Source organism: Coccinella septempunctata, chromosome 8 (assembly GCF_907165205.1).
Source record: "Coccinella septempunctata chromosome 8, icCocSept1.1, whole genome shotgun sequence".
Lineage (NCBI taxonomy): Eukaryota > Metazoa > Arthropoda > Insecta > Coleoptera > Coccinellidae > Coccinella > Coccinella septempunctata.
Window position 1 is genome coordinate 12,995,261 of NC_058196.1, and position 72,089 is coordinate 13,067,349.

Genomic DNA, 72,089 nt, shown 5'->3' on the forward strand with positions numbered 1-72,089 from the left:
TATATATATATATATATATATATATATATATATATATAAATGATAACGATTTACACCCAAGATATCGTTGAATTATGCCAGTACAAAAAAAAAAACAAAAACATCAAAAACTACCTAACGTGATATCACTCTAGAACTGAATTTGAATATTCGCTTTTACTATTATAAAAGCACTGTTCTAAAAGAAGTTTTTTGATTCCTTTCTTGAAGCTCGAAAACTTCAACGTTTTAAGTCTATCAGGCAGATGATTGTAGAATTTTATGCCACTATACATAGGAGAATACTCAAATTTGCTCGTTCTATGAGCTGGAATGCAAATGGTTTCTTTTTGCCTAGTATTATATTCATGAAATTGGCAACACTTTTTTTGAGAATGAATATTCTTCCTCGTGTAAATCAGGCAGTTTAAAATATGAATACATGGAAAACTTAATATTTTATGATTCGACGGAAGTCCATTGTGAGGTGTTCAGTCAATGTAAGGGGGTGAAATTAGTCTTATCCTCACTTATTCATTCGCTTCATTTATTGTTCGGTCAAATAACTACATGTTTCGGCAATATGCCATCTTCGGGTTATAAAATTGATCCGCTGTAAGTAAGGTTGTGTGAGCATATTTGTTAGATAAAAGTTGTTATTATTTACTTACAACGTTGAAGCTAGTCATAACAAGAAAATTAGAAAAGAAACGATTCATACGAGAACATCAATTTTGAAACTACTACCCCGAACCCAATCTTCCATAGAAGAATTTTGAACCTCACTGACACCAATTTTAGTACCAACGAGTTAGAGTTACTAAATATGGGATTAAAGTTCTCTTTACCACCAACGAACAAAACGAAAATTCTAACTAACAGTGTCTTTGGAAGCAGTCTTCAAGTTCATCAAATTTCAAAACATAGAAAGTATTCGCAGTGGAATCTTCAGAATATTAGATAACTTCAAAAAACGTAAGATAAAACTACCACCACACCTCTATAAGCTAAATCTAGGCCTGAAATCACTTAGAACAAAAATCAAACATCATAATCTTTTTTTCACAAAAGCTGATAAAGGGAACTGTCTAGATGTTATGTCCAAGACTTCATACATAGAAAAGGTCACTTCATTCCTTCAAAGCAACGGCTTCACACTTCTTGATGCTGACCCACTCAAGAAATACACTTCCAAATTCAGGAAAATTTTAGATCAGTTTGGACCAACTTTGTTTGAGGATTACAAAAAACTAATACCTATGAATTTCAATATCCCACGTTTGTATGGACTTCCGAAGGTTCATAAAAACGACATACCAATCCGCCCAGTGGTATCTTTCTATACGAGCTTAGCCTACAAACTATCCAAAAGACTCAACGAATATATCACAGATAGAGTTGACTACCAATCACCTCACAGCATCAAGAATACCGGTGACTTGATCGAAAAACTGAAGAAAATACAACCTCCTAATAATTTAATACTAGCTTCTTTAGATGTATCTAATCTGTTCACCACAGTACCTGTACAACAAACTCTTCAAATCTTCAAAAACCTCCTAATTAACTCAGGCTTATCAGACAGTATAGTTGAGAGCATCTTCCACTTGACTAAACTCTGCCTTGAACAAAACTTCTTCATGTTCAACGGATCAATATATTCCCAACCAAAGGGACTAAACATGGGCAACGGCTTATCATCTTGTATGGCGGAGGTGTTTATGAAATATTTCGAAAAATCGTTCGTATTCCATGTCAATAACCCATTCAAAGACAAAATCCTCTTCTGGTTTCGCTATGTAGACGACATATTCATTGGATGGTTGGGTAGTCAGCAAGAATTGTCGGATTTCTACAACTGGCTGAATATTAGACACTCTAACATCAAATTCACCCTAGAAACAGAAGAAAACAACAGTATAAATTTTCTAGATCTTACTATAACTATAAGAGAAAATAAATTCAATTTTGACATTTATCGGAAACCAAGCCAAACAAACCATAGTATACATTCCAATTCTTGCCACCACCACACACACAAACTAACAGCATTTCGATCATATATACATAGAATGTTTAAAATACCATTAGATAAAAAAGAATTCGACAAAGAAGTCTCTACTATCAAGTACATTGCCCAAGAAAATGGATTCGACCCAAACATAATAGACAGACTCATCAATAAGAAAAAATTCAGACTTCTGTCAAACGACAGTCACCGAACAAACAAGGTGGAAAATTATATTAGCCTTCCCTTTTTTGGTGACATCTCCTACCAAATATCCAATGTTCTAAAACAACAGAAGAACCTAAAAATTTCATTCAAAACACAAAACACCCTGCAACAATTACTAGTATACAATAAAGACCCTTTACCCATTCTAGAGAAATCAGGGGTTTACAAACTCAAATGCGGTGAACCTAGCTGCAACATTGTCTACATAGGTAGGAGCGGAAGAAACATAGCGACCAGAATAAAAGAACACCTCATGAGTCAAAGGATCATGTCCAATAATAAATCAACATTCGGTAAACACCTCAAAGACACCAACCATGAATTCGACCCCAACACAGACGTAGAACTTCTTCACCCGGTAGAATATGGTTTTAAACAAGAAACTTGGGAAGAACTAGAAATATACAAACATTCCCAAAGCAGATACGAAGAACCCGTAAACATCATGTCTACGAACACTGTACCACCTCTTTTCAAAATTCTCAAAAATTTTTGTTTTTTCCATTTTCCTCTTATATTTTTAAATTTTTGGATTACTAACTCACATACAATTCTATGATTTATAATAATTGTCGATGCCCCCCCTATTCTCTAACCTGAAATTTTATCAATGTCAATTCCACTTTTAATCTGTTTCCCATCGTAAATCTGTATAATGTAATTTTATTGCTCTGATATTTAACATAATTATCGATGTGAGAACTTCGTTTAAAACTTGGACTAATTTTCTTGTTATGACTAGCTTCAACGTTGTAAGTAAATAATAACAACTTTTATCTAACAAATATGCTCACACAACCTTACTTACAGCGGATCAATTTTATAACCCGAAGATGGCATATTGCCGAAACATGTAGTTATTTGACCGAACAATAAATGAAGCGAATGAATAAGTGAGGATAAGACTAATTTCACCCCCTTACATTAATATTTTATGTTTTATAAAAGATGGTCTACAGGACTCCAGGGGTTTTAGACCGAAGATAAGGCGAATTATTCTTTTCTGGGCAACAAAAACAGAACCACTCCCAGACGACGCACCCCACAAGACCGTGTTATAATTTAAATGACAGTAGACAAGTGAATAGTACACACCCAGTATTGACTCGAGGGGGAGCAATGCTCTAAGTTGCTTCAAGGCATAAACTGCACTACTCAAACGCCTACAAACATAATCAATATGATTCATCCAGTTTAAATTTTTATCAACTTGTAGACCTAAAAATTTTACACAATCTGAGGACTTTAGGCTCCCACGAGGAAGCTCAAGCATGAGCCGGTCGTTGGTGTCACGCAAGTGGAAGTGTACGAGATCAGTTTTATTCACGTTGAGTATGAGACCATTTCTGTAACACCAGTCCGAAAAATATTCAACCAGTATCTCGCATCGCGACTTGAGCTCTGACAAATTGGATGCTGTCACCAAGAATGACACATCGTCAGCAAAAAATACCATCATAATATCGATGAAAAAAATTATAAGATACGACCTAATGTAATCCGGCAGATCATTAATAAACAGTAAAAACAACAGCGGACCCAATACCGATCCCTGAGGCACACCCATCTCTAAAGGATATTCTTCAGAGTCCCGCTGACTCACACTGACGTAAATATGCCGATCAACCAGAAAACTGCGCACCCAGTCGAGGAACACTCCCCTGAAGCCAATATTATAGAGCTTGTCGAGTAAAAAGTTGATATTAAGGCAGTCAAATGCACGCGACAGATCGAAAAACATCCCTGCCACACATACGCCGTCATCCAAGCATCCATAAACGAACTCCCCAAACTGACACGCCGCAGTCTCCGTCGACCTGTCCACCCGAAATCCGTGTTGGCAATTCGTAATTGTTGAAAATTTGTACAAGTATCCCAACATTCTCTGATACACCAATTTTTCTATAACTTTCGAGAGAGAACTCAATATATTATAGATATTGGTCGATAACTAGCTATATCATCAGATGCGCCTTTTTTTTTGGGAACTGGAATTATCTTAGCTGTCTTCAGAATAAGAGGAAACCTTCCAGAAGTGACCGAGGCATTGATGAGATGTGCCAAAATATCTGATATTTGAGGGGCAATAGTCTTCAAGATTTTTACCGTCTTATTGGAATAGGTCCTGTTGTAATGGAGCCAACTGCTGCTTTCATTTGAAGACTAGTACGCCAGGTTGACATGGCGTTTTTCAGGAACTTAACAATATTAGGATCCACCTTGTAAATGTTCAAGATAGTCAAGAGCCCTTCGTGAGATATGGAATCGAATGCTTTCTTGTAGTCTATGTACGCAGCCTAAAGATTCTTTCGCTTGGAGAACGCTTGATTGCAGATAACTGAATCAATTATTAGCTGTTCTTTGCACCCTCGGCTCTCTTTGGTGCATCCTTTCTGTTGCATGGCGATGATGTTATTCCTTTCGCAATGGTTGTGAATTCGATTTGAAATGCACGATGTGATTAATTTGTACATCGTTGGAAGACATGTGATTGGTCGGTATTTGGATGGGTCTTCTGTATTCCTTTGGTTCTTTCGGTAACAGGTACGTTGTGCCATGTGTAAAGAATATTGGCATTCTTTCAGGATTTTCATTGACATCATTTATTGCGGAGGTCAATTCGTCATGCATGATCCAAAGTTTCTTGATCAAGAAGTTCTGTAATCCATCAGGCCCAGGTGTTTTCCAGTTGTGTAGTCCTCTGATAGCTGATTTTACTTCTTCAATTGTGATCATGTCATGTTGCATCGGCTCCTATTTTATAGCTTCAGACTTTTCATCTTCAATCCATCTGGTATCTCCATTAAACTGAGGTTTCGTTGATAATTGTTCGGTCCAGAATTGTTCAATGGCTTCCTTTGGTGGTAACTTTCCATTTTCTCCATCAGACGATGTGAGTGACCGGTAGAAAGTTTCTTCCAACTTTTCGAATGAATTATTGTCTCTTTTCCGGCTATAATTGCTTTTATATCTTCTCAGGCGTTCTGCATACAGACTTAGCTTTTGCTTCAGAGTGTCGAGGCAGTGGTGAGCTGTAGCATTCTCCGTCTCTCGTTCTGTGTGTGTTCTGTTTCTATCCATGATTTCTTTGGCAGCTTCCACAACCTTCCTTCCGCGATTCCCGTTCAAGTACTCCGTCAGTCGTCCAATGTCTCTTCTTAGTCTCTCTGTTTTGTGTTGAAGACGTTTCTGCCATGGTGGCGCATATAATTTGTGTAATTTTGGACCATCGTTGTTCGTTCGGCGAATTTTTGCCCCTATGGTTTTAGCCGTCGTTAGCGCTGCACAGTAAAAAACTAGATGAAGATATTCCAATGAACTTCTATTCTGAAGGTACTCAGGTAAAACGTCCTTATTCAAGATGTCGATTATGAGTGACAGTTTCTTGGATGTATTGAGTCGGGGAGGTGCTATTCGATGAAGAGGATCTGTTCCTTCCAGTTCGGCAAAGTATCTCCTCATCACAGAGTCAACTTATCGGTGGAGCTCTTCCCTATCCTGTCCTGGTGTTCTGCCTCACTTGGGTTGCAAGATGGACTTTCAGCGTCAATTTCTTCTGGCTGTTGTTGCCCAGGCATATGAATCTCATCAGAGGTGTTGGTGTCGCTCTCTGTTACTGGCGGACGCTGAAGTTCTTGTTTAATTGCGTCGATTCTGGCCATTGGTATTAGTTCATTTCTCAGAATTAGGCGGTACTGGTCTGCCATCCGTTGTTCAGTGACATTGAGATTTGGGTAGGCGTTGCAGAATTCCTCATGGAGCCTTTTCCTATAGTTGTTCGTGTTCTGCCCTAGTCCCGTGATGGAGTTATATATGCGCACAATAGTTTCATTCATGGACCTTGTCCACTTCATGCGCTTTCTAACTAACCCCGCTTGGGTGAGCACTGGCTGAATATCCTGCGCAGCACCTTCAGCGGTTCGAGTCGGCAATTGAATTGGACTCGTTGGTTGCTGTTGTTGCTTTGGTGATGTAGCTTCTTTTGCAGCAGGAGCCCGCTTCCTCAACATCCTGCCACCGACGTCCCTCATGCTGTCATGTCCAGCGCCGGCTCCAGACATGCTCATATTATTATTATTATTATTATAAATGATATTGCTACATGCTTTCGATTTTGCAGATTTCTTATGTACGCTGATGACCTGAAGATATTCCACTATATTCGTCATTCTACAGATAGATTTAACATGCAAGAGGACTTGGATAGGTTCGGTTTGTATTGCGAGAGAAATCAGTTGTTTCTTAACCTCTCTAAATGCTACTCCATCAATTTCACTAGAAAGTCTGATAAGGTTCTGCCATCTTATATCATTTCCAACCATGCCATTTCAAATGTAGACGTCGTGCGTGACCTTGGGATTACTCTGGATTCTAAACTGTTTTTTGACCAACATATATACAATATCACCAAAAAAGCGAATCGTATGCTTGGCTTTATCTTTAGAACCTCATGTGAGTCTGGGAGTCCTATGGTACTTCGTACACTCTACTTAGCATACGTCAATAGCATCCTGAGTTTCAGTTCGGTTATCTGGAACCCACGCTACAGGGTTTACATCGATAAATTGGAAGGTGTCCAGAGAAGGTTTCTCAGATGTTGTAGAGCACGTTTTTTCCCCTCCCTGTCGACGTTGGGAGAGATGTACCGCTGGATGAATTTATTGCCACTTGAGGATCGCAGAAGGATGACTGATGTAATGCTTGTCCACAAGCTCGTTAATAGCAGATTGGACTGTATCGAGATAGTTCATCAAGTCAGGTTGGTTGTCGCACCCTATAGCACACGACACGCGAACACTTTCTTCTTGCAGCAGGCTAGTACCTACTATTTCCTGTATTCTCCCCTGTGCAGAACAATGAGGTCCTACAACTTTTTGTCTAGGTAGAAAGGTTTGGACATTTTCTCTGTGTGTTTCTCTCAGTGCAGAAGTTCTGAACCATCATGTTTCGGTTTTTCTAAAGGTATTGTGTGGATACTTTTTTGGGTTCGTCCCGTTTGTATCCCAAGAGAAATAAATAAATAAATAAAGAAATAGTCAATTTAAATAAGGTAAGTAACATTATTAAGTTCATACAGATCAATACCAACTTTTATCCATGCTTTTTCAGGTATAGAATGAGGCTTTAAACACTGTTTGACATTATTTCTGCAGTAACTGATGCATGTTGGACAACTCAAAATTAAATTCTCTATATCACTAGACGAGCCTGGCCAATATAACACATTAAATGCTCTCAATTTAGTTTTTGTTATTCCTAAGTGACATAAGTGTAAAACCTTCAACATTTCTTTTCTAAGTGATTTTGGTACAATTATGCTATCACCTCGATACAAAACATTATTTCAGATATGGATTGAATTTTATTCTGGGAGGATTCTGCATTTCTTATTAAACTTTTCAGGGTTTTCACTCCTAATCTCTGACAAAATCAATTAAAAATGAAAAAAAAAACGATTTGCTCCTGCGTATATTCTTGCACTAATTTGTCAGGAGCAAATTAACTAGAAAAAATTGTTGCCTGACAATGAACTGAAAATAAAGAACGTTGAAATTATAATTTTATGTTGTAACGTTTCGGAGTCTATATCAGACTCCTTCATCAGACGAAAAATCAATTTTCGAAAATCAGAGACTCTGTTTCTATGTATTGAGAATTAATGTCAAACAAAAGATTCAATTCAGAAGATTTTCGAAAATTGATTTTTCGTTTGATGAAGGAGTCTGATATAGACCTCGAAACGTTACAACATAAAATTATAATTTCATCGTTCTTTATTTTCAGTTCATTGTCAGGCAACAATTATTTCTAGTTGATTTGCTCCTGAAAAATTAGTGCCAGAATTTACGCAGGAGCATATCGTTTATTTCATTTTTAATTGATTTTGTTTCAGGGATTGGAAGTGAAAACCCTAAAAAGTTTATTAAAAAAAAACATTATTTATTAAAACTATATCATCCCTAACATTCCAAAATAATCTTGTGTTTTCATTACATTCAGATCGTTTGTGAGGCCAGCATTTTTAACATATTTCATTATATTTTGTAACTGTTGATCTTTCCCAGTTTCAATTCTAAATTGATCGAGTTTATTTTGGCCAATTGAAAAATTTTCAGTCAATAGATTCACTTGAGCTTCATAGTCATTTTCTTTTATAATTTGTACATCATTCAAATTAGGTACATTTATTCTACTAAGAGCATCAGCAATATACATTTCTCTGCCTGGCTTATAAATCACATTTATGTGTAGATCTAACAACATTCTTTGGAGTCTCATTGGACACTTAACTAATGATTTTTTGAATAAACCCAAAAGAGGCTTATGGTCTGTTTCAATGGTTACTTCTCTACCAAATATATAATGAAGATATGTTTTACAGCCATAGACAATAGCAAGAAGTTTTTTTTCTATCTGAGCATAAGCTTGTTGTGTCAAAGTTAGTGATTTTGATAAGTAAGCTATTGGTTTACAATTTTGTAGCAATGCTGCACCTAGTGCATATTGACTTGCATCAACTGTTATAGTAATAGGCAATTTTGGATTATAATATTGTAACACAGGAGGTGTCATCAGAATTCTTTTTAATTTTTAAAATGCTTTTTCCTGTTCAATTTCCTATTGAAAATAATTTTCTTTGTTCAGAAGTTCTCTCAATGGCTTGGTTGAATCAGATAAATTTGGAATAAATTTGTGAACGTTATTCAAAATACGTGAAAATCTTTGAATTTCAATTTTATTATTTGGCACAGGATAATTTTTCATTATTTCAATTTTGCTTTCATCAGGTTGTATACCATTTCCACTAATAATATGACCTAAGTAGTTCATTCTGTTGACGTTACTTTTACATTTACTTCTATTAAACTTAACTTTATTCAATTTTGCACGTTCAAGGACAAGTCTCAATCTTTCATCAGGTTCTTTCTTATTCGAACCCCAAATTAAAATATCATCTATATAAATGGCTTTGTTTGTTGATATATTCATTCCACCAGTTTATTGTTGTGTTAAATCAATTGATCTTCTGAAATTTTCTCAACCTAATTTATTTAAGTCAAATATAAGACGTTTCGGGATCGGGCCCTTTTTCAATCTAAAAACAAACATCAAAACATAGTTACATATACAATTCTTCGAGATAAAGATCTGTTATCTTTATTTTAACAATTTCCAAAACTTCTGCTTGTAGTGCATGTGTCTTCTTCATTTTGTAATATAATGTGGCGCTAAGTCATTGAATTGTCAAGTTGGTGTCGATGTCACTTTTCTTTTTCTTTCGTTGTCGTTCTCCGCTGTCTTCTTTATAATCGTTGAATATATTTTGTTCAGACCATTCATATCTGCTCTGTCGTTGATAGAGTTGGGGTTTCATTTTATACAAATCATTTCCAAAAATTCCCTGGTTTTTTTATTTTTTTCCCTATCTAACATTTTGTATTCTCGAAATTGCAAGTGTGGTTGTTTTCTACCGTATGTTTGTATAGGGCTGTTTGAGTTTTAGAATATTTGTGTCCTTTTATCCTGTTGTTCAGATTTTGTTCCGTTTGTCCTATGTACAATCCATTACATTGGTTGCATGGATATGTGATTTTTGACCTTTCGGGACTATTGCCTTCAATCTTGAAAAGAATTGATTAACCTGTATAAATGGTTTGTGTGCAATCTTTATATTGGGGAATGGCTTTATTATGTTCTCTATTTTCTCAGACAGTGTTGGGATGTACCTATGGTAGGGGTATGTAAACTATTGGCTCGGTTTTTGGATTTTGGTAACTTAGTGAGTTGTAAAATTTATGAGTGCGTTGTTTTATTGTTTTCTTTATCATTTCTTTGCGGTAATTGTTTGTGGCAAGTAGGGAGGATATCTGATTTAGTATCTCCGGTCTATAACGTGGTGAAGTTAATTTGATTGCTCGATCTATATAATTGGTTACTATTGCTTTTTTCTGTTTGATGTTATGTACTGAGTTATAATCAAGTATCCGGTCTGAGTTAATGGTTTTTCCTCGGGTTTTTCTTAGCATGTTAGTTTCTATTTTGTTATTTCCTCTAATGATGGTCATGTCCAGAAAGTTGATTTTATTGTCCAGTTCTGTTTCTAGAGTAAATTTCAGTTTATTGTTAAAATTATTCAAAACTTCCATTATTTCTTTAATTTGATTTTCTGTTGTTTTTTTTTCACTTAAAGGCATCGACTGCTATGGTCATTAGCCTTGAGGAAATCATTTCTCCCATCGTCAGAATTTCGTATGAAGACCTGTAGAAGAAAATATGACTAGAATGGAGGTGCATGAATATGACTAGGATAATTGAAATTCATATTTTTCCCATCAAATGTGTCCTCTCTAGAAATTTTATAACTTTTTCTTCATGCTCAGGCTTCTCCATTAAAACACAAAGAAACATCTTCTGTACGACTGAGCAGATGTTTTCGTCTTCGCTTTTCCACCGTTTTTTTGACAGCCCTTAGTTTGGCATTGCTTTTGTCCCAGTCAGTTTGCCACTCAATCATAAATTTTTCTTTGTAATAAATCTTGAGGTCAGTTTGATTGACTCCTCCTTCTGTTGTTATATTTAAACAATCGTCCACGTACCTCTTGAAAATTGTTATTCTATATGATGAATTTAGCAAAACTTTTTCTTCAAAATATTCCAGCACTAATTTATATATAAATGGCTGTACCTTTGATACCTTCAAAACACTCTTGCATTTTCCGCTGAAACACTTCACTTGCACTTTTAAAACCATAAGGAAGGCGAAGGAAACGATACCGTCCAAAGGGTGAGTTGAAGGTACAAAACTTTGAACTTTGGATATCCAACTGAACATTCCAAATTCCATTGGAAACATCTAAAACTGAAAATACTTTAGCATCATTTAAATCCTTAAGAGTTTCTTCAAATGTCGGAATCTGAAAATGTTCTCTGTAAATTGCTTTATTTAAATATGTTGGATCAATGCATAAACGAAAATCACCGTTTGATTTACTGACAATAACCAAAGAAATAACCCATTCTGTTGGCATTGTTTCCTTAACTATAATTTTTTGTTTCACCAATTTATCCAATTTTGCTTTCAATTTATCTCTAATACTGAATGGAACTTTTCTACTTGCATGTACTATGGGAGTACTGACCTGAAAGGCAACCAATTTCTTCGAAAACTTCTTTAAATTCATCCAAAATATCTGTTCCTACATAATTTAACATTTTAGCAACATTCATATCATTAATTTTTGGCAATCCAATTGCCCCATTGGACCCAAGTTGGGTCCATCATTTTTGACAAAATTAAAATATATATTGTGAGTATTTTCTTTAACAACAATCCAAATATGCACCTTCTATGACATTTAAAGTGAGTAATTCACCTCTATTTCTTTTAAGTGTTATGTTACTGAAATATTTTGTATATGTACTATAAGAAAGGATATTTGCTTGTGCACCAGTATCAACTTTAAACTGTAAATTGTATTTGTTAACCCATAAATTCATAACCCATTCTTTAGCATTTTTATTACTACTTACACAACATAAGAATAAATTGTCTTCATCGGAATTGGAATTCTCTTCTATGTTATGGATGTTTTGATGTTTCTTGTTTCTGCATAAATGTGAGAAGTGGTTCAATTTATTGCATACTCTGCATTTTCTTCCAAAGGCTTTGCATTGTCCTGTACGATGATGATTTCCACATTTTCCACAAACAGCTTTTTGACGTTGAAAATTTTGCCATTTTGAGTTTGAAGAAGATGCCTGCGCATTGGGTAATTTTGAGACTGCGCGTTGGAATTGTGATGGTCTTCTTGGTATGCTCGTCCGATGTGATAACGGTTTTTTGTATGCGTTTTTTCTTAATGAATTCATTTTCTTCAACTTTCATGTCCGAAAAATTGGAACAAATTGCTTGTAAATGAATTTTTGAAGTTTCTGCTGCCTTACACATTTCCATTGCTTTCAACAAATCCAGGTTTTTAGTTCGTAACAATCTATTTTTGACTGCTGCGTCCTTAATTCCCAAAATTAATCTGTCTTTTATGAGACTATCAGTGAGAGTTGAAAATTCGCAATACTCACTAAGTTGTCGCAGGGAAGTTACGTATTCATCTACTGATTCGTTGGGTTTCATGTCTCTTGTGAGAAAAATATGCCTTTCATACGTAACATTTTCTGATGGCTTGAAGTATTCATCGAACTTTTTCAGTATATGCGGGTATGATGTAGATGCTTCTGTTTTTTCAATGTGGAATGTGTTGAATATTTTGAGTCCTTTATCTCCGATGTGATTAAGCAGGAGTGCACATTTTACTTCGTCCGATTCTTCAACTAGTTTCGATGCTTGCATGAATAGTTCGCCATGCTTCTGCGGGATCGCCATTAGTTCCCATCGTGCCAGGTGGTTTTACTTTTTCCATGATTTTCGACTGCAGTTTTATTCTACACAGGAGTTTTTTACTCATATATGAATAAGAGTATTCTTATTTTTACGAATACTTTTTTATATATTCCGTCGTTTAAACTACCGACTGCGCCATGTTATATCTGTTATAACTCAAATAAAAACAAGGTCTAGTACTCAACTGAACTTTATTGTTCGACACATCAAGGTGGCTGTAGTTATCCCCACCATATAGAAGATGCGTATAAGACAAATTCAATATCAATGCAATATATGACATAGAAAATCAATATGATTATGCCATCTGAGACCAGAGTCATCCTGCAACCCCAAAAACCTCACACAATCAGAAGATCTCAAATTGCCAGACTGAAGGCTCAAAAACAATTGACGATCAGAATCCCTCGCCCCAAAAAGGACTAAATCCGTTTTGTTCCGTTCAATATAAGGCAATTTTTATAACACCAACCACTCAGTGAAGCATTTCACCAGTAGCTCACATTTGTAACTGAGTTCCTCCATGGTTGCTGCAGAAACAATAAAGCATGTGTCATCTGCAAACAAAACAATCTTTAATCCAGATAATTCGGGAAAATACATCGCAATATAGTTCGATGAGTCATTAACAAACAACTTGAAGAGTAGTGGTCCCAAGACTGATCCCTGGGGCACACCCATTTTTGCTGAATACTTAGACGATTGATGCTGACTGACACTAGCACACAACCAACGATCAGTCAGAAAACTTTCAATCCATTTAAGGAAAACTCCCCTAAAAACCAGGCTATATAGTTTATCTAAAATGAACTTGAAATTGAGGCAATCAAAAGCACGGGATCAATAAAAAACAAACCAGCTACACACAGATGATCATCCAATCAACCGTTCACACAGTTTACCAGCTCACAGGCAGCACTCTCGGTTGACCTGTTTACAGTGAATCCATGGTGGCAACTCTTAACGACCGAGAACTTGTTCAGGTAATCTAGAATTCTATCATATACTATTCGCTCCAAAACATTCGACAATTGGGCGATGTCATCAGTAGCATACTTTTTATGGACAGGAATTACCTTTGCTGTCTCAGGTACAGCAGGAAACTTACCCGAGGTCACCGACAAATTCATGATATATGCTGAATGCTCGGATATGAAAGCAGTCAGAGATTTCGAAAGCTTCACCGAAATCATATCCATTCCACTGCTATTTTTTTTTGGGACCTTTCAAAACAGTCTCAACCTCATGAGCCAAAACAGGATAGAAGAAAAAAATTGGCTGTCGAAAGTGATGACGTTGTGCAAGGGGTAGGCAGGTTTCCATCAAAATGATTATTAACACTATATGTGTTGATACTTGAAAAATAATGATGTAATCCAAATGTTGAAGTCACCTTCTAAAATTATGTGATCGAATTTATATTCTCTTGTTGCTGATAAGAACAATTCCAGTTTATCCAAAAACATATTGACATCTGAGCCACTAGGACGATAGACCGAGGCCACCATATAAACAGTACCCCCAGTACTACTCTCAACAACAGCACACTAGAAGATACCACTGACACTCACCTTTGTAATTTCTTCAATGGTTTACATTTTATGTCTTCTCTTATGTATACTTATGGTGCTCCGTGGCTCTACAAAATTTTGAAACCAGTCTGAAATGTTTCACTGACTTGTTGTAATGAATTGTTCTCCACTCTTCCAATGTTAAACACACCATATAGCACACTCCGAATGATTCTTCAATTCAAATTCAAGTTTGTTAATTGCAGTACCCAAACCTTGGACATTCCAGTGAGGTATACTGAGTCTTGTTTTTCTTTCCTGATATCTTTTGTCGTATTCTTGATATTCACTTTGTTTTTCTCATTTCCCAAAAAAATTGTTCCATTATTTAGTTCTCGGTGTTTAATGAAACTAAAACGTTTTTCTCAAACACCAACTGGCCTAAAGCTTGCTTCATACATATCCTTCTTTCTGGAGCAGCGATACAAAAACTCTTACGTGTCACATTTGTTGCTAAATTTTTAACAGTTATTTGTCCGTTTTGGAAACCAGGTTTTTTCACTAAGTAATCTTTTATATTACTTCTGTGACTTTTTTTAATGCTGCAACTCATACTTGTCTTCCCCACGGAAATAATGTTTATTCTCATCATTTTTCGCTGTTCCAATTGTTTTCTTTTCAAAAGATTCAACCTTTCTCTAATTTTTGTGATTGTCTTGCTTCCAATTGCTGGATTCTATTTCAAACCAATGATTTTGCTGGTAAATTTCATCATTCCAGTTTTCACGATTTTTATTATAAAATTCATTGTTCCTATTTCCAACTCCTGTTTGTTTAGAATGTCCAGCTTGTGTCTGGGTATCTTTTTTTTTTTTTTTTAATGTATTTAAGGCCATCGACCTGAGTCCTGCAGCCAATAATAAATTCCGGTTACATTCTGTATGCATTTACAAAAAAAAAAAAGTATACAATATAAGTTACGTAATATCTAATACATTCAGTTTTTGCAATAATGTGCATGTGGAAAATTTTCTTTGTGGTTGTCTAGGCACATCGTCTTGTGCTAGGTCAGTTACATCCTTCAAGTCGTGTAGTCTCTTCATGAATTTTCTATTTAATTTTTTCATACGCTGTTTGATCGGTTCTACTTTGGTTAACTGGTATAGGAGATTATTAGGCGGGTTGTGTAGCCGGTTCCTCAACTTGGTTATTGTTCGTAGAGATGATGTTTCAGCCACTTGTAGTATTTTTAATACTGATTCTCTACAATTTGCATACAAGGAATGTGCATACTCAATCATTGGTCGGCATATGGTTTTATATATGGTGGAAGCAGTCTTAATGTCAATTCCATGGTCTCCATAAGTTAAACATTTAAAGTGTTTCGCTCTGCCGATAGCTTTCCTTTTCATGTTGTTGGCGTGGAGACGTAAATTAGCTCTATTGTCCACCTGAATACCTAAGTATTGGATTGACGATGCAGGTTTCACTTTTTTATTGTTTATAGATATTGTTGGGGAGTCTTGATTGATGTTGTGGTTAAATATAATCAACTGAGATTTATCTGGATTTACTCTGAGTCTCCATTTGGACAACCATGATGTGATGTCATTCAGGTGTAATTGTAGTTTGTCCATACAATGTTGTAATGTTCTTTCATGAGAAATAGCCATCGTGTCGTCTGCGTATAGTAGGGTATATTGGTTGCCTTTTTCTATTGGGCTTATATCGCTGCAGTAAATATTGAAGAGGAGTGGAGATAAAGGTGATCCTTGCGGTGTGCCCTGCATGGGGATGAAAGGTTCAGATAGTGTCTCGTTAATTTTTATCCTCAGTGTTCTATTTTCTAAATAGGATTTTAACAGATGGATGAGGTAGGAAGGAGCATTTGACTTGTAAATTTTGTATAGTAAACCTTTAGTCCAGACGCTATCAAATGCTTTTTTAATGTCGATGCTCACTGCTGCTGTTTTTTTGTTATTCAACTGTGCGTTTTGTATATTATTGAAGAATAGCGTAAGTGGGTGTACAGTGGATTTGTTTTTACGGAATCCGAATTGGTATTTTGGTATTAAATTGTTAAAATGTTCTTCTAATTTAGATTTGATAATCTTTTCAAGTAATTTCCCTAGAACTGGTAAGAGGGTTATTGGCCTATAGTTTTCTACTTTGGAGTGGTCTCGATTACTTTTTCCTATAAGAATGATAGTTCCAGATTTCCATATTTGTGGAAATATACAGTTATTAATGCTCCATTTGTATATCTCAATAATGTGCGAGTGAATGAACGGATCCAATTTCTTGACGATCTTCCAGGGAATGTTGTCTGTTCCTGGCGAACTGTTCTTAGACTTATGTAGGATTTCGTAATAAGTACTTTCTTCTATTTCAAATATTGTGTTATTCACCTCCTTGGAGAAGTATTCTGCATACCAACTCTCAACTTTCTCTTCTATTTTAGCTTCAAATTTTGGGTCCTTATCGTATTGATAGGTTTTTTCAAGGTATTGTGCAAACAGTTCTGTCTTTTCGGTGTCTGACCTATGTGGTTTGTTGTTATTGTCTAGGATCGTCGGGATATTGTGAAATTTTTTGTATTTTGATAATTTTTTGATTTCTTGGTAAAAGCTCCTTCCTTTGGTTTCGCAAATTGCGTTACAAGCCTTAGTCCAGGTGTGTTGTTTGAACTGTTGTATCATTCGATGTATTGACCTATTGTATTCATTAATCTGCGGTTTGAGAGCTGGATCTTGACGTTGTTGGTATTCTCTGACATTTTTCTCCTATTTTTTATCATCCTTATTATGAAGGAAGGTAGTTCGTGCAGAAAAGGGTGGTGTTTTTTCAGAGGTGTGTGTCTTCTGATGGAGTCGGACAGTTCATATAAGGATATGTAATTTTCGTCTATTCCCGTATTTTTATGTAAATCTATGAACTGTGTCATATCTTGGTTGACCTTATCTATCTCGCATTTGTCAAATTGTAAGCTTTTTCTCACCGCTATATTGTCAGGTTGTGACTGCATGTCTAAGGTGATCATCATCGCTAGATGATTAGACCCTAGGTCGGCGACAAGTTCTACTTTTTTTATGTTTCTTTTCAAATTTGTTGAATAAAATAATAGGTCAGGTGTGCTATCCGGATTGTTTTCCATTAGAAATGTGGGAGGTGTGGTGTATTTGCTAAACGCATCGTTTTGGAGAAATTTTTTAATTTGTTTATTTTTTGCTTGATTAGGGTTGAAATCACCCACTATAATCGAGTATTTGTACAGTGCCGCTTTCGTGAAAATGGTCTCTTCAATTTTTGCCCTTGGGTGTATATACACTAAGAAAATATGTAGTTTCTCATCTTTAAATGGAATGGTGAAGTGTAGTGCTTCATTAAGACAGTTGTTTATACTAGGAGAGTTGTTCTTACCCATATTCAAGCTAGGATGGCACTGGACTAGGCTACCTCCTCTTGTGTTGTTTATTTTGTGGCCTATCCGATGGATAGTATCCCAGTCTCTGTATCCTATGCTGTGTTCTTCTTTTATTTTTGCTTCCACAAACATTGCACACTTTATATCGTTCGTTTCTATGAAGTTATTGACGAGGTATTTTTTTGGCATGAAGCTGTTTATGTTATTGTAGAGAATTTTAACTTCAGAGTTGAATTTGCCGATTCACATTATTGTCGACAGGTTCAGTTGGTGATGGTTCGTTGGGGTCTTCCATATCGAACATGAGAATATATATTCGGTTGCCTGAAAAAACAGCGGTTGTATCTATTTTATATTGTGTGATGAATCTTTTCTTGAGTTTGTATAGAAGTTCTTCCCTGTTGATGTTTTTGGGTTTATTAAGTTTTCTGATGTATGTATTTATAATTTCATCATGAATAGTAATTGGAGCGTGTATCCGGCTGTTTTTTTTGTGCAGATCTTCTAGTTCTCTTGTTTTCCGGTTCAGAGGTTTGATGTTGACATTGGGAATACCTTCAATGGGCTTTTTGGGATGTTTTGGGCATTTGGCCGACCATGCAAGGTGCTCTTCTGATCCGCATGCACTACATTTTGGGGGAAGATTTGTTCTGCAATTTGCCGTCTTATGATTACCTTGGCATTTGTTGCACTTCGTTTGTTGTTGACAATTTTCTGTGATATGGTCGAATTGATGACATTTACTGCATGGACTTGGTGTGGGGTCAGTTGGATGACTTGCAAATACAAGGTAATGTCTATTTTTAAAAAACATTCCATCATTTAGAAGTTTTTCAGAAGTTGAAGCTTCGCCCGTAATTATTCTTATATGTGTTGTAGGTGTATTGAATGCTCTTGATATTATTCGTTTGCAAAATCGGTGTTTCAGGTTCATTTCCGTCAGGTGTTTACTAATGTCTTCATCTTTAATGTATTTTTCCACTCCTGTTATTACCACAGAGAACGTTTGTTGTGGTTCCGCTCTTTCTTTTCCCCTTATATATGGTTCAGTTTCTTTGAATTCCTTTATTATTTGCTCTGTGATCATTTTTTCCATTGCTGTGGTGAGTTTCATTTTCTCTTGATTGGATTTAATCAAGTAGCCAATTTTGGTTTTAATTATTACGTCTTCAGATTTGGGAAATTTTTTGTTCCATTCGTCCGACATCTTGATTCTATCTGTTATCACTTTTTCGTCTACTGTGAGGTAGAATAGATGCTCATAATTAGTGTTGTTTATTTCATTCATTCTTGTCGAAAAGTTCTTTGTATTTGTTTTGATCTTTTGAGATCGATTTTCAAGGTTGTCTTGTTGTGTATGTGGACCTTTAGGATTCGAAATTTGTTGTGGTAAAGATGAGTCGTCTGTTTCCATCGTGTTGTCGTTTAAATTATCTGGGATCAGCTGTGGCTGGCTAATTTCGGCTTCAGGTGTTTTGTTATCATTCACTTTTTTGTTGTTATCTTTCTTCAGAACTCTTTTCTTACGCTTTCTGTTTGTTGGCTTCTTGAATGAATAATCTTCCTCGGTGGATTCTTCCGTATTTTTCTGGGATGATTTTCCTTCAGGATTAGACATCCTTTCTGCAAAGAATGTTTCGAATTCCGAAGCGCTATATGAATTGGACCGCGATATTTTCACTTAATATTTCGTCAAATAATTTCGTGGATGCGTTATCAATATACATGTGCTCCGTACGGCTCACTGCACTGATGTGGGGTATCTTCATCTATCAGTTTTCGTTGCCAACCGGGTGTTTTAATTTTATTATGATTTTATGATATTATGATGTGTTCTTGCACCATGTTTCGAGTATGTTCATCTGTTGCGATATTTTCTAGCTCTTTGTCTGGTTTTAAACCAGCTGCAATTTTCTCTTGGAGAAATTGATTATTGATTTTTAATAAATTCTAATTTTCTAGTAAAAGGTTATATCTATCCTTTTTCTCCTGCAACAGTTTTTTTCAAGAACTCATTATCAACTTTTATTCTTTCAAGTTCATCTACTTCATTTCCGTTGTTTTTATTCTTTGCACTTTCGCAGCACACTATTCTGGTGTCACATATTTTCTTGCACTTATTTTATTTCTAATAGCACAGGATTGATGATTGATGTTAACACACCCCAGAGCTGTGCCTGATCTGTGATTTAATCTTGGTAAATATCTGAAGTTGCGCGCATTTTTGAAAAAATCCAATGAAGGGTATCGCAAAAAAATCAAGAGTTTTTTTGAGGAACACTTCGAACGTTTTCTCCTCGAAGCACTGAATGATTTTTATTTAGGATTAAAAGTAACTTATATCAACATATATCAAGTACATCATTTTAATTTTTTATTGTACGTGGTAGATTCAGATTATTTCATTATTCGAAGGAGCTGGTGCTTGCATATGTGACGAAATGGTGGAAATGAAAACTACAGATACGGAGGACGGGGGAAATATTATAATAGTCAATATTCCTGATAGTGAAACGAGAAAAATTTTGGGGAGAATAGTCTAAATATTTATCGCAGAGATGCACTGCGAAAACGATTTCGTTGAAAATAGATATTAATCTGGAAAATGCTGCAGAGCTGTGATGGTTATATAGTTTAGGAAGGTTGCCTTTTTTTTTGCAATTGAATCATCCAAACGAATACACAGGTCATTCATTGAGGCAAACTTCTTCTACACTACTTATAGACGAGGTGTCCAACATTGAGTCTTTGAAACAACACGGGGGATGGATTCGCTGCAAAATACGAATGAGATTCCTGGTAAGATATTGAGCATCAACGAATTGGAACCAGCAACTCAGATTACCTACTTTATTAATAGGAAAGGAGGACACACTTATTTCAAAATTTATATTTTGTGACCATAGATTTCGGCCCAAGGCCATCATCAGGTCAGCTGAAATAAGACATGGATGACAAAAAATATAAGACGACAATATAGATACATATGTAACTTGTACAATTTACAAAAAAATTTCTACAATGATATTCTGTTGTATAGATGAAATAAAAGCTGATCAAATGTGTTCAAGAGACTCAAGAGAGATTACTCTTCACTTTATGGAGGTCTCAGCTTTTGAAAATTATCCGAGACAGAATCCTATCACTTTATTTTTACATATGGTTTCAATTTTTAAAATGAAACATTGACCAATTGTACATTCAATGTTACTTTAACGAATGAAAATGACGTTTGAATTAGAGAATTTTTAGTTTATGGTAACCAATTAATCTTTTGCATAGTAACACTTTTCCTACAGGCGACCTTAGCGGAGAAATAGAACTTTTCGATGATCCTCTCAGTCGAAAAATTACGTTATTACCTATTGCTCGTTTGAAGATAATAGTATCTTATCTGTAGAATTGATCAATTATTCATCTCGAAAGAAAGTGGTATTTCCATTTGAAAAAAATGACAACTCTTTTGTTTGTGATCTTCTCATTGTTTTGTGCATTTTTCGATGAACATTTTAGATTCTTGCGTACCGTTCTCTTACATCTCCTGAGGTACGCTTCGTACAAATTATTGCATAAATTGTTATGAATCCTCAAATAATTCTTTTTTGTATGTCGTGCACTATATTCATTCTAAGGCACAATTCATCATTTATATCCGTCATATTGAATGGAAAATGCATAATCAACACAAAAATAGTTGTTGATGCAGATATCGAATTCATATCGCAATTCAGTTTGAAAACGTTCACATCCAATGAAATGTTTTAGATAAATACTTCCTTTTGGTGACTCCCCATATTTTTCACGCCTGCAGTCAGTGATTGAATACTCTGTGAAAATAAAATGTGTTGATTAGGAGAAACCAGAGGGTGAGTTCCTGATTTTTTTCATTTTGAGATATGTTACCCTGCATCAAAATGACTTCCGTGTATAATTTCATATATAATTTATTTCGAATATTTTCGGAATTTTCTTATCCGGAAATAACTGGCTGTAGTACCTATTTATTGAAGTATCATCATCAATAATTCGTTGCCAATTAAACTAAGATGTCTCAAATATTGTACAGTTCCCACGAAAATATCCCGAAAATGATGTGATTATTTCCACGAATTCACTTCGATTATTCATAGCACAGGAAATATGAAGGAAGTAAAAATAAAATCTTTTGCACTGAAATATAAATGAGTTCCTACACTCATTCTAATTCTTTCGGAAAGGAATGATTGGTCAAATATACTCAGTATTTTTCTCCATGTCATTTTCATATTCTCTCCTTCACATAATTGTTCAATAAGTATTAACGTGTTACAAAATATTGATAATTCCATTTCAAATTGAGATATTCTTTCAGTTTTTTCAGAATATATCGGTGTGATAATACTTCCACCTCACGCGTTAACACAGCCTTCTTTGTTACTCTTAGCACAACAAAAACTGTAGCATGTTCTGAATAGTTCCAGCGAGTAATTTCTCATCGGACGTCCCTCTGAGAGATAACCGAAAAAAATCGTCTTCAAGTAGGCGTTAGAATTTTCAAGCTTGATCTTCTGTCTCGAAACGTAGAGCTCAGCTCGTACCACAACATCAACTTGTAGAGCAGTTTTTTATATTATGACTCTTAAAAGAAAATTCCAGAAACATTCTCTGAAAAATCCCAAAAAAACCGAAAAAAATCGTCTTCAAGTAGGCGTTGGAATTTTCAAGCTTGATCTTCTGTCTCGAAACGTAGAGCTCAGCTTGTACCACAACATCAACTTGTAGAGCAGTTTTTCATATTATGACTCTTTAAAGAAAATTCCTGAAACATTCTCTGAAAAATCCGAGAAGTTTAATTGATATTTTCATCGATATTCTAAACAAAATCACAATATCTTACAACAGTATCAGCCTACCAATACTACAAATATCGAGAGATTTGTGGAAAAATTGATAATTCGCCTTTTTTTGGCCGCGGTCATTTTGAGTTTACAAAAATTCTGAATACTGAATACACAAAATTTTATTGTGACTGAAACTGAAGACAAGTACTGAGTTCAAAATCAAACAGTAATCCGAAAGTGGGCACAAAACTAATTATTTTTTCGGACCCAAGTAAATGAGAAATAAGAGATGATAAATAATATGATTGTGAAGAGAATAGAACTCTTCCTCTCCAACAATTGTTGAGTTTGACAATTTGGGGATGTCATAAATGATTTAAATATTCATAAAGTCATATTAATTTCAACTTAAGAGAATGATTTCCTAATTTTCAAAATAAATTCCAGTAATTTCTCCCCGATATCAAAGTAAACTTAGCTATTTCGACAAACATTTCATTTCAAGCTCTAATAACTTTTTGAAGAGCCGTTTCATCGAAAAATTGTATGAGACAGATTTTGTAAAGCACCTAATTCCCTACTTAAAAATATATCGCTCAATGGAATGCGTCCATTGGTTTGCGAACTAAAATTTTTTAATCAGAAATAAAAAAAAATTCCTTACCACTAGTATAGGGAAAATGAGTGTTTGGACCAAAGAGGAAGTAATTTCTAGCAACTCCTGTAATTGCTGTAATGTTAATAATAGAGAATCTATTACTCATTCTGCTGAAAACCATGTCATCCAGTTTTCTGGAACGAGGAACAGGTTTTTAGGATCTGTCCCTTGTTGCTATTTCTTTACACCCGCTCCATTGTTTTTCAGATTGTAAAAGTTTGTAACACTCTTTTTCAAAAGAATATATAGTTTAGTTTAACTTAACATCAGGTACTGACCAAATGAATTCAATATTGAGATACGATTTTTTGTAATACTGAATAGTTACAACCTTCTCACCTTAATGAAAGTACAAAATAATAGCTATTTATGTAACAAGTACATAAATTAGGTCTTTATGGACGCAGAGCGAGCAAAGCGAGCGAGGCCAATAACTTGGGCAAGTCCATAAAGCCTAATTATGTACGAGTTGCATACAAAGCTTTATGTTGGACTGCAATGCAGAAATTTTATTTTCTGAAATGGCTTATTACTGAAAAACATTAAGTGTGCTTTCGATTTTCTTACCTTAGTAACCAGCGACCTTAGCAACCTTAGTAAACACAGTTGTTTACCTCCCTAATTTTGTGACAAACGTCATAATAATCCAAAAAATAGATAGTGCTGGAGAAGAAAGCTCAGATATTTCAGCCGTAAGCGCCAAAGAATCTCTCTTACCCACTAAATCTAAAAGTGCTTATGAAAATATGTATGCGGCCTATAATAAGTGGTGGAAAAGAAAGAAAATTGTAAAATCGACAGGAGACAGTATTCTGGTATACTTCAATATTGAATTGAAAGCTCACAAAAGTTCTTCGCTATGGACTACATAGATGAATCGAAAAGTACTAAAATAAGTGCTGACACCATAATATTGGGCCAGGAAGTAGTTGATTCTAGCATCAAGAGTATTGCAGATCGAAACTGTGCTTCCACTTCGAGCTCGACTTCCTCAGGCATGCATTTTCATAATGACAAAGAATGTGTTTTTATTATTCACTACCACACTAATGTTTAGAATAGTAATTCATGATTTTGTTTTTATGTCGAAGTTCAATTCTTCTTCCTTGAATAAAGTGTTGTTTGCATCTAGTATATTTACTTGACAGAATGATAGTGACAGTTGAGTCTAATAAAGTGGTGTCCAATAAAGTAGTCAATTATATTATGGACTCTAAACGAATTCATAAATAAAGTGTTGCAGTCGAACATAAACTTATTTATGATATGAGTGTTGAAAGTGATGTTTTATTTTGTGAGTGAAAAAGTTTGTGAAATAAGCGGAGCGAATAATTTTTTTTTATTAAATACACGAATAATTAAGCCATTAAGCCCATTTGCAACAAACGAGAATTCTTTGGAGAATTCTCTACCAATTTTTGGAAGAAAACGACAGAGATTATTTTGTATGCAACTGAACAGTGAATTCTACCGAAAGTGCGTATGTAACTCTAACGAATTCACGGCGCATGAATTCTCGAGTTAATTCACTACAGAACTCTCGGCTGTTGCAAAGGGGCTTTACAATACGAATTCAACTATACAATTATATTTTTATATTAATATCCCAAATGAAGGTCAGGGTATTCAGCACTTGAGGAATTTCAATGTTGAGGGCATCTTCTATTTTCTTAGGTTTTTTGTTTTTTGGTGTGTAAGCCTGGACATTGGGCTAAAATATGCTCAACTGAGAGATGGGCATTGAAAATGTAGCATTTGGGAACGTCTTCTCTAGTGAAGATATATGAGTGGGTAGGGGGAAGTAGTACATACGATTCGAGAAAGGAACGGAAATTTCCTCAAAATTATAGACCAATCAGCCTATTATCAGCACTAGGAAAAGTCGTCGAGAGGGTTATCGCCAAAAGGCTGAATGAGGAAACAGAAATGTTGAAGATAATTCCACCCGAACAATTTGGATTTCGACGAGAACACTCGACTGAACTCCAATTACTACGGCTCATAGAATACGTCACCGAAGGAATGCAGACCAAACAGGCCACAGGATTAGTTCTGATGGATATCGAGAGAGCTTTTGATAGAGTATGGCACGAAGGCCTAATCTACAAGATGAAAAAAGCAGGATATTCGACCAAGCTATGCAAGATTATAAGGAACTATCTGAGGAATAGAAACTTTTATGCGAAAATAGATGGAGCAACCTCTCAAATCAGACAATTAGAAGCGGGAGTGCCTCAAGGATCGGTACTTGGACCTCTGCTTTATGTAATATACGTCTATGATATCCCGAAGAATGCTAGAAATATGCTCACATTGTACGCAGATGACACAGGAATAGCGTTCAGACATCGACGCCCAGAGATCATACACCGGAGACTGCAGGAAGCCATAGATGAATTACTCAAATGGTGCATCAAATGGAAAATCCAAATCAATGGAAGAAAGACTCAAGCAATATTACTGCAAAAGAGAAGATTGAGGATGGAAGAAAACCTTGAAGTTGATGGAGAAGAGGTTGAATGGAAAAATGAAGCAACATACCTAGGAGTGACGCTTGACAGAGGACTTACATGGAAAAACCACATCAAATGTGCAGTTGATAAAACAAAAGCCGCAATGAGTAAACTTTATCCACTCATAGGCAGAAGAAGTCATATGAATAAGAACATCAAGTTGACGATGATTAAAACAATTGCGCGACCACAACTCACATATGGATCGGCGGCATGGGGCTTCGCAGTCAAGACCCACATCAAGAAAATACAGGCCACTGAGAATAAACTCCTTAGAATGGCGATGGACGTACCCTGGTTTGTTAGGAACAAACAAATCTACAAGGACTTGGAATGGGAACCAGTTACAGAATTTATGAAGAGAAAGGCGGAAAGGATATTCGACAAAGCCAAACAACATCCAAATGAGGAACTACGAAGATTAGTCGACTACGATCCAACGGAAGAAGCTAGAAGGTCAAGAACCTACTACCGAAGACCCAAAGATCAGGTAAGGATTTAAATGTAACCAAAGAAGAGCTTAACCTATAAAAGCTATAGGCAGCATACAAATATCAACACGACTATGATCGTGTGAGAGTCCAGAAACCATAAGAGTCAACTGGTTAATAGGCAAAATGCCCGGAACCTATGAAGAAGCAGTTAAGGGTTTTTAGTGGGTCTCGAGCTCGGAGAGTGAGAATCCCCACACTGTTCCCCCTCAGGAGAGGGTGTGTTCGTCTGTTTGCAGATTTTCCCCCTGCTACACAAAAAAAAAAAAAAAAAAAAAAAAAAAAAAAACGATTCGAGATGATGACGCTACGCTCGACACTGGTTGCTTTACGGATGCTACCCCAAATACGAAAGTGTGTCACATCTTTGAGCAATAGCCTGAATTACGTACTGAGTCAGTTGAAAAGTAAAAATTACCACGTGAGAGGTAATATTAGAAATTTTTAATAATTTTCAGTTATTCCTGAATTTCAGCGTAATTTTGGCGTATATCGCTATGGAATCTTTACAATATAAAAAGAATTGAATCGCCGATGTCACCCCGTGATTTTTGTTATCGGAATATGTCGAAAAACCGTCGAAAAATGATTGTGAAAACAAGTTATATTGACACTGAAATTCAAGTTTTTTATTCTCATAAAAAAACATCTAAATTGCAGAAAATAGACTGGGTGACATCAAGACGTCCTTTAACCTCGATTAAAAAAAATCAAGGCTTCACGTAAGAAAGTGAAAGCGTAAATTGGGAACGAGTGTATGCCATTTTTGAATGGAGATTCTTGAGGTATGACTTTCCCTTAAAGTGAGCCCGATTCGTAGTCTTCGTAGTGTAATTAGATTTCTCCTGTTGGCTACAAATTTTCAAGTGTGATTTTGGAGGGTTGGCTCTGTCTGTCTAAGCTTGGAAGGTGTTTGCTGCCATTTTATGTGCCATTCGGTCAAGACGGTTCTCTTGCAGAAACTGTTAAGGTCATATAACTATAGTTATGTCATTCACTCGTACCTGTATATCTGGCGTCATTTGTCTCCCGATCAGCTTTTTCGTTACCAGGTATTCCCATAAATATGTGATGGAATCCATAATAAGGCAGCTTTTTTACTTTATTGGGAAATTTTAGTGTGGTATCTAAAATTTCTCCGACAAATGGATTGGAAGGACCACTTGATTTTATTGAGAGAAGTGCTGAAAGTGAATCGGTGCAGATAACGGTGTTCATGAATGTATTCTTCTCAATATGTTTCATTGCTTGATGAATTGCGAATAATTCTCCAGTGAAAATGCTACTAGTTGTGAGTTTGAATTTATTTGTGTTTTCGGTTGTAGTAAATGCACAACCAACAGTATCTTCTGATTCAGATGCATTAGTGTAGATAATGCAGTCATGTTTGATGGAGTTCAATTTTTCGAGGAACATTTTTTGTACTATTTGAGGACACATGTCAGATTTTGTTTGATTAGCCAAAGAATCATCACAGACGAGAAAAGGCATGCTCAGGGGGCTTCGGATGTTGTTTTGAGAGTCATCACTTGTAATAATTGATTTTGAGGTATTTTCTGGTGTATTTCGTAGAATAGAGAGGTATTAAGTTTAGGATATCGATTGTATAAGGAAGTATATCTTTTCTGGTAGAGTGAATTTCTCACCGGGTTTGTTGTATCTGCGGTTATTCTAGCTGCGTATGTGAGTTGTAGCGATTTTCTTCTAAGAAACAAACGTAGTTTTCCTGTTTCTCATGGCAAACTTAATGAGGGGCTTATTCTTAAGTCGCCAAACTTAATGCCGTGTTTTGTATGCAATTGAGCTTTTGGAGCGTGGTCTTACTGGCAGAGGCATATATTATATGATACATAATTTTCGATCATCGCGCGCAGTTGCTGGAGGTGGACATTCCAGCGGAGATAATGCATGATACTTTGATTAGGACTTTTCGACCTTTAACTGAGCAGGGTATGCTTTTTTTTTCATAATGTGTTGTCTTCTCTTTCATGGAATTTCTTGGATGATGAGGGTGGTAACGTTGCGGATCGTTTTTGGTTGATGTCATTGCCGATGCATCCCACTTGTGTTTTCCTGTCAGGGTAATGAAATCTAGAGGTAAGGATGGTGGTGTCCATTGGTTCACACGTGAACTAAATAATATGCGTGATAACCTACATTTTCTTAATAACATGTATTCCCAATTTCAAACTGAAGATCTTAAAAGTGCTCGTAATAGCTTTACGTTGAAATATAAGCAGGGATTGAAGCAGTCTAGGATCGAGGTTAATGACATTGTTATTATACATTCTAATAATGTTGCTAAAACTATATGGTCTTTGATGAAGAATAAAAATGATTTTCAAAATACAACCAGCCCAAACTTTTCTTCAGATGAGTTCAATAACTTTTTCGCATCCGCTGCACATGAAACCTTGAATGATTTGGGTGATCAGGTTTTTGACCCCGTGGGTATACATAATTCCTATGATGGAGAATACTGCTTTTTCCTTCTCAGAGGTTACCTACAATAATGTCAGGGATGCGATTAATTCCTTGAAACCTAGCAAAAGCAAAGATTTTTATGGACTTTCTCCAACGTTGATCAAGAGAAAGATTAATAATATGGTGGAACCCCTCACCAAACTATTCAATCTATGTATTAGGGATGGTACTTATCCCAACTGCCTTAAGATGTCGAAGGTTTAACCCTTGTTTAAGAAGGGCGAATCTAGTGATATAAAGAACTATAGATCTTTGAAAAGCTTCTTTGTTCCAATTACTTCAATCAATCAATAACTTGTTCAGCGGTCATCAGTTCGGTTTCAGAAAGTGTAGAAATACTCTTGATGCAATCTTAAAGTTCATGGAGAATACGATTCATTGTTTTGAGGAGGGTAAGTACTCCATCTCCTTGTTTTTGGACGTAGCGAGGGCCTTCGACTGTGTGGATTGCCGTGTTCTGCTTGTGAACTAATCGGCTCCTACTTGACGAATAGATACTTGATTGGAAGTAGGTCAACCATGGAGTGACCCACGTTTCTATTCTTGGATCTCTATTATTTTTGATTTTCATTAATGATCTGCCACTGTTCCTGGGCATCTATTTAACAATTCTTTTTGCTGATGACACAACTTTTTCGCTGGCCTCTGATTTTCTGGCTGCCTTGCTTGAGCAAGTTGCGGCTGCACAGTCGAGGGCTCTCGACTGGTTTACTTCTAATAGGTTGGTAATAAATGAGCAGGAGACCGTCAAGCTTGTTTTTCCTTTGAGAGACATTGATTCTCTTTATGCGGACCGGCTCGCGGGGAGATTGTGTAGGAGTATATTTCTTCTCAGGAGTCTGTCAAATCGTCTATCTCCTAATATCCTTAGAACAGCTTATTTTGCATCAATTGAAGCTCTTCTCAGGTATGGAATTCTTGCCTGGGAGAATTCTTCTTTACGTGATAGGATATTTGGTGATTGCAGACTCTCGTTTGTTCAGGGTGGTTTCCTCACCTTTCCCTGTTCGTATATTCTGGAAGCTTTGATTTTTGCGCACAACAATGTTGTCCATTTTGCGGTAAATGCTGATTTTCATGATTACCCTACAAGAGGCAGACATCTACTTCGCGGTGATTTCTGTCTTCTCACTAGAACACAAAATGGGCCCTTTTATCTGTCGAAGAAGCTTTATAATAAACTACCATTGACTGTGAAGTCCTTTCATCCGGGGCTTTTCAAAAAAACCGCAAAGTCGATGTTGATGAAGTGTGCCTTTTATTGTTTGGATGAGTATTTTGATTTCAATTTCTCGGGAATTTGGCCCTTCAGTTAGTTTGGTATGTAATGTTTATATATTGTGATGATATTTTTTTTTCCCATTGTTGATAATTTTGTGACGAGTGTAAACATTTGTGAAATGTAGTTGACACAATAAAGTATCTATCTATCTATCTATCATACGTAGTCTAGTTTAGATCGAGTAAGGGTGCGGTAAATGGTAAGAAGGGTTTGTTCGTCAGCTTCCCATTGACTGTTTGATAACGCCTTCATGATGTTCAATCGTTTATGACATTCGGCTTTCAATTTCTCAATATGCGATTTTCATGTCAGTTTGGAGTCGAATATAATTCCTTAAAAGGGGTGGTTGTCAACATTTTCGATGAGGTTGCCGTATAGCTCCAGGTGATGGATGTTTTTTTGGCTTTTTTTTTGTGAATGACATTATTTTTGATTCTGATATGGAGAGGGTGAAGCCTGTAGTTTTTTCCCAATTTTCGAGTTGGTTGATGGCATTCTGCAGAAGTTTTATGACAGTCTGTTTGTGGCCTCTGCAGTATCAGGATATGTCAGCGTAGATTGACATTTTGACTGGTGTCTTCATAAATCCCATTATATACCTAATTCATGGCAATTATAAATAAGATTGTGCTGATTTAACATCCCTGTGGTACTCCATTCTCGAGGGTGTGTATTTCGGAGAGCTCATTTCAGACTCTAAACTGAAATTTTCTCTGTGTGAGGGAATTCTTGGTATATCGATACATTCTGCCATAGATGTTCCAGGATCTCAAGGTTTCAGTATTTCGAATCGCCGTATATCCAGGAAAACAGCCGTGATTTCCTGATTGTTCGCAAAGGCATCCAATATTTCAGTGTGAAACTGTACCAGATTGTCAAGGGTGGATCTGTGTTTTAGGAAACCACTTTGTGCATTTATTATCAAGTTATTTTTGTTAAGGTACCACCAGAGTCTGTTGTTTATGATTCTCTCTGGAATTTTGCTCATATTACATGTTAACGATAGAGGGAAAAGTGCTGTTGACCCATATTCTGTTATGAATTTATGGATTTCCCCAATATATCCATAAATTCATAACAGAATATGGGTCAACAGCACTTTTCCCTCTACTTGGAGACACGTCACTGTTGTTCCAATCCATAAAACTGGCTCACATACCCAAGAGGGTATGGTCAGGTCACACGTGTTTATAATATGACGGTTCGTCGTTGACAGTGAATAATTTTGATTTGAAAATATTCAACATATGCCTGGAGATGACCCTATTTTTGTGAGGGTCGCAACATATGTCGCGTTTTTAATGAAGAAAATTTTGAGTAGACATGAAGATTTCTTTTCCATTATCTAACACCTCTATAAAATAAGATGGGTAAAAGATTTGTTAAATAATCATTAGTCCAAACACAAAAACGAAAGTCAATCGTTTTTTCTGTATTATTGAGAAGTACTTTGCACCCTTCTGTTATCAAACATCATCGTTTTTTCCTGAAATACATGAATAAAAAATGCACTGCCAGTCCAGTTGGTATAAATACATTTGGGAAAATCCTCTCTATTTGTTGCCGAATTCCTCAAACTGCCAGAACCAAATCAATATACAAGCCACTGTTTTTGCAGATCCTCCGCTTCTTTGCTAGCAGAATAAGGAGCAAATATTACGAAAATAAAAAAACATGGTGGATGGAAGTCTACGACGCCGATGGCTATGTTGATCATTCCATTGCTTATAGACAGTGACGGCTTTTCTTATGAGGCCAAATAAATTCTGGAAATTACACGTATTAATCAAATATTTTATGAATCCATTTCATCATCCCATCGGTCCAAATTTCCAATCATACCGTACAGCACTGTATCTCTGTAGCCAATAAGGCTGTGACTAGAGTCCCGACTCGGGATTTGTGTCCAGTCCCGACTGACGAATTCAAATGACTCAATTACCAAACAAGTCTCTTGGCCTTACTCGGGATCCTTGTTCAGTACCGACAATTGTAAAAGAGTTTTGAGGTTATGTTCGCGAATCGTATAAAGGTGCATTTACACCAAACGAGCATTGTTTTCGAACGTTTCGAAACGTTTCGAAACGTTTTGAAATGTTTTCAATCGTTCGAGAACTCAGAATGGGAGGTGTTCACACAGCCCGCGCCTGTCCGAACGAGCAGTTGTTCTTGATAATTCAACGAGGTCTCTCTAAAGTGCACCGACATGGCACCCTCATTATCTATAATGCAATTAGTAAAAATTGCAATAAATTGCAATTTTTACTGAATCTATAGTACTCAGAGTCTCTGATAGTAATAATCTCTCAAATGAACTCTACGCCAAAGGAGGAGACGAACAACCTGGGTGAATTCTTTTCTGAAAGGAAATACCCAGCTGCTAGATGACTTGAGAGCGGACGAAACTGAACTTTTTAGAAATTTCTGCCGCATGTCATTATCGGACAAAATTGAGGAAAAAGTGTCAAGAAAGACACCAATCATCGAGAGAGCATTCCAGCGTCGGTTAGACTGGCACTAACGATTTTTGGCTACGGTAGGGTGACCAGACGTCCGTCATTGTAACGGACAGTCCGTCAATAGTCCAAGAAGTCCGTCACTGGAAAACGTCCGTCAAAATGTCCGTCAAAATCTTAAATTTAATTCAGTATTTTTCTCAAGATTATTTGAGATGGATATTAAAAAAGAAAGTGCAAATTTATGGAAGATCTTTCGAAAGAATTTCCATTTTTTAAAACACAAAACTTGATTCTGAAGTCCAATGTACGAAGTGTTTGGGCCAATTCAGATTGCATTTGAAGGAAGAAGAGATAATGTACGGCATGTTTCAAGTTACGAACATAAAAAAAAATTTAATGCAGCAGCGTCTTCCTCCCTGACCAAATATTTGAGGCATTCAAATTTTGGGGATGAAGAAGCTTCTCTAGAAACGCCTGAAGCACTCTTCTCATTCCACAGTGTAATGCACAACCATTATATTAATATTATTAAATTTTCGTTCTTGTGTTGTAATAGACTTTTATTATTTCTCTATTTTCAATAAATAGATTTTTTTTATCGCCATACCTTGTAGGAAACTGAGTAGCTGGAATCATATACAGGGTGAGTCTTTTAGACTCGTACAAATATTTCACAGTAGAATCTTGAGGTCAAAAGAAACACTTTTTTCCTATACCGTTTTTTCCGAATCGACTCGGTTTAAAAGATACAGGTTGTTAAAAAATATAAAAAAATGTTATTTCTAGGCTTTATCGAATGAAATGAATTTGGAAATATTGTTTTCGAGTAATTTGAAGTTCAAAAATAAAAGATATCTGTGAAATTCGAAAAATTGGGTAATTTTGACCGAATGCAACTCTTTTTGAAAGATCCACAGACGTCACAGATTCATTTAGTTATTTTGAAGGTAATTTGTTTTTCCAGGGGTGGCACAGCTCATTATGAAAACCTAAAATGGCTATATCTTCTTATCAGGGCTGAATCGGAAAAAATGGTAAAAAAAATTTTTCTTTTGATCAGGTCCGTCCGTCATTGAACATTGGATAATCTGGTCAGCCTAGGCTACGGGAGATTCTTATGGTGTCATGTACCTTTACCGAATTTCAAAACCATCAATATCGAAAATTATTATCGTCTGTCTGTGAAGCCATCGTAAATGGACTCCATGTCAAATGGATTGATTAATTATAAAATCACGATTCAAGAGATCTCACCAAAATTCAAAATAAATTAAATACCAAGACCCAATAACTTATCACGGTCCACCGGTGATTTCGATGATATGACGCCAGATGTGCAAGGAAATCTGAATCCCTTTGATGATTCGTCGGTTTACCGACATGAGATGGAACGGGATCGAGCATTTTAAAACGTTTTGAAACAGGCTTAGTAAACTTTATTCGGCGTCGATGAGTGTTCACACCGCCTGTGCATATTGCGTGCATTGTTCGCAAACAGTTCCTTATAATGAAACGTTACTTTACCGGCATGTGACGAAATGAGCTCGAACTCTCTGAAACGTTCGAAAACAGGGTTTGCGAACTCTGTTCGGCGCCGATGACTGTTTACACCGCCCGTACTACTGTTTGCAAACAGTGTTCGCGAATAATGCTCGTTTGGTATAAATGCGCCTTAATATTATTTATGAATAGTTGCGACAAAATTCAAGAAGTGATTCCTTATCAAAAAATAGTGTGGGCTTTTTCTGAATCAAGATTGAAAAGACAGAAGAAAATACTATCTTGGAATTTGAGAATGGAAACTGTAGCAAAGTATGCAATTCTAACTAGTGAGAAAGTTGAGAATTGTCTAGTGTAAATTGATACAGAGGAATTGCCAGACGTAATTTTTGATTCAGAAATGAACTTCTTCCTTACGGCCATTCTTTAATAAAAAAATGTGATCGAGAAAGGAAGCTGCCGAATATATTTGTAAAATGTATAATATTTTATACGAAATGATGATGCGGCTCCTCAATAAAATGTATTTTTATTTTGGGTGTATGAAAATTTAGCCAAAAAGGTAAAGGTTGTGGTTCTGTTTAAAATGTTCACCTTAAGGTGTATTTACACCAAACGAGCATTATTTTCGAACGTTTCACAACGTTTTGAAATGTTTTCAAACGTTCGAAAACTTCGAATGGGAGGTGTTCACACAGCCCGCGCCTGTCCGAACGAGCAGTTGTTCTTGATAATTCAACGAGGTCTCTCTAAAGTGCACCGACATGGAGCCCTCATTATCTAAAATTGCAATTTCTACTGAATCTATAGTAATCAGAGTCTCTGATAGTAATAATCTCTCAAATGAAAGAACTACGCCAAAGGAGGAGACGAACAACCTGGGTGAAATCTTTTCTGAAAGGAAGAAATTATACCCAGCTGCTGGATGACTTGAGAGCGGACGAAACTGAACTTTTTAGAAATTTCTGCCGCATGTCATTATCGGACTTTATTATATTACTCGCCAAAATTGAGGAAAAAGTGTCAAGAAAGACACCAATTATCGAGAGAGCATTCCTGCGTCGGTTAGACTGGCACTAACGATTTTTGGCTACGGGAGATTCTTATGGAAGTGTCATATACCTTTACCGAATTTCAAAACCATCAATATCGAAAATTATTACCGTCTGTCTGTGAAGCTATCGTAAATGGACTCCATTTCAAATGAATTGATTAATTATGAAATCACGATTCAAGAGATCTCCCTAAAGTTCAAAATAAATTAAATACCAAGACCCAATAACTTATCACGGTCCACAGGTGTTTTCGATGATATGACGCCAGATGTGCAAGAAAATCCGAATCCCTTTGATGATTCGTCGGTTTACCGACATGAGACGGAACGGGATCGAGCATTTTAAAACGTTTTTAAACAGGCTGCGTAAACTTTATTCGGCCTCGATGAGTGTTTACACCGCCTGTGCATATTGCGTGCATTGTTCGCAAACAGTGCCTTATAATGATACGTTACTTGACCGGCATGTGGCGAAATGCGCTCGAGCTCTCTGAAACGTTCGAAAATAGGGTTTGCGAACTCTGTTCGGTGCCGATGACTGTTTGCAAACAGTGTTCGCGAATAATGCTCGTTTGGTATAAATGCGCCTATAGATGTTTCATTTCAAGAATGTCCTTTTTTCTTTTTATAAATGTGATGATTTGAAAATGAGATATACTTTAACAAGATATTCATCTTTAACTACATGCACGATTGAAATATGAATCATTGTTTCTATATGACGGGGTATAAGCTTGTGATTTGTACTGAAAATTAAGTTTTTCGCTACTCCTTTCACTGCTTAATAATTTCATTGCACCAGTGCACTGCATCGTTGAATTCGGGACCGAATATCAGTCCCGAATTTTATGAACTCACTCGGAACTGGACACGAGTCCGGAGTCGGGACTCTACTCACAGCCTTTCAACAATATTCAAGCTCAATCTCATGATTCTTCTATTCATCTCACTTCCCCTTCAAGTAGTCCTACGCGCTTTCTTGTCTAGCGCGTAATCTACATCGATGAGACGAGAATATATCCACACGCCTTTGAAAGCAGCTTCTGCTTCTAATGATCATTTTGAGGCATGCCTCGGACCTCGAACCGCGATCGTTTCCTCGGCAAACTGCAACTATTCTGCACGGTTCGGGTTAATCCGGAAGTGGGAGATAGTTAGTTTTCATTTGTTGTGAATTGGTAGTTCCGCGTTTGCCATGTCTTGTGTGAGTTTGTATTTTGTTGATCTTTGAGAATATACTTAGGCCCGAATGCTCAGTTAAGGATTAAGCCGATATCTTAATTGATTCTAGATTAACCTGACAGAATTGAACGAAAATGTCAAAATCTAATGTAATCTAGGATCAACTGAGCAACTGGACTCATTGTAGTCTCGAATCTTGTAAGCGATTTATTGTCATTCTATAGGATATGCGATGATATAAATAAACATATATTGAAAGCTTTAGTTCAAAGAAAACGAGTACAACTAGTTTATGGCTGATCTACCAAGAATATGTGAAGTTTTACATAATTATCCGGCAAAGGATTATTTTCCTATGTGTAGATATGTATACACTAATGTTTGTTTATTACGCCTCCGTTTTTAGCCAACTTCGCTTATAAAGAACCAATTTTTAGAGAATAAAAATAATAATTGATTCCTGATAGCTATTTACATTTATCCTTTATAGCGAACTTTGGTTATAGCGAACCGTTTTTGGCGATTCCTTGGAGGTCCGTTTTTTTTCCTGATATGCCTCATCATCTCATACTGTCACGAGCGGCCACTGCTTATAGAAATGCCACTGCGGAAAAAATTCTCCCAACCTCTAACAAGTCAGCAGATTTTGGAATATCATCATCCAATATTGTACTTCTGGTTTCTACTAGTAATGATGGGACTGAGGATTCTAATAATGTGTTGCGAAGCTCCCTCGGAAGCTCCCTAACGTCGCAAGGCATTAATGTTAGCAATTGTTCTAGTTGTATGGTTGATATTAATGTTCATAAGTAATGATTGTTGAATATCGATAGGTAAAAAATTTGCATTACTGAAAGTATTATTTCAATTGTATCTGATCTCATCATAAGAAAATGAAGTGGTAAAAATATTCTTAATACTAGTGGTAATAGTTATTTTCCTATCAAGTGCGGAAAGTGATACTTGCCCGCGCGAAACTGCCGTTGCCGGAACGATGCGAAGCAGAGTTCGGGTAAGCAGTTGAGTGCGGGCAAGACACTTTCCGCAAGAGTTAGGAACAATATTTTTCTACAAGCACTTGAAATATATAAATGTATCCATTTCACGAAACAGATCATATCTCATTTGATTAATTCATATATAACGTAACGACAGACGTAATTCTTCATGTCATTACTATGGGTTTCTCATCGTTGACGTTCTATCAAACATGATAGAATTCAATTTATTCTATAATATTTGCGTGGGGGAAAAACCCCTGCTAATCCATTCTCGCACTCAAATGCGTGCGGGAAAGAAATAGCAGGCGTTTTTCCCTCACCTTTTGGGAAAGTGACTCTTTGCAACTTGAAATGCGTGCGGGAAAAAGGTTGAACGCGCACGCTTGTAGAAAAAAATATTTTTAACACGCTTCCACGAGAACAATCACTTCAAACACTGTTGGTTGTCATGAAATGTGTCACTTTTAATGGCAGTTGTACAAAAAACATAATACATCGTTTCATTCAAGCATTATGTCTTTGACGTATGAAAAGATGTTAAGATCAAAAAACAGCAAAACTCAAACTGAACCGTAGATAGAGGAAAGAGAAGAGCACAGCTACGAAGAAGAACTTTCTGTGACCAAATCAACATGTTTTTATTTACGTTAACCCCGATCTAGAGTCTTCTTTTTCAGCATATTTGCCACAATTTACACAATTTCCAGCCATGTCGACAACGAAATTCCTGATAATCAAGTCTCAAAACGAACGAAAGACCATTACACCAAACGCAAATACTATAATGAACATTCGAATATTGGGGAGAACGTAAACAAAAACGAAGTAGTCGCCCAGTAAATCTAAACATAAGCATAGAGATGTTGGACACACTTTTTCTTGTTCTTTATGCAATCTTCCCCTTCCTGTGTCTACTTAGGTCTACTTAGTGTCTACTAAGTCTCACTTATTCGTGATATGGGTAAAAAATGGCGAATGAGAATACATATACAGGATGATTCACGAAGAACGTTCTTTAAAATATTTCAAATGAAGACACAAGATTAACACTTGAAATTTTATAGTTGAGCTTTATTAGGAGAGATGAATTCTTGGAAAAAATTTCAGATTCGTTCGGCTTCTGGTTTCACTGGAAATGTTACCTACCAACTTTCGTTTTTTGATTGTAATACCAAATTTTTTCATCGATAATCAGATTACTCATTGAATTCTACATTGTTTGGATGTGTGACTTGCATATTATTCTCAAAAAATTCATCTGAAATCTGAAAAGCCCTTAAAATTTCCACAAAAAGAGCTTCATTCCGATGTTCATAACTTGTAGATTTCTGCATGAAAATTCCTAATTTTCTAGCTTTTATCAAAAAAACATTCCAATGCATCTTCTTATTCATAAATTAAAAATTTCATTGAACAAACAGGGAGTTCCCATTTCAATATCAAAGACAGTTACGACAAAACCTCATAATTCTTTTTTTTTTCAAAGGAGAACCCATTTTTTTACTGCTCAGCTGGAATCTACGTCAAAAAATGATGCATGAGTTTAATACATAGTACTGCTCTAATGCCCGTTTTCACCAACGATTCCTAAATTTTAAGGAATACCTAAGCCCGTTTAAGTGACGCCTAGCTTCAATTTCGGTTTCCCCAACGTTTAGGGAACGTTAAGGGAAGTGCTAGGGGACACCCTTAATTATAAATGCCTGAAAGTCGATCCCCTATCGAATCCCTTATACGGTGAGAGCGGATTTTGACAAGTCTGCGATACGCAAAAAAAATTTTTTTTGAGAAAGGGATAAATTGTAGTAGTGAACTTGTGAAAATGATCGCTCTTCGGAATCCCAATCATCAAATTTTGAGGGGTTGCTTTGAGATTTGTGTATTTATTTGAAGAAGAAGAACGGTTGTTTGGGAAGTGATTGAACTGAAAACCCCTTCACAGTGATAACTTCTAAACACCTATTTTTAGCAAATGAACAATAATATTTGAGAGTTTTCAAGAGTAGAAATGGTTCTTAGGAATGAATAGAAGCAGTTGTGTTGAAATTGTGTGAAAAACTTCGAACATATTACAATGGAAGTTTATGAAAAAATGCAGTCATGTTGGAATTTGGCGATTCTTTATATCTCGAGGAGGATGTTCGGTGACACCATATAGAATAATTTTTATGACTATCAACGCAAAGGGAATATTGGATTTATGTTTCTGTCTTTATGCGTATTAATGAAAAAAAAACTAGTACGGAACTATTTTATTCAGATTAATATTTCTTCTTATAGAAAGTAAGTTGAGTGAATTAATATCAATAGGAAATTGAATATTGGGGAAAAAATATTGAACAATATATAGAAATCAGAATTTTTTATTGATATGCTTGAGGAGAGTACTGAAACTTGGGTAATCAACATTAACACTTCACATAAAAATACTTCAACTGTTGTTGAAATATGCTTCAGGAGTGTTTCTCAATATAGCATTCAATCCAAGAAAAAATATACCACTTTGTTCTATTCTCATCTTTCTATCTTCACATAATGTAAAAACATGAGCACATTCTGGAATACATCTTTTCTTCTCATGAATCTTTCCATTTGGAATATTTCATATAGGTAACTCCCGAGGTAACTCCTTTTTTGATCTAACTTCTTTGTCAAGATTCTGCCACGAATTTGGTGTGTACTGAACTTTATTATGAAATGAATTTGAACTATTTTTTGAAAATATCCACTTCACTGAACTATAATCAAAATGGAAAACGCCCCGTGCAAGCCGAAAGAGATGGGTTGCTTAGGAGGATCACCTTTCTTCGTAAATAAATTTTAACCAATCACATCTCTGTTTCAATAACCAATTTCATTACTATGGAAACAGCTTGGACAGTACCGTACTGTCACGAACAAAATATATAATTATATAATATATCATAATAGTCCTTAAAATGTTGAAAGTGTGCTGTATTACATCATACAAGTGGGAGTCGAATCATAAAGGGAGTGTTACTTTCCGTAGGTATTATTGCAAGGTTCACATTTATAGAATACAAAACTAACTTCTTGAAAATTTCAGTTTCCCAATGACAAAATCAGAACTGTGGGTGTTACTACGAACTTTCAATTTTATTGTAAATAATTCATTTGTTGCAATGATTCATGTTAGAATCGACTGTGTATGTTAAAAAGGAAGTTTGTTTTCGATGGAGAGAGTTCATCATCGGTTCTTGCAGAACTTGACAGTATACAAGCTTTCTTAGACTGCAGGTTCTGCAACTCAATTTTGTGAATTCTTATTTCAAATGTACATTTTCTTTATGATGAATAAAATTGAATTGAATTGAATTGAATTGATTGTCAAAAAATTAAACTCTTTTCCAGACACGAAAACTTTTCCTCCTAAAATTATAAAAAATCTAAATAACAGACGGTCATTACATCAGTGGTCCTTCGAGCAAAAAGAACGGCTTCATGGAGAACAAATCTGCGAAGTCCTTACCTGCAAGAAAAAGCCACAAAATAATAATGGTAGACCTCCAAGTATACTTCATTCAAATTCATTTTAGCAGTCGGTTGGCCATGAAATAATTCTCTCAAGTTTTTGTAACTAGAACGAAGTTAGGTTGGCACTCATGACATGTCGTTAATGTCAGAATTACAAAAATTCGAAAATGCCGAAAGTGATTGAAAAAAGAGACAGGGTTTCAGGAAGTGCTATTTAGAATTCAGGTCCGCTCATTAAAATAGTTTTACCCTGATATTCTAAAATCAACAATACGTCAGACGGTAGCGCACATATTCAATGTAAGAGAATCTATATAATGTTTCATCTGAATCTAAACGACTTATATGTAAGCTGAATATTTCCACAATCAGAAAGATTGTGAATGAAGAGGATGACAAAGAATTTCCTTCCATTGGGAGACCCAAAAAAGTGGTGGCATTTGAGAATTTTATGTTTGAGTGAATTAATGCGAAAAGTTTACAACAGGATTTTCGATAAATGTCATCGGAGAATAAGTTCCCTAAAATAGATTTTTCTATTTTTCATTTGACTTGTCCTATACAATGTAAATGTCTTAAGGTACTAATAAATACCTAATTATTATTATTACACTCGTTATTACATCAATGTATTAAGATGAATAGCCACAAATACGCGCAAGTTGCCCTGTTACTTGTTTATTCATGTGAAATTTTTGTTCAACGATGAAGCATCTTAACTTGAAACTTCCTTCAATTCCTTTTACTTATATTCATGCAAGATGATTTTTGTTGAAGAATTTAACATTCTTGTAATTATCTGTTAATTCCTTCGGGAGATACCCATTCCCAACCACTGCATCATATGCATTTCATCTTCGGGTTAATATTTTTGAAATCTACAAATGATGTATGCCAAAGAAGATAACGAACATTAACTCTCCTCAAGCTAGTGCATATTACATATTATGATATTATACTGAGTGATCTCTTGTATTTTCCATGCAAAGAACTGGATTTAGTATGCCTTCAATCAGTTTGTATAAACTTCAATTATGTTCGTCACATATTTTCCGAAAAGATTCGACATTGTGATAAAATATGTAATAACAGAAACTTTTACGTAGAACGGGAAACATAGATTTGATTAAAAAACCAAAAATGTTTTGACAAGCTTCATAACCCCACATTTTCGTACTATACAGAGTGAAATGTGTCAAATTCCCATGGCCAACCGACTGCTAAAATAAAATTGAATGAAGTATAGATATGCATATGAAAAATCTGACTTTGACAACGTCAGGAGAAATGAAAATAAAAATGGAGTTTTCATGAAGTCCGAAAAAGAAATGGATGAGACCTCCCAAAACAAGTCAGTCACAACCCGGAAAAGCAGCAAAGTTTCGAGTTGAAAATCCCAAAGCTGTCAGGTATTAGAAATAGAACTCGAAAGAGAACGGAAATTGGCAGAAATCGAAAAGAAATTATTGGATAAAGAAACTGAATTGAAAATGGCACAACTAAAATATAGAAACTCTAGCGATCTTTCATACGACGAAGAAATAAAATCTGTGACCAGCAAGTCGTCTTTTGTAAAAAAGTGGGTGAATACGTACGATCCCAATCCAGAAAACAAAGATGTAGTTAATTCACAAAAACCTAAATATTCTAATAATCCTGAAAATATGCGGAAGAGCTGTAGATAAAACAATTTATGGCTCGACAATCTTTCAGCAAAGAACTTCCAGTACTTTCCGGAGAACCAGGGGAGTGGATGAACTTCATTCATCAATTCAGGGAAAATACTAAGATTTTCGGATTTTCAACAGCAGAAAACATGGTACGGTTACAAAAAAGTCTCAAAGGTAAGTGCTCTTCTAACATTCACACAAGAGGTAGACAGAATAATTGAGACCCTTGAGATGAGATATGGTAAACCAGAAGTTATTATTCAAGATCTCATTGACTCCGTGAGAAAAATTCCTGATATGAAAGAAGAAAAATTGGACAACGTTCTGGATTTCTCAATTAAAGTTCAAAATTTAACAGTAACTATCCAACGCCTCAACTGCGAGGAGTACTCCTCAAATCCTCCTTTACTGTGCGATGTCGTGAGAAGTCCGAACCTGAAATTGGAATGGGAGAGGAAAGTTGTGGAGCTGAAAAAAGAACTCAAGAAGGTTTCTCTAAAGGAGTTCTCCCAATAGTTAGCTGAAACTAGCGAAGCTGTTATGTATGTTGTACCAGAACATGATCAAGAGAAAAGGAAGAAATATGTGTGTTCTACATCTATCCAACAGGAGAAAACAGTTTATAAATGTAAATATTGCAAGAAAGACGGACATAACGTTGAAAAATGCAATTCCTTCAGGAAAATTGAAATCGATAAGCGTTGGAATTGGGCCAGAGAAAACAAAGTATGTTACAGCTGCCTTTCGTCCTCCCATCATACAAAATTCTGTAAAAGTAAAAAAATATCATATTTGGAAGAGCGAATCAATCGCCACATCAAGGGAAGAGAGAAGAACGAAGTTCTTGTAAGGATAGCCCCCGTTGAACTCACTGGTCCTAAAGGAAAAGTTCTAACATATGCACTTTTCGACGAAGGTTCCACCATTACTATGATCAACGCCAAGTTAGCAGATTAAATTGGTGCGACCGGACCTTGTGAAGCACTGAAGATAAAATGGACAAACAGTATGACCTCTGAGAGGACAGATTCGAAAAGGGTTAATATGCAGATACTCGGAAAAAATGAAGAAACTAATTATCTTCTGAACAATGTCAGAACAGTCAAAAATCTATGTCTTCCGGTTCAGTCAGTTGATATGAAAAGTATGTCACAAATATTCCGATACCTGCAGAACTTAAAATTATCATCTTTAGTCAATGCACAACCAAGAATTCTTATTGGACAGGATAATATAGACCTAATTGTTGCCAGAGAAGTTCACGAAGGAGGGAAAAATGATCCAGTTCTATCAAAGTCAAAATTAGGATGGGTTTTACTGGGAAATATCGGCAGAAATTATTTGGGGCGAGTAGACGACGAATTTTCCTACTTTGTTATGCATCAGTATGAAGAATTGGAAGAACTCGGGAAAAATTCATTCAAAATTTACCGTTTAGGAGTGAAATATTATAATTAAGAACAAAATCCGGACGTACTACGAGCTGAAGCAATCCTAAAAAAACCACGCGAATAATTGGTCCAAACAAATGGGAAACTGGCCTCTTGTGGAAAAACGATGATGTCGAATTACCGAACACTGAATTCACTGCTTTGACTAGGCTCAAGTCTATAGAAAAAAAGATGGTTATAAATGAAGCATTTGGAATCGAATATGAAAAAAAAATTGAAGAGTATGTGGAAAAAGGTTATGCTAGAAAATTGTCCTACAGTGAAGTACAACAAAAAAGTGGAAGTAGGTGGTTTTACCGTGACCAATAAAAACAAACCAGGCAAAATACGATTCGTTTTCGATGCTGCGGCGAAAACAAATGGTGTTAGTCTAAACGACGTTCTTCTGAAAGGTCCCGCTCTGTTGAACTCCCTGCTTGGAGTAATTTTTAAATTCAGACGAAGAAACATTGCAGTAACAGCAGACATTCAAGAAATGTTTCATAGAGTTTTAATCAGACCAGAAGACAGAAATACACAGCTTTTCCATTGGAAAGGTAGAGGAACGTATGAAGGAAATCCCGAAGTGTACGAAATGGTGGCCATGATATTCGGTGCGGTTTCATCACCAACCTCACCTCAATTCGTCATGAGGAAGAACGCTGCAGAATTTAAACAATCCTATCCGAAAGCATTCGAAGCACTCACTGAAAGACATTATGTTGATGATTACCCGGATAGCTTCGATACCATCGAGGAGGCAAAGGAGGTGACATCGGATGTAATCAAGGCTTAAAGATGAGGTGGCTTCACAATCAGAAACTGGGCGAGTAATTCCAAAGAAGTTCTGGGAAATATTCTGGAGGAATACAGAAGTAAGCATCAAAAAAAATTGAATCTCGAAAAAGAAGCAGTTCTACCAACCGAAAGAATTTTAGTTTTTTTCTGGTACCCTAACGAAGATAGTTTCTTCTAGAAGTGACTTTAAGTACTCAATTTCAATACGAAGTATCTTGTTTTCCGTCTTGAAAAAAGTTTCGTCATAAGCTTGACCTTCTTCAGATGCTACGCGGTGGCAAGTAGTATTCTTCCTACTGGCTGCTTTCACTAAACATGAGGGATAAAATATTTCATCGCACTTGGAACATTTGGTGTTTTCACTCACTTTTTTTTTTCGATTGCAATAACTGCAAATTCTATCTGAATTTTCCGAAACACTCGGACTCGCTGAGCGGTCATATAGCACATCTTCACACGATGACATCTCGACACACAATTATGCGAGTATTTGTTGGCATGAATAGATGAAGCACATCTAGGATTGTTAGTTCTTATGTCACTTTTGTGTAAATCCATCCGATTTCTAAGCCACTGGGAGGTCTGGCCTACATAGGTTTCATGACAGTCACTACACTCTATTTTGTACATTACGTTAGATTTCACCTCTTTAGGGATCGGATCCTTTAATCTTGAATATAAGTTAGATATTTTCCTTTTACACTGCGGAATTATTTTTATGTTTTTGTCATCTTTGAAATACTTTTTAATTTTATTGGTGAGGAAATGGATGTTTGCTTTGCTTCAGTATTTAAAATCTTCTGTCTCTTCTACGGTGTCTAGTTGTGTTGGATTTTCGATTGTTGGTATTGAGGATGCAGAATATCAACAATTGATAAAGTTTGATAAAGTGATAGCACACTGTATCAAACCTTTGAGTATTCAACTGAATGCCCATAATCAGATCTGGATCTTTCAACACATTATTGTTTTGTCGTATGAGAAGTTTCGTTCCCTATGCCAATTAGGTAACATAAGTTCACTTTCCTCCGAGCAAGCAGATAAAAACAAAATTTTTTGTGTCATCGCAGATACGAGATTATCATAGGGACAAGAAATTTCTTTTTAGATACAGCACTTCGAATATCACAGAGTGATATTCGATTGTCATTTGGTTTTTCGAAATCCGAATACTACATACAAGATATATAAACTACAGAACTCATAGGACATTAACAGAATAGTTCACCTATAAACAAATCTTTTTTTTATGACTGCAAATATAACTTAATTCTTTTCAATCGAGGTTTGAATTTTTTGCCAATTTTTTTTTATTTCACTGTTTGAAAAAGAATGTTCAGACAACCGCTAATTATATTGATTTCCAGAAGAATACAATGATACCAAGGAAAGTCAGTTCCCATACCCTTATTCTTTGGACTATATATGGGCACTTGATCACAGTGACGAATGGACAACTAGACAGTGGATTCGGGGACTGTATTTATCAGGAAGAAAATCATCAGGAAATTTCCTCCTTCCACCCACCGCCACCAGATTATGGCAGTGAAACAATAGCAAATAATGAGGAAGAAGAATATAACAACAATGACGATTATAATAATGGAAGGCTCATTTTCAATGGATTTCCAACGAACAGAGAAGTACCAGCACAGCCAAAAAAGCGTACCGTAATTTGCACAAACGCACCTCCTTACTTGAGATCCGGTTACACTGTATGTGGTGCTTGCTGGAAATTGATCTACAAAAATAGTAATATCTCAGTTATCCCAACAAACACACATCAAGATGCACCGAAGCTAGAAGAACTCCAGATGGCCGAATTGGGAATTGAAAAAATTCAGGCTGGTGCTTTTGCAAACTTACCCAGTCTGGAAGTTTTGAGACTCGAAAAAAACAAGCTGAAAAAAATTGTCAGAGGTACTTTTAACTCCATCATGAATCTAAGATATTTGAATTTGAGCCATAATATTATAAGTGAGATCGAGGAGGAATCATTTCACGGATCCTTCAATATTCATATTTTAGATTTGAGCTTCAACAAGATCAGATCTATAGAAAATATTTTCCATCACTCTAAACTCTCTCTCTTGAACATATCAAACAATTTATTGGCTACCATTGGAAACGATTTCTGTGCTTCGGTACCTCAACTGACTAACCTCATTTTGGACCATAACTTATTGACTAATATTCCCGCCTGTTTGAAAAACTCAATTGTTTCCCATCTATCTTGTAATTTCAATTCCATCGCTTTTCTGAACGAAAGCAGTTTTCCCCGATCACTCAACATTTTATACATCGGAAGCAATCGAATCAAACAAATGAACGAAGATGTTTTCGCATCCCTTTCAAATTTGCAAGGACTTGATATCTCTTGTAACGCTTTGGAAAGAATCGCACCAGCATGCTTCAAAGACTTCATATTCCTCGAAGGTTTAGACCTTTCTGACATAAACTTAGGGACGATTAACTCCGAATTGTTCAGTTCCATGAAATCGTTAAAAGAGCTCCGAATGAAAAAAAATCATATCAATTTTCTCCAAAGAGGAGTTTTCCGTTACTTGTCGAATTTAACTCTCTTGGACCTTTCCGAAAACGGTATAACTTTTTTACAATCGGGAGTGCTAAAAGACTTGAAGTCTTTGAAATTCTTATATTTATCGCACAATAAATTGGAGTTTCTTCAGTCAGGCGTCTTGAACGGTATGGAAATGTTGAATTCCATTGATTTAAGTTGGAATCGTTTAGAGTCGCTTCACTTTTACATATTCAATCCTTTAATAAACCTGCTTACACTAGATCTGAAACATAATCAAATTGAAAAGTTGTTTATTGAACACCAAAGACACAGAAAGTATGTTCTTGCTGTTGAACTGGATGGCAACAATTTCACGTGCGCTACTTTACATCAAATTAAATCACAACTTTTGTTCAATAAAATTGACTTCATAAGTGGTCAAACGTTCTCTTCAGAAAATATTGATGGTATATCTTGTAAGGATGATAGAGAAAGTATGCTTGAAAGGAATACAGAGGACATAATGGCCGGCATGAGGTATTTTTTCCAGAACGATTTCCGAAATACATCTTTTTACAATTTCTTCAGAAATTTTCCTAGTACCAGCAATAATAATGCGAGCATACAGAATCTTGAGAGAGCTGTTGGAGATTTACAAAATAACCTAACGTATGGTTTTTCGAATAGTTTAAATGCTCACGTAAAAGAATTCATAAGATTCGAAAATGCTTCTTTCGGAAATTTTTTGAAAGAACTAGCTCTTATTGTTAATCGACTGGAAGATACAGAGAAACAAAACGAAAGTATATCGTTAAAAGATTTATCCAACACATTCAAAACCGAAATCAAGACTTTCGTTACCTTCGAAAATTCTTCCTTTCAAAACTTTATGAATAGGCTTTCAGATATAGTTGACAAAATGGTGGAAAACCAAAACCACTCGGAACATATCCCAGATATAATTGAAAAGGTAAACGAAATACGCGCAGATAAGTTGATGTACTCGAAAGAAGAAAACGGAACGACAGAATTGATAGGCGCCATTAACCAGTTGAAATTATTCGTTGTAATGTGCACATTCATGGTGATCGTGCTCAAAATATTCCCATACGCCAAAAAAAAATATCTGAGAGCTGAAAGTTCCGAGGTACAAATTCATGAAATGCCAATTTTGTCATGAATTTGGGCCACTTTAATTCGAAAACAAAGTAGTTCTAGAATATAAAAATATTTGCATGTTTACACTCATGATACCTACTTTCTATTATGTAATATTCATAATTTTTGCAATCTGAAGATTTAAAATATTTTTATAAGATTATTTTTGCATTATAATTATTATTATATTCAGTGAGAACCCTTAATTTTTCATCGAATTGTATTTCTGTGGGTGATAAATAATTATTAAGCTTCCTTCTTTTGTAGTAAAAATTATTTAAAATAAAGAATCAATTGTTTTCTCATCCTTGTGAGTGAAAAAATATAAAAGACGAATGTTAGTTTCATACTTCAAACATATTTCAACAATCTCTTGTTCATTAGAGAATTCACGTTAACATTCTATGTTATGTTATATTTAATCACAAACTCCCAAAAATTGCTTACGCAGTAGAAAACACATAAAATTATAAAAAATTGCAACCGAAACATTTATTGGTGGAATCGCTTAAGATATGTCCCAATATGAATATCCTAAGTTCAACTTCCTTGGCGGGATTTCGCAATTTTTTCGGAAAAACCTACAACTATAGAATTTGAGGAACATTGAATTCTGCTAATTTTTTTTCAACCCAGTTGAAAACCATTAAATTTCGAAATTTCGATCATTAAAGGAAAAAGAAAACATAGCAAAAGAAAAAAAAAATTAAAACCAATTGAAAATTTTTCAATGAATTTTAAACTGTAACGAGTCCTCTTGATTTGACAGTCAGTCAGTCATCATATCCACCTGTATAATTCCCTAACACACCATGCTCTGTCATTTTCAATCAAACAGCATCAGCACATGAAAATTTTCAATGACTAAAATGCATCAACTCAAAACCAGTCAACCGCTTTCTAACACGTATTGAAATAAAGAAATGCTAGAATAAAGTAATATATTACAGTGTTGAGTTATTCGCAACAAAACTTAGCAAAAATATATGAAATTGGAGCTCACATTTCCTTAGACGAGGACTCTTACAGAACTTACTTTTCACTCTTATGACAGTTTGTTGATTTAGATTTCCATTTTCTTTATGAAGTTATGAAGAGTTATAATAAGTAGTATTCAAAGAGTTGAAAGCTTCAATTCCTGATTCCTGTTCAAAAGTAAGAATTTATTGTTACATTTCAATGTACCTCGTGTAGGTACATAATAAATTTTGTTTATAGCTTTGGATATCAAATTATTGTTATCAACTCTGATTTTCACTTCAACGGAAGGCTATTTTTTGTTCTAATTTTGACGAGCTCAGTTAGGAAAACGTGGTTTCAACTTTAGGAAACCATAAGTTTAAAAATGACGCCGAATTTTTTATGTTGAGTCTGTTCTGAATGACATTTGTGGGTCAAGAAGATGAATCATAACATATCATAACAGACAGGCTAGTTGGCCTATAGATCTGATAAAGATAAAAAAATTTTAATGACGCTTAATAAACAAAACATGAAATGTTGAGGAGATGTGCAGTTTAATCTATTTTTAAATGAGTTCACACTCCAGGCACCCACAACACTCTCTGGTAAAGATTTCCACCTGCTTAATATCCGGTTCAGCAGAAAAAACTCTAGCATGGCTTTGGTACACCTCATGGTACAGTTTGAGCTGCTGACCGCGAAGATTATTGTCGTTCATCGAAAATTGTGGGTGTTCAATATGCGATATGTCATGATGAGGTCACCGCGGACACGACGTTCGTAGAAACTGCTTAACCCATAAAACTGGAATCTATCCTCATATGATGGTTTAACTGTACCGAAAGGGATCCTAATCACAGATCGCTGAATTCTCTCCAAATGCTGCTGATCAAAGATCAGGTAATAGTCCGAGAGCTGGCGACGAAAATCGGCAAGAGTTTTGTAATGGCTCATATTTGAATATTAGTTAGTTTTGGTGGTGTACATGAGTCAGCACCCAATCTCATAGCAAGGTAGTGCAACATCTGGCGGCGACGCTCTTTGATTTATGTAAAATTACCATATCCGCACTTTGGATGACTGCTGACCGCCTCTGTTCTATTGATATGTGGACTGACTATTTTATTCTCAATTAATACATGATGCTTGAGCAATAAATGCATTTTCAGTCATTACAAATCTCTTGAAACGACATCGTTAAAGCAGCAACTTATGTGGGGTAATGACCCACCGCGTTTTATTTTAATTAAATTGAGGTCTGACCACTTTCTCAAGTTTTCTGTTCTATAAACTAGCTGAGTGAGTATTTTCAATCATTACAAAATGTAGAGTATATTGTAATTTTATATACCCACATCAAAGCGCGTTGCCGCTAGGTGTTCCACTACCTGGCCTTGAGAGTGGGTGCTGACTAATGTACACCCTCAATACTAAATCATATTTAATTATGAGCCATTACAAAACTCTTGCCGATTTTCGTCTCCAGCTCTAGGACTATAAGGAAACCAGGCGGGGCCGGCGTATTCGAGGATTGTCGGATGTAGGTCAACTATAGCTGCCTGAACGTATTTATCGAGCATCCAGGAAATACTCTTCGGATCAGGAAAAGCATCCTACTTGCTCTAGATGATAAATGGCTCGTGAGCCAGTTATCGTGATAAAAGACCAGGAAAGATCTGAAATAATCACACCAAAGTCATTTGGCTCCCTACATGTTTCCAGGACATTGCCATCAACAAAATACTGGTGTCTCTCTACCAAGATGTAGAATTCTGCACTTGTAAACCTTTAGCGGGAAAAGCTACAGACGACGCCACTCATCCATCCGCCTCAGATCTCGTCGAGAGACATCAGGAAATTGAGCATCATAGAACAGGTTGGTGTCGTCGGCATATTGTGAACAAAAGGCTGCCAGAGACGACGGGGGGTCTGGAACGTAGGCCAGAAATAAAATTGGACCCAAGACAGATGCCTGTCTACTGCTCTGCGGTTCGATTCTCGAGTCCATTCATTCATTCATTCATTCATTCATTCATTGCTGTATCCCGTTACCGGGAATAAAACTACAAAAAAAAAATTGCCAACAGACTTGTAATTTCTTAGGGCTAGTTGCGACTGTGTGCCCTCCTGTGACTAAAGAGACCCAACCGTGACCTGCAGATCCTTCCACACTCAGGACATGAATAGTCACCAACCAGATCTGGCCGCCGCTGTATCCTTCTCGATTCTCCATTATAACTGTGTCATTTCTTAGGGCTAGTTGCGACTGTGTGCCCTCCTGTGACTAAAGAGACCCAACCGTGACCTGCAGATCCTTCCACACTCAGGGCATGAATAGTCGCCAACCAGATCTGGCCGCCGCTGTATCCTTCTCGATTCTCCATTATAACTGTGTACCAAAGACCTCCGCTGTGACCTGTCTAACGCTAGTTGTTCCCAGTTATGATTGGCATTAACTAATTTTAGGGATTGATGTAGTGTATCCTTAAACCGCTTATACTGGCCTCCTGTTTTCCGGGCTCCCTCAGTGAATTCGCCATATAGAACTATTTTGGGGAGTCTTGTGTCTTGCATCCTCAGAATGTGGCCGCTCAATCTGAGTCGGGCCCTCGTTATTTGAGTCTCAATTGTTGTACAACTCGCGCGTTGCAAGACCTCTTCATTCGAAACTTTGTGGAACCATCTGATGTGCATTATCTGTCTAAGATGACGTTGTTGCGTTTGTTCAAGCTGTTCAATATGTCGCCTGTAGGGCGTCCAGCTTTCGCTTCCGTAAAGAAGCGTTGGGAAGACCACTGCTTTATAAACAGCTGTCTTGGTCTTCAGACTGATGTCGTGATTTTGAAACACTCTGTCCTTTAGCTTCCAGAATGCCCGTGATGCCGAATTGATACGGTTTTGTATTTCCGGGTCTAGATTAGCCCTAGTATTTATGAAGCTTCCCAAGTATTTGAACTGCTCGACCTGTTCTAGAGAGTCCATACGCTACGTAGAGTGTACGAGACACGGCGCACGGATGATAGCGCATAGAACCCTTTCGATCCATTTTCGAAACTATCGACAACGTATAGGTGGGTCAAAATCACCAAGGTGGCAAATTCCACATTCTTTTTTATGATGAATATACCTAGCAGCCATTACTTTGATAATCAGCTCAAATTATCACTCAACTTGTATATGAACTATATTCTCTTTGGCAGAGCATAGAGTTGAATAGTTCACTAGTAATTTCATTTTTAAATTGAGCTATCGCATAAAACAGTCATTCCGGGAACGTTTTTTTGATGTTGATAATAAAATGGGGGGATAATCTAAGTAATTTTTTTCTCTCTGTCTGAAAGCAGTAGTGCGCAGTTAATAATCTAACACTGAAAAACTCTAATGAAATCCCAAGCAAAAACATTAAGGAGCAGGAGATCGCTATGAATTGAGCTTTATGATTGTTTCTTGGTATTGAATTCTGCAAATATGCTAATATCGCCGAATTATATACAAACAAATAATCTGTAGGTATGAGGAACCCTATTGATTTTAATATAACCAGATCCTGTTCTTGAATATCTGAAATAATACAGTATTATTTGAGTTTTGGGTGATGTTCCCGGAAATGACGACGTGTTCACGGAATGATGTATGTGTTCCGTAAATGACGATAAAGATAAAATGTAAGCAGATATTTAGATGTCATATTTATACATTTGGTTTATTCTTAATTATTAATCATTCTAAAGTCATCAACCTTTACGTTTTTAGCTTCATTTACACACTTCCATTGAAAGTATGCCACAGAATCTGTATCATCACCTGGCTCAAACTTTGGATTTTCAGAGTTATCACATAAACCATTCATACAGTCATGGGAAGTTATATCGCAACTATAATCCATGATATTCTCTCAACACCTCCGTACTTGATATTTTTTAAGTTTTTTAATTTGTTCAGTTTTAGTTCGAAACTTTCGTGCTTGACACATAAACAAGTTTCTCTATCCCTTAATCTTGGGGCAACTATCCAAAATGTTTTTGCCCTTAATAATATTGAATAGGACAAATTTATTGCAGCTCCGTTGAGTAATTTTGAAATCAGTTCTTTAACGGAGGTGTAGTTGTTGTTTCTTGATGCCTCTCTTCTTCACGAAATCTCTCTTGGCTGGGCACATCCTACTAACGTCATCCCTTTCGAAGAAATCTTCAACTTTTTGTTGAACTTTCGGCTTCAAAGCCATCTTACGCATTTTTGTATCACACACAGAATCGATGAACTGTTTCTTTGTTTTGGCAAAAAAGAATTAGTCATTTTTGGAAAACGTCCCTCTCTTTAGAATTTTTTCTTCGAAGTACTGGCTTTGTCTTTCAATTGCGTAGTCATTACTTCGTTGAATAAAAGAGTCTTGCGTATTTCAGGAGGTTCGTCGATATTTCCTTGCAATGCATCTAGTTTGCTTTTTGGTGTTGTTGTACCTGAGTTTTCTCCTGTCCTCTTTTTTTCATTTCTTCTCAGTGTCCTCTAAAAATTTTCATATTTACGTTTAATTTCAGCTATCATTTTATCCTGCCGCATTATTTTGCGGTATGCTTTGGATCTATCTTTCCGCACAATTTTTCTTCCCAATGACGTTTTCCTCAATGATAGTGTTGAGCTGCATCATCATTGGAATGTGAAGAATTATTTTTCATTATATTTGATATAAAAATTTCACTTTTCTGGCATTAGCCTTTTCTCGATTTCGTAAGTATGCTGAACTATTTTTCTTGAGTTGTTTTTTCGTACGTTTTTTTTATTTTCTTCAGACTTATGAGACTCCATATAGTTGAAAAATGAAACATTTATTAAAAACCGAGTTTACACCATACAAAATGAATTAAATGATCAATGGTTATAACATATACCATTTTGGCAATCAAATAGTCATCTCGGGAACATCATAGTCATTTCGAGAACGCTCCATCAAGTCCGGGAACGTTCCCGAAATGACCGTTCCCGTAATGATTTTTTCAAATACGAACCCCATTTTCTTACGTCAGTCATTTGCGATATCACGTTTGGCTTGGGTTATGTAAAATATTTGAAGTAAGTATTATTGGTTAAAAGTAACAAAGAGTTATCAGTTAGATTATCATCCATTGAAGAAAAAATGTCAACAGTAGATAAGGATAAAACACAACAAAAAGGAGCGAAGAGAAGGCTTAGAAGTGACAGTCAAAACAATGAAAATGAAAGGAGTAGTTCAAACATACTCCAAATCCAAGATTTAGAGGTTATCTCTCAGAACCAGAGAGAAGCATCAAGGAACACCAGAAAGTACAATAATCAGAAACAAAATCTACAGATAACAGACATAAACACTACACAGGTGGCAGAATTGGAGCGGTTTCAAAGAATGAAAATGAATGAAGTAATCAACTTAACGTCGTATGCAGATAAAGTTAACGTCAGTGGCCAAAAAGGAGATGAAAACAATCAAAGCAATCAAAGCGAGAATGAAGTCGGAAATGGCAAACAGTGGACTACAATCGTAAGGAGAAGACGGAGCAGTTATAGTAAGCAAAGTATCATCTGCACAGGATCAAGCGTTCAATCAGAAAATGGTAAAATTAAGGGAGCAATACGAAAAAAATGGCTGTACGTCGGACGTCTCTTTGGAAAGGACATATCCCCAGAAGATCTAAGGGAGTATATCGGAGAAACTGAAGAAAATTCTGTCGATATACGAAAGCTTGAAACGAAAGGCCCGAACTCGGCATTCAGTGTAGGTGTTGGAAATGATGAATTATTTCACAAAATAAACTGTCCAACTTACTGGCCAAAAGGTGTAGTCCTGAGACCTTTTAATTTCAAAAATTTTTTCCAGAAGATAAAATAAGTGTATCATCGAAGGAACAAGTTACTACAAAGAATGAATATTTTCAAGATAAAAGAAATTCAGCACTAAACTCTATAGTACACCAAAATGTTCAGTCTTTAGGAAATTCTGTCGATCACCTGGAAACTCTCATTCATCAAATATCCCCTTCGAACAATGTGATGGTACTATGTTTGACAGAACATTGGAAAAGCCAACAACAAATAACAAATTACGGTATTGAGAATTTCATATTAAGCAGTTCATTTTGCAGGGGAGAAAACGAGCATGGTGGTTCTGCAATATACACTAGAAGTGGACTTATATGGCATGAAAGGAGGGACCTGGTTAAGATGTCCCTTAAAAATGTAATTGAGATAGCAGCTATTGATCTTGATTGTGGAAATATTAGAAAAACCATTCTGTCAATTTATGCACCACAGAGACAGACAAAAGAATTTTTTGAGAGAATGGAAGAAGTTCTTTCTCACATTTATCTCTCCACAAACATCACTATTATCTGTGGAGATTTTAACATCAATCTCTTGGATGATTCCAATAAAAATAAGGATGTTTTCTGTGAATTGCTGAGGTCCTATGGTTTTACCGCCACTATAAAAACTCCTACAAGAGTAACACCAAAAAGCAAATCATGTATTGATAACATAATTACGAATGCAGTGCAGGGCACTTTTGCAGTATCTACAGTATCCACAACAATGTCTGATCACAACTTTGCACAGGTTATAGGTTTTGAATGTGAAAGCCCACAGAAATATACATACAAAAGAATGCTCCAACATGAGAGAATAGAGGATCTGAGGCATAGATTAGAACATACAGATTGGAATACAATACACAATATAGATGAAAAGGATGTAAATGAACAGTGGAATCTATTCATCAAATTATTTCATACTGCTTTTGAATATTCCTGCCCCCTAAGAAAAATATGCCTAAAAAGAAATAGTAAAACCTATCTTGACAGTGAAAAAATTAAAGAATGCAAAAAACGGGTTGATATATTGCATTTATGCAAAACAAGAAATTCCATCTTTTCAGAACCATACAAAAGAGCAAAAAGAGAATATGATAAATTATTAAGAGAAGAGAAAAGCTTAAAATACAAGAAACAAATATTAACTGCAGACAATAAAAATAAAAGTTTGTGGAATGCAGTTCGTGACATCAAAGGGCATACACCAGTGAACTCAATTGAAATTGAAGGAAACCCTGGAGAACAAGCAAACAAGTTCAACAACTATTTCTCTACAATAGCTGAGGATGTTGTGGGGAATATGGGAAAGATACCATTCGAGCACAGAATTCCACAAAACATTGACAATCTGGTGTTTAGGTCTGTGACAGAAAAGGAAGTAGTGGACATAGTTTCTAGGCTGAAGAATAAGAGCAGTTCAGGGATTGATAACATTCCTGTCACAGTGGTGAAACAAACTTTTCAACAGATAAGCAAACCTGTGACTTACATATTAAACAACTGTTTAAAATATGGTGTGTTTCCTGATCAATTGAAGAAAGCGGTGATAGTTCCTATCTACAAAAAGGGAGAAAAAGATAAGTTAGAAAATTATAGACCCATAAGCCTACTACCAGCCTTTTCCAAGATATTTGAAATGTGCATCAGTCAACAATTGCTCGTTTTTCTGGAGAAACATAAGATCTTTTCTCCCCAGCAACATGGATATATCAAGGGAAAATCAACAAAGACTGCAATCTTCGATCTTCTGGTGGATATTCTAGATGCACTGGAGGAAAACGAAATGGTCATTGCTCTGTTCCTAGATTTGTCAAAAGCATTTGACAGTTTGAGTCATAAATTTGTTCTCATGAAGATGGAGCAATATGGGATAAGGGGTGTGGCTCTGAATTTATTCAAGTCATATCTTGAGTCGAGGACCCAAGTAGTGGCGGTAGACAACAATGGTCTCCGAGAACTATCCGAAGAGAAAGACATAAAGATAGGAGTGCCCCAAGGAAGTATTCTTGGACCGTTAATATTCATTTTATTTGTCAATGATCTCCAAAACATTTTTGAAGATACGGGGGGTGATGAAGAAATAAATACACCCTGCTTGACTGTGTTGGAAAATCCTTGTATGAAAGACAGATCCCAAATCTCCGGAAGACAATTCGCTGATGACACAAATATTTTGATAAGAGCAAGAAGTTTTTCTGAAACAACGCACTTGACAGAGAAAATTCTACGGAGGAGTGATCATTGGTTTACAAGTAATCAGCTTTGTATGAATACAGAAAAAACAAAAGCCATTATGATGAGGACATCTCATACTACTAGCGACACTCCACAACAACTAACAATGACAGCTAATGAAATAAGCTTGGTGAAGTGCACAAAATTTCTGGGAGTCTACATGGATGAAACTCTTTCTTGGACCACACATATAGATGACTTGACAAACAAATTAGCCAGCACATGCTACTCTTTGGGAGTCTTAAGAAAATATCTAGACATACATGCAATAAAGCCAGTTTATCAGGCAGTTTTTGAGTCAAGGTTACGTTATGGCATAATGTTCTATGGAAGTAGAAAAACTGCTAACAAGATCTTTATAATGCAAAAACGAGCAGTAAGAACAATGCTCAAAATGGGAATAAAAGAATCATGTAGAGGTAAATTTCGTGAATTGGGAATATTAACATCACCAGCAATTCACATTCAGGAGTGTCTTCTCTTTGTGTTCAAACACAGAGAATATTTTGAAGAAAAAACAGCAAATACATATAACACCAGGACAACACAATTGAAGTTTCCTAGGCACAGATTGACTCTAACTGAGCATGGACCAAAATATTGCTGTGTGAGGTACTTCAACAAGATCTCACCAGAATTAAGAGCCGAAAGAAACACATCAGTATTCAAGAAGAAGGTATACAGGCTACTACTGGAGTTGGAACCGTATACCATTGAAGAATTCCTTATTGATAGTTAGTTGGATTGTTTTTGTTATGTTAGTTTGACACTATTTCCATTTTATACTGTGGTTTCATTTGGAAATAAAGTTATTTATTATTATTATTATTATTATTATTCTTTACAAACACAATAAAACATATATTGTTCAATACACATAATAAATGAACGCGTTCCCGGTATGATGACCTATTGATGTACGGTCTATAAAAAATGAATCGAAAGGTACTTACCATTTATTTTCAATTATTTAGATGAAAACCTTACTAGACAGTCACTTCCTTTAGACCTCCTACGACACTGGACCACATCTAATGTAAATACTGCGTTAACAAACATAGTTTTTTCGGGCGATCAAAACTGTTCACTGAGATGACGCTCTTATTGTCGGACATGATATTTTGTATCGATTTTCTTTAATTCAATTTTTTTCTTCAATAAAACCCTTAATTAATTGATTTAAGATACAATTTTAGGCCAATGAGAAAGAAAACTTGTCTAATTTATTCCATTTTATGAATATTCACGATGTTAGTTTCCAAAGATTGCTATTCCGGACACGTTCCCGAAATGATTTTTTGTACGTATTTCTTCAAATAATGATGAATATGTTTCATTTTTGAAGTAAAATATATTATGTATAGTTAAAATGAACACAGGTGTGAATTTACAAATGATAATTTTTTTGGAGAAAGGCAGAATTCAGTGATTTATTTTCTGTCAAAGGTAATTTTCCACCTTGGTGATTTTGACCCAGGTACGCTATGGAATTGGGTGACTCGTACTATACATTTTGGAAACATCGCAAAATTGTGGGTTTATCTGAATCGAATGAAGCTGCGCATGTCTCAAAGGTTAATATTTTGAATTCAAAATAGTTTCGTTCAGGGAAAGAAAACTTTGAGTTGGAAAAAATGATAGCGAAATAATCTTATCTACATCTCTTATTGTTGAGTTAAGAATTTTTGAATATAGCATTCTAATATGTATTGAATAGGTAGTTGTGGAAAATTTAAGGATCCAACCACTTCATTGATAGCTCAGATAGCTGTAGTCATCGACTTACAGCTAGAAATATGTTGAAAGCATCATCCATTTGATAACTACCAGTCGCAAAGAATCTTCTGAAAATTAAAAAAAAATACAGGGTCTCCCAAGATGTCCCATACAGCCAATTTCTCGGCTCTCAAATAAGTTAGAAAGTTCAAACAAGAACTATACTGAATTGCATCACGAACTATACCAGAATCCGTCATCAATTATTTTCATTTAACACCCCTGAAGAACTATTCCTAGATATTTTCTTAAATTGCAACCTCAAATCTAAAACTCTAAACGATTTCCCAGTGTAGGAGAAAATATGTTGAAACAATTTTTTATTTTTTAACGTAAATTCAACCCTTAAAAATCTTAAAAATAGTAATTATAAATTCGGGCATATCCACCATCCTTCCGATTTATAGTTAAATATTTTTGGTGTCCCAAGATTTTCGATACTGATAAAAAAAAACATTATATTTATGGTATAGAATAACCAACTTTGACAACTTTGTTTTATTTCGACACCTTATTTAATTCAGTTGCTTAAACATATTTTTTCCTTAATGAGGGAATCGTTAAAAGTAAATGAAATATAAGGGTACAATTTAAATTTTTCTCTCAGTAGGGAATCGTTTAGAGTGAAAAACTTATAAGGGTACAATTTAAAAACGAATCTGGGGGTAGATTTAATAAAAATATCTTGACGAGGTATCATCAAATATTTTGCCTTCAGTTGAGCATCTAGAGCGGAAGATCGATAATCCCGAAGGTTGGGCTATGTTGCCACCTTCTTTTTATTTATGATTGAATTATTTTATTTCATGGAATTTACTTATTACAAATGGCAGCTTTTATAGTCTTTGGAAAGCTGAGGTCGTGGCTAAGGAAAATTTTATAATTAAAATTGAATTAGGTATTGGGCGCCACCAGATATTTACTTTAGAGTTTTTTTTTATTATTTGGATGTTACATTTCACGTAGATCTGGAAAGTGTACAAATTAATTGAAAAATTACAATATATCGTTGTGACGTGGCAAATTTCTGCTCCGCCAAAAAAGAAAATTTCTTCACCGACACTTTCATGGTGGGACCTGACGGCCGAGATATTTTGGAAGGAGGCCGTTATATTGTCATAGGGCTTTGCCGATTGAAATTGTATCATTGTTTTCTACCTACCGGGCTTATGTTTCTGGCGAAACCGTGTATCTTTTTTTTCACAAATACTGCCTAAACTCTTTTTCCCTCTGTAATAGTAATATCTAATAATAATACTTTCTGGTTCATCGGGATGAAAACAAAATATAGGTGTATTATATGCTTGAAAAAAGTATCAGAAAAACCGTATTATTTTTTCAATATGAAAGAACGAAAATTCTAACAGAAAAATGTATAGTGCTATGAAAATAGACATATAATGGGAATAACAGTGAAATTTATTTTTATGTATATCTAACCAGATATATGAAAATAAAAATGTTTCAATATGTAGGTACAAAACGCAATATAATCGCAATATTTTGTCAAAAAAAATTCTCAAACATACCTTAACGATGCAACACTAAACTCGAAAAAAAGCAAAATTTTCAATATGTAATACAACAAAATTGTGATGACGAGAAGGCAGAATCATATATCCATTTGAAAAGCAATTTACAAAAATTTCAGCTTCATTCAAATTATGAATGTGTGTAATTTCTACATTTCAATCTTTCAATAGATCTATTTTTGGTTCACACCTTCGAGATGACGAACATTGCTTCGATATTAACACCAATGTGAAATTGTTGCATCATTGTGATTTCGGGTTCAGGCAGGAGATACTTGAAGAAGTCGAAATATTTAAACATATGCGGGACAACCGATATAACACACTCAATGCAATGCTCACTAATAATATAAAAGAAACATATAAATTAATATCACCTAGCACACGAGATTGATGAAGAAGATGATTTTTATATCTGTTTTGTGTCCGTGTTCGGAAGATTTAGTTTTGTGTTCCCCCCGTCTGTCTGACATTGATGTGTCACCTTTTTAACTTTTGACAGTCGACCTGATGTGTCTTTGTTGTTTTACTGTTTATGAGTAACTATGTTTAATTGTAACTTTACTTGAAACTAAGAGCTTATATATTTTTACTTGGATGACTGACTATCATGACAATTTTGGAACCAAAATCGTAAGTTTTTATTCGTTTTGTTGTTTTTTATTCATTTGTTCATTTGTTTATTTATTCATTCCAATGTGTAACCTACAAATTTTATATTTACATTTCTATTTGCGTCTTATTAATTTTCCATTGTTCTTTACATTTTAGATATTCATGGTTTGATAATGGCCGAAAAAGGCCGAAACATGCCACCTGTATGATATAAATATATGGTTCCAAAGTATAGAAGTGTTTTCAAGACTTTTCACTGTTTGTATATGATGAATCGTATAGCCCCGAATTCTTGCATTCGGACAGTCATTCGGCTCCAGCCGCAACTCTTCGTGTCCGTCAGATACGAAGTTTTAACGAGTGAAAGGGCTACGATAAAAGTCGCCCCTATCGGCTTCAGTCTAGCCGAGCCACTAGCGCATAGACAACCTAGCGTGTGTTCGTATTTGTTTACGTTTTGAAATAATGGCGAACAATAGTGTTCAAAATATTTTAAAAACTGATTTCGCGAGGCTTTCGCTGGCGGAAAAAAGCCGTATTAAACTGCTGGGTAGACCGACTCCCGATTTAAATTTAACCCATTCAGATAAAACTCCAAAAACTTCTTACAAAAGACGATTCTCAAGACAAGTGTATAACGTGTATACCAAGTGATGACGTATGGCCAAGGGCAGGATTTAGAAATTTGAAGCACCTTAATGAAAAAATTAAGAAGCACGAGCTATCTGCCAAGCATGTAAATTGTTCGACAGAATTAGCTTTTCTGGCTTCGACTTATATCGCTGCTCAATTAGATTCAGCTTACCGGAATAATATTATTAAGCACAACGAGCAAGTAGATAAAAACAGGTATGTTTTAAAAAGAATTATAAATTGCATAAAATTTTGCGGAAAACTGGTTTTAAAATTTCATTTTTTTATTATTATTCTAAAAATAGCTCCCTAGTGAACTAGATCACGAGCCGCCACTGCTACGCGGTATCAAAACATATAATTTCGTGTAACTCAAAAACTACAATGCTCACTGGCCAGTTATTTTTGCCAGTGAGAGTCTGTACCCTAAATCAGTTACAGCTAGATTTTCGTCAGAAGAGGTAGGTACTCTTTTTGAAGATTAAAAACCATCAGAAGGCAGAGACCTAGAAGACGCTACCACCCTAGTTTTCACTGCTACCCTTGTCCACTAATCATTTAAGTCTACCCGGGCTCTCTAATTCTTGGAGATTCTGTGAAAGACGTGGTGTTCCACTGATTGCCTCACTGGCGCCCGAGCAAAGGTAAGGAGCGGATGAGAAAAAAGTCTATCACATCGTATGTCAGGGAAATGAATATATACAAGTCTGAACAGTATTAATCTCTATTTCACAAATCGTTATCAAACCCCAAGTTACCTTGTTTAGACCTAATCCTAATCTCAACTAATTTTTCTTAAACCTAAATCTAATATATTACAAGTTGATATAATACAGGCTTGAATTTCTATTCGCCCTTTTCAACACAGCAGACAGATCCCACTTTGTGGATTGACGAATATTGTTCCTCTTCGACGTTCTTCTTAAGGTTGAAGAATTCAAATGGTTTGGGTGGTATATCTCCCAGAGTCCCTAATGATAAATTACAAAGCTGTACTTAGTCACAACCAAAATTCACAACATTCCAAAACTATAGAGACTTATCCCTTAATTAAAACACTCTTGTAGATTTACCGGAGATACTTATAAGGTATACTTATATAGATATGTAAGATACTTTATTTCGAATTTGTAGGTAAAACTCTATAATAGGTATTCTTTCAAACGACGCAGAATCTCCATGAAATCTTTTATTCCTTTTCCCTCACATATGGAAACTAAATATTCAGGACGACTATAATGTCTGCGCATTTGCGCTGGCATATTCGACATAAGCTAATGAAAGGTAACATTTGAATATTACAATGTGTGGCTTTACAGTATTTATGAGATTCCTTACCAAATCGATTGGCAATCGGAACAGTCCTATAAACTGTTTTCCGGACAATATGAATGGATCATTCCGTTTGTAAGTGTCAGAGTTGCAGAAGCAGAGTTGTAAACCTGATTAGATGTTCGAGATGCAATGAAGCCTTTCACCTTAGCTGTGCCTTAAGTGCTGGATATACCATTAAATGATCAAACTCTTGTTGTGCTGAAGAGTCTGCATCTAAAGGTGAGTCTTTTGACCTGTGTGTTAAATAGGACGGTGGCGGATCTATCTTTGAAGTGTGATGTACTCTCTAACGAAGTGGAAGCTATCAATTTGAAAATTAATGGAGTAAAAGCCGAATTTAAGGGTATTCAATCCAAAACTGGAACACTCAATAAATATGATGAGGAAGTCCTATCTGCGGAAATAAGAGATAGAATGCTGCGTTTTAAAAATATAATGCTTCTAAACATTAAAGAAAATACATCATCATCGCAGTCTGAACGTATTGAATACGATAAAAATGAGGTTAAGGGTATTTTTGAAGCATTGGATACAAGTGATGATTTTCGTTCGGTCGACAAAGCTCTGAGACTGGGTAAGAAGATGACTAAACCGAGACCTATTTAGATTATAATGCAATGTTCAGAGGTGATAGAACCAATATTGAAGGCTGCCAGTGAGTCATTACCTAGACATCCTGAAAAAGCCTTTCTGGATTCGCTTAAAAATTAAATCGAGGAGGTCGAAGAGTGAGAAGGTATGTCGAAGGTAGCGTACTATTATTTGTAGTGGTTTGATACCGCATGAAATTGATTTTGGGGGTAGATTGATGTTCAAGTATCATGAAAGTGAACGTCAGTCGCCGCGTCAATGGTGGGGTTAATGGTGGCGACGCGACGTGTTGAAGTTGCCGAAAAAGAAAATTTTTCAAGTGATTTGATACCGCACCAAAATCCGTAATATGATAGTTCGGACCCTTCTGAATGGGAAAATAACCGTCAGGCGCGTGTATAAACTCGACCAAATTTAAGAAAATAAATCATTTGATACCGCATGAATTTCAGATAACTGACTGTTTATACCTCGAAACGAATGACAATCATTGTCAGCTGCATCTTCAACGGTGGAAATACCGTCAGTCAGTGTCCTGAATATGCGCGCGTTTAGTGCAACGGAGCGTCTTATAATTGATATTGAAAATGAACTGACTGTCTTTACCAACAGATTCATTTACCGGATAATAATTTACATTCGAATTGTTGAAAAAAATAATAATTGCAGAATGTGTGTTCAAAATTCATAAAATATTTTGTTCATTGAGGAGAAATTATAACATTTTTCATTTTCATTATTGAATGAAAAAGTGGGCAATGAAAAGAAACGCCCAACCACATATGTTCCATACCTGGAACATTCATTCGCCGTTTAACGCTCTGCAAGAGAGATATCTATTGTTTAGCACGCCATGATTTTGATTATTTTTGTGAATTCAAAAATCGCCGATTTTGAATTTGAACAACCTGTGCCTTTTTGGCAAGTACAGTGCAACGCCAGTTCGAGCCTTCTATATTCGTAGGGCCCTCCACGCCATCGTCAAAGGTCTCCCAGCTACGAAAGAGTTGATAGAGCTAAAGGTAAGGACGTTTCTTAGCCCAGTTGAGTTTATCCTAAATTTATTGCCAACCACTGTGATACGTTCTCCTATTTCGAACGCCTATGCGAAAACGGTCCATTCTCTCTCCGGTAGCTATCAAAAGAGGTGCGTTTATTAGCTATAGTTTTCTTACACCTCAAGTACATTTAAGCAAAAACGCCACATTGTCCTTCGAGCCGGATACAGATTGCAACCTTTTCGCTCAATTTTGCTTTAAATTTAATTAATTTAAGAAAAAATAATTGAAACAAAGAAAAAAAAAATTTTTTTTCTATGACTGTTCAAAGTGATATTGAAGAGTCTGGGAAATATAGTTATCTATAAATAATTCTTAATTATTCAACGTTTCAGAATAATCGCACTTTTCAAAATTTTTGAAATTCGAACAATCGAATTTATTAATCACTTCCAGTCTGGGTGAAAGATATCCTTATCACACTTCTGTTCTCAAGCTACATATGCCAATTGTTTATATACATCAGGTTTTTGTATACCTTTGATAGGCGCGCTCTTTTTATTCTATTACAAGAATAAAATCATTCATTATGTCCGATAAACTACGTCGTAATGTCGCTTTACGGCAGAGTGCTGTGAATGAAATCAATACTTTGCGAGAACTAGCCATCGAGTGTCAAAAGGACAAATCAAAGTTAACCAAATTTAGGGTTCGATATTCCCCCATCGAAGACATTAAAGAAGAATTTTTGAAATATCATAGTGCATTAGTAGCGACTTATTCCTCTGAAAAAGAATATGATTTAGAGAATGAAGATTTATTTAAGCTCAATTTTTAGAGTACTATTATGATATACGTTTTACATATACTTTTCTTTTCTCTGAAGATCCCTTCAATTCTACCACTATTTCGAATTCAAACGCTACCCGGACTCCTTCAGATTGACCACATGTAAAGTTGCCAAAACTTGAACTGAATAAATTTTCTGGTGATATTCGCGACTTTCCAAGTTTTAAGGACATGTTCGATGCGGTTGTTCATAACAATAATAGTCTTCAACCCGTTGACAAATTCAACTTTTTGCGCTCATCGCTTGAAAGTACCCCCTTAGATTCAATTAAGAGATTGAATGCTACGGCTGAAAATTATCAAATTGCCTACGATACGCTTGTGAAGCGATGTACTAACTCTCGCGCTCAGGCTCGAGCTCATTGGTTAGAAATCGAAAATTGTCCTGTAATCAAAACAGAAAATCCTTCACAATTAAGAAAGTTGTTAGATATTTTGGCTATAAATTTGGAAAGCCTGAAGAATATGAATGTCGCTGTTGGTTGTGATTTCGTTTTGACGTATATGTTGCTTTCTCGCTTGGATCCAGATACGTCTCGTGCTTTTGAAAGAGCACATAGATCGACTGCTATACCCTCTTATCAAACCGTTTTCGATTTTTTGTAAGAACATTGAAACGGACTAATCAATTTAAACACTAGTATTCACTCTAAAGCTCTACCATCTAAAACTACACACGCGATCGAAAACCGTAAAAGGAATACTTTCATAACACAAAGTAAATCCAAACATCCGAAATGTGCGTTTTGTAATGCGGATCATCCTACATACAACTGTAGTGGATATTTGGATAAATCACCACAGGAACGTCATCTCTTTTGTAAAAATCAACATTTGTGCTTCGGTTGTTTGAGCAGTTTTAATGATATAAAAGGTTGTAAATCTAAGTCCTGTTCCAGAAAATGTTCGAGCAGAATGCATCATACCACTTTGCACTTCGATCGTGAAATTTCTAATAGCGACGCCACTGGAAATCCAGAAATTCGCGAGAGTCCGACCGATTCGCTCACGACATCGACGCAAACGCCACGCTCGCTGGTGTTGTGCTCAGCCTCGTCCCCGGTACCACAGCACCAGGTATTACTATGCACTGCCTCAATAGAAGTCCAGACGGACGAGGGAAATTTCAAACGGTTTCGAGCGGTGTTGGATTCTGGTTCGGAAATTTCCATCGTTTCACAGAAATGCTTTTCCTCATTGAACTTAACTAAGTCATCTTGTAATACAGTCATTAACGGAATCGGAAATTCATTTGAATTACCAAATTTAGGTAATGTCGATCTTTTTATCAGGCCAATCGGGACAAGGGATGATACGCTTATTGTAAACGCAACTATTCTTCCAAAAATATGTGGAAATCTTCCTCAGCGCAGAATTGATTCGCATTTTTGGGCTTATCTGAATAATTTAAAATTGGCAGATCCTCGGTATTATATTCCCGGAGAGGTTGATATCTTGTTGGGGGCCGACGTGTTTTCTAAGATTTTGCTCGAGAATCGTATTCCGGGGAAGAATGGAGGTCCAGATGCCCTCAACACAATTTTCGGTTATGTTTTGATCGGAAAGATCGATAATACAAAGGAGATAAATACTGATGTTCATTCGGTTAATTCATTATTTTACGGAACACATTCTGTTGAGAATTTGAATGAAACGATGAAAGAATTTTTCGCCTTTGAATCGATTCCGAATATGGATGAAGATTCTTCGTCAAAAGATGTTTTTGAGGATATTTTTGTGAAGAACTTTTATAGAACCGCTGAGGGACTTTACGTTGTACCACTTCCATTCAAGGAATCGTGTCCTTTATTTCCGCAGAGCCGTGATTTAGCCATTCAACGTTTTTATTCACTTGAACGTCGTTCACTGAAAAATCCGGACTTGCATAAAGAATACTGTGCGGTTATAGAAGAGTACTTAGCGCTATCACACATGGAAGTAGTAGAACCAGCGCAAGAAATAAATAATTTTTATCTACCCCATCATGCTGTATTGCGACCGGACAAAGTTAGTACAAAGTTGAGGATAGTTTTTAACGCGTCGGCAAAAATGACTAGTCGGGACAAGTTGAATGATTGTTTACACATCGGTCCTAAATTGCAGAAGGATATTTCCACCATTCTGGTAAATTTTCGACTCAACAAAGTTTGTTTCACTGCCGATATTGAACAGATGTATCGCCAAATTTTAATAGCACCGGAATTCAGAGATTATCAGCGCCTAGTATTCCGATTTTCTCCTCTTGATCCTTTGATGGATCTTCGTTTGCTGACTTTAACGTTCGGTTTTAATTGCGCACCTTTCCTTGCCTTGCGGACTATGCGTCAACTTTCTATTGACGAGGAAGAAGCTTTTCCGAAAGCATCGGCGGTGTTGGAAGACCATACACATATATTGATGATGTGTGTAGCGGAGGTGATTCGTTATCTGAAGCAAAGAATCTGCGTAATAAACTAATTCAAATTTTGTCTAGAGGTCGTTTCGAGCTACGCAAATGGGCTAGCAATGAGCCAGAATTTTTGGAGGATCTTCCTCGAGAATACATTTCTCCTGCTCCCTTGTCATTCGAATCAGGTACAGATACTACCATTACGATTTTGGGTCTCTTTTGGGATTCGAGCACAGATTGCTTTTTCTTCAAGGTCAATCCTGTAGAACGCCCCATAACGAAAAGAAATCTACTTTCGGAATTAGCTAGAATTTTTGATCCTTTGGGATTCTTAACGCCAGTAACATTTCTTTGTGAATACCTTATACAGAAATTGTGGCTCTTGGGCTTAGGCTGGGATGATGCACCCAATCAGGAAATCTCAAGAGTTTCGTTGAAATATAAAAATGAATTGAACCTATTGTCAACAGTCCGTATACCTCGTTATTTTGATTGGGATATTAATGATATCATAGAGAATTTCCATAGCTAGAATGGAACTTTGTGCAGCGGTTCTATTGACAAAGGTGGTCAAATGGGTTCATGCGATTTTGGTGAAGAAAATTTCGATAAGGGATATTTATGCCCATTCACAGATAGTTTTAGCATGGCTGAACGCTAATCCAAATCGTTGAAAGACTTTTGTGGCAAATCGAGTAGCATTTGTTCAAGAGAGTCTCGATGCATCACATTGGAGATATGTGCAATCGACTTCGAATCTTGCCGACGCGGCTTCTCGCGGTTTGTTCCCATCCGAGTTCTTAGGTAATAATAATGTTTGGTGGCACGGTCCTGAATTTTTGATTTTAAGTCCAGTCTGGAAACCGGAGGAAGTTGAGCTTGAGACCGATGAACGTTCTATTAGTTACGGGCGAATCGAACTTGATAGATGATTTGTTGAGACGCGTATCGTCATTTTCACGTCTTCAGCGGGTTTTGGGCTTCATCTTACAATTCATTTATAACAGTAGAAATCCAGATAAGAAACGTTCCGGGTTTATAACCTCGCTTGAATTGAATAATTCCTTGAATTTGCTCGTAAGGCACGCGCAAACTAGTTATTTTCAGTCGGAAATTTCGTCTAAAAGATTTTCAAAGCCTCTTTGTAAACTGAACGCTTTCTTTGATCACGATCAGATCCTACGAGTCGGTGGTAGGTTAACTTATTCAGATCTGAATTACGATAGAAAAAACCCTATCTTGCTCCCAAGAAAAGGTCGTCTCGTCGAACTGTTGATAGAGCATTATCATAAAAAAATGCTTCATGCCGGTAAGCAAATGACTCAATTCACTATTTCGCAGAAATTCTGGATTCTATCGGCACGTCGGGCTGTTAGATCCGTACTTTCGAAATGCCTCAAATGTTGGAAGGTAAATCTTACTCCCTTTCAACCTATGATGGGTAATCTGCCTTTACCACGTATTTCTCAGGTAAAACCTTCTCTCCGCTCGGGAGTAGATTATGGGGGTCCTTTTTCGATATTTATGAGTAGATACCGAGGCGCTAAAACATGTAAGGCCTACATATGTCTATTTGTCCGCATGGCCACGAAGGCCATTCATTCAGAATTGGTATCAGATTTAAGTGGTGACGCTTTTCTTGCCTGCTTACGGAGGTTCGACTCACGTCGGGGCAGATGCACTCATCTCTATTCCGATCGAGGTACAAATTTCGTAGGCTCCTCTAACGAAATTAGAAATATGTTGGAAGCCACAGCGAATACAGAAAGCATAGTGTATCATTTTCTTCCTGGAAACGCACCACATATGGGAGGATTATGGGAATCGGGTATTAAATCGGTAAAAACGCATTTGAGAAGAGTAATTGGCGAGCAAATCCTCACTTATGAGGATTATGAGGAGTTCAGTACCTTTTTTTTTTTAATAGCAGAGGGAATCTGCTACCGTGAAAAACACGGAGCTCTATCTCTCGCCCAGAGGAACCCATTTCTAGGGAACACTGTGGGGTTACTCACTCTTCCGAGTTTGCGACCCACTAAACCTAACCTGCTTTTTTGGTTCCGGGCATTTGCCTATAAACCATTTATCCCTTGATCGGTTAATTTCTTCTTGCACATTGTGGTGCTAGGGTTTTTTTGTTCGTCCATTTCGGATATCTCTTCTTAGTATAGTTTTAATAAGTTTCCGTTCTCATTTTAATCTCTCCTCAATTGATCTCGCGGTCTCCTTTTGTGAATTCTCATTCTTCCTCTGTCTTCCTCCGGATCTTAGTCCACTAGTCTCCTGAGTTCTTCGTTTGGATGTTCCTTCGCTGTTTCGAATAACTTTTCAACTTTCCTCTTCATAAATTCGGTGATAGTTTCCCACTTCATATCTCGATATATCTGTTTGTTCCTGACAAACCAAGGCGCATCTATGGCACATCATAGTAGCTTGTTTTCTGTTGCCTGAATTCTTTGTATATGGCTCTTTGCCGCGAATCCCCAAGCACCTGATCCATAAGTCAGTTGCGGTCTAGCAACGGCTTTGATTATTTTCAATTTTGTCTCATTTGACATGTGGCTCTTTCTACCCAACAGCGGGCAGAGCATATTCATTGCTGCCTTGGTTTTGTTGACGGCTTGTTTGATATGGCTTCTCCAAGTTAGACCTCTGTCTAAGGTGATACCTAAATATTTCGCTTCGTTTTTCCATTCGATTTCTTCTCCATCTACCTCTAGATTTGTTGTAGTTCTCAGTCTCCTCTTTTGCAGTAATATCGCTTGGCTCTTTTGTCCGTAGAGCTTTATTTTCCATTCAATACACAAGTCATTTATTACATCTATAGCTTCTTGTAATATTCCTTCTAATTCCTTCTATGATTTCTGGCTTGCGATGTCGCATTGTGTAAGCATAGGCCTTGGAGATTTTGGTATATTGTGAATATATATGTTATACAGTAACGGCCCAAGTACTGACCCTTGAGGCACCCCTGCTTCCATATATCTGGTTGTGGAGTTTTCTCCTTCCACTTTCACGTAGAATCTTATGTTCCTCAAATAATTCCTAATCAACTTGCACAGTTTGATTGAATATCCAGCATATCTCATTTTGTAAATCAATCCTTCATGCCATACTATGTCGAATGCTCTGGCGACATCTAGTAGTACAAGACCAGTTGCTCGTTTATTTTGGAATCCTTCTGTTATGTATTCTGCGAGTCTCAGTAATTGATTTTCTGTTGAGTGATCTCTTCTGAATCCGAATTGCTCTGCTGGAATGAGATTCACATTTTCAGTTTCTTCTGTAAGCCTCCTAGCTACTACTTTTCCTAGGGCGGACAATAAACTTATCGGCCAGTAGTTTTGGGGAAATTTTTATCTTTGCCTGGTTTGTTGAACACTATGATTTCTGCAGTTTTCCACTTTTTCGAATAGTGTTCAGTCCTCATTATACCGTTTGCAATATTTGTGAGAGCAGCTATACCTTTTCAAGGTAATTTCTTCAACATAACATTCATTATTTTATCACTTCCGGGAGCTTTTCTATTTTTCAAGCATCTGATTATCTCCTTTATATCGAAGGGAGATGTTGGTTTTTCTATTTTGTCGTCTACTGGTGGTTCGTCCATTTCTTCTTCGTTGTTCTCAACTAGTTCTTCCAGATCATCATTATCTTCATCAGGTCTGTAATTTATTCTCGATTCTCTTTCGATCGAGTCCGCCAGTGCTTCTGCTTTATCGATATTCGTATATGCCTTTCCTCTTTCTCCGTGGAGAGGTGGTATTTTAGTCTTTTCTCTTCTCAGACATTTTTGCATTTTCCATGCAGAATGATATTTAGTTCTTGAACTCTTTTGTGCCATCTATTTGTTCTCATGTCCTTCAGGGCATTTTTTAGAACTTGGCTGTATCGCTTTAGATTTCTCTTATTCATATCTGTTTTGTTGAGCCTGTATGTTTTTCTTAGTCTCCGATTTTCCCTGATGAGATCTTTGATTTCTCTGGGTGTATCACCGTGTGGATTTATCGGTTCTGGTCTCGTTATTTTCTTTGTGCTCTTTCTGTAGGCATCTAGTATATTCTTTGCTAATTTATCAACTGCTCTTTCTAGGTCTTCCGGTGTGTTCTCTTCTTGGCCCTTCTTCTATTATTAATTCGATGGGGTTGTGGTTAGAGGTTCCGTCCCACAAGGTCTCTATCGAGAATTCTCTAGTGATATTTTTCATGATTGCGATATCAATTATATCTGGTAATCCATTTCCGAATGCTACGTACGTGGTTCTTTAG

At 36.2% G+C, this 72,089-nt stretch overlaps 2 protein-coding genes across 2 annotated transcripts; both read left to right on the forward strand.

Annotated features, from left to right (window-relative positions):
• Window positions 1-1,076: 1,076 nt before the first annotated feature.
• LOC123318314 lies at window positions 1,077-7,330 on the forward strand. Its single transcript, XM_044904930.1, has 2 exons — window positions 1,077-2,675; window positions 7,325-7,330. The coding sequence occupies exons 1-2, from the start codon at window positions 1,077-1,079 to the stop codon at window positions 7,328-7,330; spliced, it is 1,605 nt and encodes a 534-aa protein (XP_044760865.1).
• A 13,930-nt stretch (window positions 7,331-21,260) lies between these two features.
• Window positions 21,261-48,215, forward strand: LOC123319053 (leucine-rich repeat-containing protein 15-like). The gene is made up of 2 exons (XM_044905897.1): window positions 21,261-21,415; window positions 45,754-48,215. Exon 2 carries the CDS (start codon window positions 45,763-45,765, stop codon window positions 48,085-48,087), a length of 2,325 nt encoding a protein of 774 aa, XP_044761832.1. The 5' UTR covers window positions 21,261-21,415; window positions 45,754-45,762; the 3' UTR covers window positions 48,088-48,215.
• Window positions 48,216-72,089: the final 23,874 nt, after the last annotated feature.

Coding starts and splice junctions, on each gene's coding strand:
- LOC123319053 (XM_044905897.1), top strand. CDS start 45,763: ATGATACCAAGGAAAGTCAGTTCCCATACCCTTATTCTTTGGACTATA.
- LOC123318314 (XM_044904930.1), top strand. CDS start 1,077: ATGTCCAAGACTTCATACATAGAAAAGGTCACTTCATTCCTTCAAAGC.